Source organism: Trachypithecus francoisi, unplaced genomic scaffold (assembly GCF_009764315.1).
Source record: "Trachypithecus francoisi isolate TF-2019V2 unplaced genomic scaffold, Tfra_2.0 Lachesis_group21, whole genome shotgun sequence".
Taxonomy (NCBI): domain Eukaryota; kingdom Metazoa; phylum Chordata; class Mammalia; order Primates; family Cercopithecidae; genus Trachypithecus; species Trachypithecus francoisi.
This window is the reverse complement of record NW_022681467.1, coordinates 3,480,526-3,552,614: the sequence shown is the minus strand read 5'-3', so window position 1 is coordinate 3,552,614 and position 72,089 is coordinate 3,480,526. Positions and strand designations below refer to the sequence as shown.

The following is a 72,089-nucleotide window of genomic DNA, read 5'->3' as shown; positions in this document are numbered from 1 at the left end:
TAAAAACTTCTATTTCTTGGGGAACTCAAAGCATTCCTTGGGCCGAAGTCTGCTCCTCAGAGGTCATATTTGGAGGTGGTCCATAGAACCCGAGGGAAGGATGCTAGGGGAGTCCTAAGTAGGAGGCTGGGGGTTCTGGTCCTTCCGCTCTGCCAGTCTCAGCTCCAATGAGTGACACTCCATGCTGGATGCCTCTCTCTGGCAGCAACCATGGCCTGTCTTTTCTTTGCAAAATAATTCCAAATTTATCTCTAAGCCATCCTCTCTTCCTTCATTTAAGAAAATTGACTCCTGAGTTAAATTGTTCAATCTAATTTCAATTGTTCGAATTGCTTAATCTTTGGTTCCCTCCTAGCACCATCATTTCACAAGGATCTTGAATGGCAGCCACCCTGGGTTTTAACTTCATAGTCTTTATGTCATCATAATGCCCACGGTGCAGAGTGAAGATTGCCTTAGTCCCTCCAATAAAGCCGGGACTGTTTAACACTCACTCCTTCCTAAACTGGGAGAGAGCAAAGCTGCTTCAAAAGTGCACCAGAAATATAGAGCAATTGAGTTGCTTAAAGATTTGAAGCCCAAGAAATATTCCATTAAAAATGGCACAGTCTAAGGCAGCTCAAGCTCAAAATAAATGAAAGGTTCAGGCTGGGATAATCCCATCAACATATTCAAGAAGGGAGCTATTTCTAGATTGATCACATCTGACCTCCAGCTTCATTTCTTGCTGCTGTGGGGACTAGATAGGCAACAGGAGGAGAAAAGGAGAGGATTTGTTGTTTTAGGCCCAAGCCTGTGGCCTACACTGATCCCAAAGAGGGTCTCCTCAATTGTTGCTGCCCGGCTGTCCTCTTCCAACTTACTTCCCCAGACATTGGCTAGTGCTATTCAACAGAACTTCCTGCTATGATAGAAATATTCCATAACTGCTTGTGCAAAATGATAGCCATCTGCCTCATGTGGCTACTGAGCACTTGAAATCTAGCTGCTGCAACTAAGGAAGCATTTTTTTAAACTTTATGTAACAGCAGTTAAAGTTTGAAACGTAAAATGGAAATAGCCATGCACAACTAATGACTGTCGTAATGGATGATGCTGTTCTAGATGATTAAAGATCCTGGCTTGCTGTCATTCTCTCCAGTATTGCATCTATCTTAATTCTTCAGTTTCAGTGTGTGCACACATGATTATTTGTACAACCTGGCCTCTCAGTTCTTGAACCCTGATCCTTCACCCATTCTGTCCTCCACTCACTTTTATCATTTATTTGGGATGTCATTAGCAATAACTACAGCTCTGCTACTATCTTACTTTTAAGGACTTCCCTTTCTGACCATATTTCTAGCTTACTTTCTCTAGAATTCTAAGGCCAGCAATCCTGCAAGCCTACTAGGATATTCATCCGATTGGTCCTACCACATTTCACCTTGATGGTCCTGAATATTTTTGTATTTTTTTTTTGAGACGGAATCTCGCTCTGTCGCCCAGGCTGGAGTGCAGTGGCTGGATCTCAGCTCACTGCAAGCTCCGCCTCCCGGGTTTACGCCATTCTTCTGCCTCAGCATCCCAAGTAGCTGGGACTACAGGCACCCGCCACCTCGCCCGGGTAGTTTTTTGTATGTTTTTAGTAGAGACGGGGTTTCACCATGTTAGCCAGATGGTCTCCATCTCCTGACCTTATGATCCACCCGTCTCGGCCTCCCAGAGTGCTGGGATTACAGCTTGAGCCACCGCACCTGGCCTATTTTTGTATTATTTTAATACAAAAAATATTAAAGCTTTGTTCTGGGATGTAGGTAAGGGAACAGAGGCTGGGTGCTGTGATGGGAGCCTGTAAGGCTGAGACAGGTGGATCACTTAGGCCCACGAGTTCAAATCCAGCCTAAGCAACAAAGTGAGATCCTTTGTTTAAAACAATAAGAAAACAAATTTTCTTTAAAACAAATAAGAAAACAATTTTTGATCTTTTAGGATCTTCCTTTTAAGTTTTGCTCAATAAGGCCAGAGTAGCCCGATTTTGCCCCCATGTTGAGATAATAACCTTCTGAGTACTCTATCGATGCCTGTGTGTTAGGAGGCTTTGCAGTGTGGCTGGTAAAACACTTACTCTTCTGACCTGCATGAATGCTGCAGGCTGTCCCCTCCTCTCCTTTCTGATGGTTCATCTTCAGCCTTGCCCACTCGCCTCACACTCAAGTACACTCTGCTGAAGACCTATAGAGGACTCTGGGCCCTCTGTGGCCGTCTGTGGATCTCTGCAGTCCTCTCCGGCCCTCTGCAGTTCCTTGAGGCCCTCTGTGGCCCTCTGCAGACCTCTGCAGCTCCCCTGAGGCCCTCTGTGGCCTTCTGCAGCCCTCTGTAACCCTCTGTTACTCTCTGCAGCCCTCTGTGTCCCTCTGTAGCCCTCTGCGGCCCTCTGAGGCCCTCTGTGCCCCTCTGTGGATCTGTGTGGCTCTCTGCGCCCCTCTGTGGATCTCTGGCTCTCTGTGGCCCTCTAGCTCTCTGTGCCTCTCTGCAGTCTTCTAGAGTTTTCTATCTGTGCAGTGGACCTCTCCGGGATTCTACCACTGTAGCCTCCCCACATTTCCAGCTCCATCTTCTAAACTCAGCTACTCCGGAGGCTGAGGCAGGAGAGTGGCCTAAACCCGGGAGGCAGAGCTTGCCGTGATCTGAGATCCCACCACTGCACTCCAGCCGGGGCGACAGAGTGAGACTCTGTCCTGAAAAAAAAAAAGAAAGAAAATATCACACCTGTTATAAAACCCATTGGCTCTGTCTTCAGAATACTCTGAGAACCTGACCAATTCTCACTCTCTTTTCTGCTACTACCTTGGTCTAAACACCATCATCTAATTTGTTTTCTTGTCTCTGTTCCTGTTTCCTTGTAATCTAGTCCCAGCATGGCAGCCAGGTTTAAGTAATCCTTAGAAAACTTGAGTAACCTGATATGAATCCTGTGCTAATAACCTTCAGGGCCTCCTGATTGTTCACCTGCTCTCTTCCCTTCAGGCCATGGAGTGAGAGCGGGCAGCCTCATCCCCAGTTAGGGCTCTGAGACAGAGTCGTGCCAATTGAGCACACAATCTGATGACCTCTATGCTTCCAATTAAGCTCAGTCTCCCAACTCTCTGCTCAGCTTCACTTGATGGTTAATGGAAATAAGTTGTGTTTCTAGATCGGAGCCACACACTTGATGTTTCCACTGTCATTTGCTGAGTGCAAGTGCAGTATCAAATGTCTCCCCTCTGTGCCTCACGGGTAAGACCTAGGAATCCAAAGCTTTCACTTCCTCTGCTCCACCCCATTATCCATGGATGCAACTATTGCACGTGGACCTGCCCTGTGAGGCTGTGGGCAACATTGCAACAAGATTCTCTAATGCAAGTTTGTAGCCCCTAGACCCAGTGCATCTCTGACATCCAGCACCAGTGAGGAACATTGCAGAATGAACTGGTGGTAGCCAATTCAGCAGCCACAGTATCTTCAGTGGTTTAATGTAAATATAAACAATTATGAAAACAATGCCCTACAAGTGTGCTCAAAGTCTTTGCCACAACAACCCCTCTCCTCTTCTCCTTGCCGTAATTCTCTTTTCCTATCTTATGACTTAGGAGGTTCAATCTATTCTCTCCTTGCCAGAGGAATTCAGAATGCTGTCAAATTTAAATAGCTGTGTAATTTATCCATGGGCAGGTTGGCTGTGGGAGGCTTGGGAATCAATGGTATTTTAAATATTCTCTCTCTGTGTTGAAGACTGGACCCCAATGTGTCTGGACAAGTACAGAGAACGAAATGGCAGTAAGACCTGCTCTCTGTTCAGTGTGCAGTGGGCAAGTCCAGCTCCTCACTCATGCAGGCATCCTCTGATAGGCACAGTAGTGTTAGATTCATGCGTGTGACGCATGTGCATGTACATGCATGTATGTGTGCATGTGTGCGCATGTGTGTGCTGAGCTACCTGTGAAGAGTAAAGCAGTAATTACTCCCGATGAACTGGGCAGAAGCCTCCTGCTTTACTGGAGAGAACCACTTGAAACTGAGCGTGGCAGGGTTGGGGGAGAGAGTGCTGGCACCAGCAGCTGCTTTAATAATGCTGCTCACCTTTGCTGATTAATATGCTTGTCAAAATAAAAGGGAAATGGAAATGACCCCACAGCACAGAGAGTGGGATAGGATTGGCCAAGCCATCCAGCCCCAGATTAATTGCTAGCACTTTCATCTCCTCTCCTGGGCTCCAGATACAATAGGATGATAATGGAAAAGAAATGCACACAGATCTGTCTATCTTGCTCCTTATATTCCTAGCTGGGCCCAGAGCCTGTCATGCTTTACTGGCATTAAGTTCCCCAGGGGGTTGGAGGAGTTCAGGCATCTTTCCCAGAGAAATACTCTCCAAAGGCCTCAACAGTTTGCAGCAGAGCTCTACGGTAGCTCTACTCAGCTTCATCAATAAGGGCACCATAGGGCAAAGCAAACAGCTTCCCACCTGAAAATAAGAGCACCCTGTCGGAGGAACTCGAAGAGGTCTGTTTGCTTTACCCAGAAACGAATGCAGCTGAGTTAGGAGGCCCAGGAAGGGAAGAGCTTGTCCACAGCCGGGATAATGGAGAGGCACTCCCTACAGCAGACTGGAAAGATTTGGACACCTTGGTCTGCACAAACGGATCTTGAATTACACTGGAATTGTAGATGGTATAGATAATGAAAATGGTTATTCCCACAGCCCAGAATGATGGCACTAGGGATCATCCCAGGAAGCTTCAAAGGAGCTCTGTACTTATAGTTCAAAAAACAGCTTGCGTTTTGGGGCAGAAACAGTGAAATGCTATGTTTTCACCAAAAAATACTTTATTTTCCCCCTAGATACACAGAAAGAGGATATTTCCATCTCCCTTGTGGTTGAGGGTAGGGAATCTGACTCTGTTCTGGTCAATAAATATGGGTGCAGTGAAGTAGCTCGATCCTAAAGCCTCCCATGGGGTCTCTGTGTTCTCTCTACTCCATCATTGCTTCTCTTGCGGAGGTCCTAAAGGAGGGTGGAGGAACAAGAGAGAAGGACGCTAGGTCCCTTAGTGACTCTGTAGAGCAGAGCCACTCCCACCTCTACCCCAGCTACTCCTCTGAGCCAAAATCAGGGCAAACAAAGAGTAACCTCCCTAGTGTGCTAAGCCTCCATAACAAAGGACCGCAGGCTGGGTGCCTTAAGACAAGAGAAAGGTATTTTCTCACATTCCCTGAGCCTGCCCTGGGCCATGTTCTCTGTCAAGGCTCCAGGGAAGGATCTTTCCTTCCTCCTCCCTGCCTTTGTGGTTGCTGGGAATCCTTGGCACTCCTTGGCCCATAGAGGCTCCACCTCAGTCACTGACTGTGTCCACACGTGGTGCTGTCCTTCTGTGTTTGCACGTGTCCACATTTTCCTTTCTTATAAGGACACCAGACATGGCTCAGGGCCCAGCTTAAGCCAGCATGACTCCCTCCTCAGTTGATTATATTTTCAAGGATCCTGTTTCCAAATAAAGTCACATTCACAGGTACCAGGAATTAGGAGTATATCTTTACTCTTCAGGAACGCAGTTCCACCTGTAACAGTGTTTATAATTTGGAGCTCATTTGTTAGAGCAGCTGGTGTTAGTTGCTCTGACTAATGTATGTCCAGCATTGGTCCCAACTTGGGCATAACTTTCTCCAGGAAGCCCTTCCTACCTTCCTGACTTCAAACCTAGATGGGATGCTGCTTCACAGTGGGTTCTCCACATTGCCCTAAACTTCCCATATCACAGCATTCACTATGCTGTGCCATCATGTCCTGCTCACATGGTCAAGTGGAGTCTTGTCTCCTCTCTGCTATGCTGTTCATGCCAAAGGTAAGAACCTGCCTTTCCTGCACCTTGTTGAATATCCTGGGCCTGGCATGCAGTACGTTTCTTAATCAACAGCTCTCACATGAATCATTGGATGCTGTGAGAAAGACTGCATGCTCTGGCATGAGCAGCATCAGGTCGACCTTCTGCCTTCAAGAATCTTGCAGTCATTGATGGCCTCCTTGTTGCCAACTCCCCTGGCTTATTCTCCTCCTCATGCCCCTTGTCTTCCCTGTATCTTTCATAACTGTGGACACTCTGGAACGTGTACACATATTAATGCCATTTAAGAGTCTGGCTCCTCGAGGTGGTTATCTCAGCTCCCTGCCTCTCACCCCAGCATCAATCCCACCTTGAAACCTGCTTGTTCTCATTACACTGGGACTCCTTGATTCTCCCCTCAAACACTACACCTCTAACAGAAGGGTTTTCACTGACTCTATGCATAGAAGGGGTTGGTCACATTGAGTTCAATTCCTTCTAAATCCAGCTCCCAGTCCATGACATGCATGGCAGTGGCCACTCATACTAACTGAGTGAGTCTCCCCGGCAAGCTTGACATTTACTTGCTTCTTTCCTCTATTTCTCAGAAGTATCACATCTCAGACTATTACAAGATGTTCTTGTGGAACCATTTTAGCCCTCAGGGATGGCTGGGTCCTGATGATCACTTTGACCACAAGCACTGACATTTTTTAACTTAAAAAAAATTGACTTTGTTTTTGTGTATTAATTTACATTTTTTAGAGACAGGGTCTCACCCTATCACCCATGTTGGAGTGCCGTGGTGGGATCATAGTTCACTGCAGTCTCGAACTCCTAGGCTCAATTGGTCCTCAGCCTCCCAAGCAGCTGAGACTACAGGTATACACCAAGATTTCTGGCTAATTAAAAAAAAATTTTTTTTTTGTAGTGATAGAGTCTCACTATGTTGTTTAAGCTGCTCTCAGACTTCTGGCCTAAAGTGATTCCCCTGCCTCGGCATCTCGAAGTCCTGGGATTACAGGTGTGGGCCACTGTGCCGGGCCAGGCTTTATTTTCTGAGCAGCTTCAGGCTCACAGAAAAATTTAGCTAAAAATACAGTTTCCATATATCCCTTGGCCTCACACACGCAAGCCTCCCCCACTGTCAACATTGCCACAACTGAGTGGTTCATTGTCACAATCAATGAATCTACACTGACACGTCATTATCACTCAAAGTCCATAATTTACATTAGGGCTCATTCTTGGGGCTGTACATTCTGTGGGTTTTAACAAACATATAATGGTATCTATCCACTATTGTAGTATCTTACAAAATAGTCTTACTGCCCTGAAAATTCTCCATACTCCACCATTCATCCCTCCTCCCCCGACCCACAGGAAAGCACTTTTTACTTTTTTTACTGACTCCATAGTCTTGTCTTTTCCAAAATGTCAAATAGTGGGACTCATACAATGTGTAGCCTTTTTAGATTGGATTTTTAAAATTCGGTAGTATGTATTTAAGGTTCCTCCAAGTCTTGTCATGGTTGAATAACTCATCTTCAGCACTGAAGAATATTCCATTTTCTAGCTATATCACAGTTATTCACCCATTCATCTACTAAAGGACATCTTGGTTGCTTCCAAGTTTTGACAATTATAAAGGAACCTGCTATAAACATTTATGTGCAGGTTTCAGTGTCGACGAAAGTTTTCAACTCACTTGGGTAAATATCAAAGAACACATTTGTTAAATTGTATGGTAAGAGTATGTTTAGTTTGGTAAGAAACAGTGAAACTCTCTTCCAAGATAGCTTTACCAGCTTGCATTCCTACCAGCAATGAATGAGCTCCTGTTGCTCCACATCCTTGTAAGCATTTGGTGTTGTCAGTGTTTTGGATTTTGGATATTTTAATAGGTGTGTGGTGGTATCTTATTTTAATTTGCATTTATTTTAAGGCATATGATGTCACACATATTTTCATATGCTTTACTTGTCATCCATATATCTTTTTTTGTCAGTGTTTGTTTTTTATTATTTATTGTTATCTTATTGATAATAGCCATCCCAACGGGGGTCAGGGTGAGATGGTACTCCTTGTGGTTTGAATTGCATTTCCCTGTTGATTAGTGATATTCAGCATTTTTTTCATATATTTGCTGGCTATTTGTATGTCTTCTTTCGAGAATGTCTGTTTTTAGATTATTTGCCCATTTTTCAATTGGAATGTATATACATATTTTTGCTGTTGAGATGTTTGAGTTTCTTGCGTATTCTCAGTATTAATCCCCTTTGAGATGAATGGTTTGCAAATACGTTTTCCCGTTCTGCAGGCTGTTGTTTTACTCAGTTAATGGTTTCCTTTGCTGTGCAGAAGCTCTGTAGTTTGATGTAATCCCATTTGTTTATTTTTGCTTGTGTTACCTGTGCTTTTGAGATCTTATTCATAAAATATTTTCCAGACCAAAGTAATGAAGCATTTTCCCTGTTTTCTTCTAGTAATTTTATAGTTTCAGGTCTTACAATTAGGTCTGAGATCCATTTTAAGTTTATTTTTGTAGAGTGAGAGTCTAGTTTTATTCATCTGCATATGAATATTCAGTTTTCTAAAGACCACTTATTAAAGAGACAGTCTTCTCCCTCAGTGAGCATCCTAGGCAACTCTGTTGAAAATCCATTGGCTGTAGATATGTGGATTAACTTCTGGGTCCACTGTACTGTACAGTTGGTATTTGTGTCTGTTTTTATGCCAGTACCACGCTGTTTTGGTTACTATAGCTTTGTGGTATATTTTGTAGTCTGGTAATGTTATGCCTCCAGTTTTGTTCTTTCTGCTCAAGATTGCTTTGAGTATTTATGGTCTTTTATGTAGTTTAGACTTTTTTTCTACTTTGTCAAAAATATCATAACTATTTTGATATTTTATTTTCTTTTTTTGTTGTGTCATTTTCTGGTTTTGGTATCAGTGTTATGCTGGCTTTGTAAAATGAGTTAGAAGAACTCACTCCTCTTCAGTTTTTTGGAATAGTTTGAGAAGAATTGGCATATATTTTTCTTTAAAGATTTGATGGAATTCAGTAGTGAAGTCATCTGGTCTTAGACTTATCTTTACTGGGAGACTTTTTATTACTTAGTCAATATTTTTGCTCAATATTGGTCTATTCAGGTTTTCTATTTCTTCTTGGTTCAATTTTGATAGGATGTATGTGTCCAGAAACTTATCCACTTCCTCTAAGTGTTTGAATGTATTGGCATGTAGCTGTTTATAGTAGTTTTTAAGGCTCCTTTTTATTTCTGTGGTATCCATTATGATGTATCCTTTTCCATTTTTGATTTCATGTATTTGAGTCTGTTCCCTTTTCTTTCTTAGTCTAGCTAATGATTTGCCAATTTTTTCATTTCAGAAAAATCAATTTTTTTGTTTCATTTATCTTTTGCTTTTTTTTAAGTTTATTTTTGCTTTTTTTTTGGGACAGAGCTTCACTCTGTCACAGGCTGGAGTGCAGTTGTACTATTAAAGTTCACTGCAGTCTTGAACTTAGGCTCAAAAAATCCTCCCACCTCAGCCACCTAAGTAGCTAAGACTAGACGCACGAATCACCACTCCTGGCTAATTTTATTTTAAATTTTTTGTAGAGACAGAGTCTCACTATGTTGCCAAGGCTGATATTGAACTCCTAACCCCAAAAGATCCTCCCTTCTTGGCCTCCCCAAATGCTGGGATTACTAGCATGAGCCACCACGCCTGGCCTTGATCTTTATTACTTCTCTTCTACTAATTTGGTGTTTGGTTTGTTTTTGCTTTTCCGATTTCATGAGGTGCATCATGAGGCTATTTATTTGAAATCTTTCTAATTTTTTGATGTAGGCATTTATTGCTATAAACTTGCCTCTTAATACGACTTTTGCCATGACCTATAGGTTTTGCTATGTTGTGTTTCTATTTTTATTTGTTTCAAGGAATTTTAAACTATCATTATTGATTTATTCCTTCACCCATTGGTCTTTCAGGAGCATGCTGTTTAATTTCCATATATTTACATTATGTTGAATATTCTTGCTATTGATGTCTAGTTTTATTTCATTGTAGTCAGTAAGGTACTTGATATAATTTTATTTATAAAAATTATTTTTAAACTTGTTTTGTATTTTAACATATGGTCAATCCTAGAGAATTTTCCATGTGCTGATGAAAAGAATGTGTATTCTCCAGCTATTGGGTGAAATGTGCTACAAATATCTGTTAGGTCCACTTGGTCTATAGTACAGTTTAAATCCAATGTTGTTGTTGTTGTTTTAGTTGTCATTGTTAGTTTACTGTCTAGATGGTCTGTACAATGCTGAGAGTGGGGTGTTCAAGTCCCTAACTATTATGATAGCTTCTCCTTTAGATCTAATAATATTTGCTTTATATATCTGGGTACTCCAGTATTAGGTGCATATATATTTATAATTGTTATAGTCTCTAGCTGAATTGATTCCTTTGTTACTATATAATGTCCTTCTTTGTCTTTTTTGACAGCTTGTGACTTTGAAGCCTGTTTTATCTGATATAAGTATAGCTACTCCTTGCTTTTGGTTTTATCTAAAAAACCAAAAGGGATATATTTTTGGGATACATTTTTATCCCTTTACTTTCAGGCTAAATGTATCTTTACAGAAAAGATGAGTTTCTTGTAGGTAGCATATAGATGGGTCTTGGTTTTTTAATCATTCAGTTTGTCTACCTCTTTTATATGGGGGAATTTATCCTGTTCACATTCAAGGTTATTATTGATAAGTAAGGACTTACTCCTGTCATTTTATTGATTGTTTTCTGGTTGTTTTATGTATCCTTTATTCCTTACTTTCACTCTTAGTGTTTATTTTTGCAATTTGGGTGGTTCTCCGTAGTGATTTGGTTTGATTTCCTTCTCTTCCTCCTTTGTGTATCAGCTCTACCAGTGAGTTTCATAGTTTTCCATGTTTTCTGATGATGGTTATTGTCTCTTTACTTCCACATGTAAGACTCTCTTGAGCATTTCTTGTAAGTCTAGTGGTATTGAATTCCCTTTGTTTTTGTTTGTCTGTGAGATATTTAATTTCTCCATTTCTGAAGGGTAGGTTTGTTTAGTATAATTTTTTTTTTTTTACCGTCAGCTTTTTTTTTTTCAGTACTTGGAACATATTATCCCACTCTTCCTTGTTTGTATGATTTCTGTCAATACATTTGCTGTTAGTTGACTGTGAAATTTCTTTATATGGGACCTTATGCTTTTCTCTATTTCTAGAATTCTTTCTTTGTCTTTGAATCTTGATAATTTGATTATACTATGCCTCAGAGAGGGCCTGTGTAAGTTGAATCTATTTGAGGTTCTTTGAGCTTCCTGAACCTGTATGTCTATCTCTATTCCATGACTTGGGATGTTTTCAGCTATTATTTTATTAAATATGTTTTCTACCCCTTTTCCCTTCTCTTCTGCTTCTGGAATATCCATAATACAAATACTTGTTTACTTAATGGGTCCTAGAAATCTTGTAGGCTTTCTTCATATTTTTAATCTTTTATTTTTCTCTGCCTGTGTTATTTCAAAAGATCTGTCTTCAAGTCCAGAAATTATTTCTTCCGCTTAGTTCAGTTTGTTGTTGAACCTCTCAACTGTATCTCCATTTCGTTCATTGAACTCTTTAGTTATAGGATTTCTGTTTGGTTCTTTTTTAAAAAATAATACATATCTTTTTGTTGAAATTCTCATTCAAATCATGAATTGTTATCCTGATATAGTTAAATTGTCTGTCTGTATTCTCTTGTACCTCACTGAGTTTTAAAAACATTATTATTTTGAATTCCGTTTCTTTATGATTTGGGTCTGTTACTTGAGAATTATTATTTTCCTTTGGAAATGTTATGTTTCCTTGCTTTTTCATGGTTGATGTGTTCCTACATTGATTTATATGTAACTGATGGAAAAGTTGCTTCTTCCAATTTTATGAAGTAGATTTCTTAGGGAAAAATTATTCATATGAATGGGTCTTGGATTGTCAGTTTGATGGGTGTGTTGGCCTTGGCTCTAGGTGGATGCAGTGGTGTAGTCTTCAGGTAGTTTCTTTAACTGTAATCCACACCAGTGATGTTTGAAGTGTCTTAGTGGCCCAGGCTGAGACAGACAGCTTTGCGAGGAGTAGACTTGCAGGGCTATTTCTCAGAGGAAGCATGTGTGTGTACACACTGGGTCAGCCAACTTGGGGTCTGGCTCACTAGGGTTGGGGACATGGAGCTGTTACTCTGGCTGGGACCATGGCCATGTGGTTACTCATCTAACCTGGGGTCTGTTTTCCAGAGGCAGCCCACAGGGATGTTTCTCAGGCCCAGGACACAATCTCATGGCTTCTTGGCTGACCTGAGTATGTTTCTGCTAGTGGTGGCCTGTGGGGCTTTTTCTCAGCTCTAGTATATGGGTGCACAGCTGCTTGTCTGGCCTGGGGTTCCACAGGGCTGTTTTTCAGGCCTGAAACATGACTGCACAATGGCACAGTTAGCCTGGGGACATGTCTGCAGAGAGTGGCCTATATGGCTGTTTGTCAGGCCCAGGATACAATCTCACGACATCTTGGCTTGTCTGGGTGCATGACTGCTAGGAGTGGCCCCCATGGAACTTTCTCAGGCCCAGGATGTGGGTGCGAGGCAGAAGTTTACTGATAAAAATATATTGGGGCCCAGGCTGAAGCTATGATACACTTCGCATTTTTAAAACCCAGACGGAAGAGTATATATTTGCAAAAGTCAGAATGAAATAATACCGATAAAAGAATAAAAGGGTTCACTCAGCCAGAGTGGAGTTTTCCGGGCTATGGAGGGGGAGGGCAAAGGAGGGAAGAGGAAGACTGCAGTCTGGCCCATTTGCCATAAGGTGAATGGACATAGATGGCTGGAGCTGCCTCAGGCCAAGGCTGCCACTGTAGAAGAGTGTTGGACTGTGCTCCAGAATCTGTTCCCCTTATCCTCCCAACATCATCTCACCTTAACCATCCCAATGTCCAATAAAAATGGCCACTAGCTGATGTCAGCAGTGGATTACTGGCCTCCTCCTCATTCTCCCTGGACCATGTTTCTGGACCCAGGACATCTTCTCAGGTGGTCCCCACAAGGGTTGATCAGAATCCCTGGGGACACAGGTGGAATTTGAATAGTTCGAATCATCTAGAACCTCATCAAGAGCTAGATTCTGGTTTCTGGCCAGTATCATTTTCCTTCTCTGAAACATTTTTTGCAAAGCAATTCTACTGGCAACAAATTATCTCATGTTTTGTTTGTCCAAGAAAACCTTTATTTCACCTTAACTAATGGATAATAGTTTCACAGACTACAGGAAATTTCGATGGGCGGGGGTTATTGTTTCTCAATATTTTAAATATTTCATTCTATCTTCTTCTTGCTTGCATGGTTTGAGAAGTCAGATGTGATTCTTATTTTTGCTCCTCTATAGATCAGGTGTTTTTTTCCTCTGACTTCTTTTGAGATGTTTTTCTTTATTTTTTATTTTCTGCAGTTTGAATTGGTATGCCTAGGAGTCATTTTTCTGGCATTTATGCTGGTTGGTATTCTTTGAGCTTTGTGGATCTGTGGTTTGGTGTCTCACAAAAAAAATTGATGTAATTCTGTTATTTTTGCTACAAGTGTATCTTCTGTTTCTGTCTTAATTTTTTTTTTTTTTTTTTTTTTTTTTGAGACAGAGTCGCTCTGTCGCCCAAGCTGGACTGCAGTGGCACAATCTTGGCTTGCTGCAAGCTCCGCCTCCTGGGTTCACGCCATTCTCCTGCCTCAGCCTCCCAAGTAGCTGGGACTACAGGTGCCCGCCACCAGGCCCAGCTAATTTTTTTTGTATTTTTAGTAGAGACGGGGTTTCACTGTGTTAGCCAGGATGGTCTCGATCTCCTGACCTTGTGATCTGCCCACCTCTGCCTCCCAAAGTGCTGGGATTACAGGCGTTAGCTACTGCGTCCAGCCTTAATTTTTTTTTGTTGTTGTTGCTATAACAAAACATCACAGATTGTGCAATTTATAAAGAAAAAAATGTATTTCTTACAGTTCTGGAGCCTGGGAAGTCCGATATGAAGGTGTCAGCATCTGATGAGGGCCTACTTGCTGAGACACAACAAGGTGAAGATCATTTTATTGTGAGAGGGCAAAAGCATGTGTGTAAGCCTAGGTCTTTCTTCTCTTCCTGTAAAACCACCAGTCCCATCATGGGGACCTGATGACCTTATCTAATCCTCCCAAAGGTTCCACCTCTAATCAACATGTGAATTTCGTGATTGAATTTCTAACATCTGAAATTAGGGAAACACACTCAAACCACAGCTACTCCTTTTTCTTCTCCTCCTTCTGGTATTCCCATTACCCATATATAACCTCTTTTGTAGCTGTTCCATCGTTCTTGGCTATTCCGTTTTATTTTTTCAGTCTTTTTCTCTTTGCTTTTCAGTTTTGGAAGTTTTTATAGACATATTCTCAAGCTTAGAGATTCGTTCCTCAGCCATGCCCAGTCTACTAATGAGCTTATCAAAGGCATTTATTATTTCTGTTACAATGTTTTTAATATTTATAGTTTCTTCTTGTTTCTTTCCAGAATTTCCATTTCTACTCACATTACCCTATGTTCTTGTGTATCGCTTATTTTGTCATTTAGGGCCCTTAGCATACTAATCATAGTTTTAGGAAAATCCCTGGTCTTATGATTTCAACATTTCTGCAATATCTGACTCTGGTTTTGATGTTTACTCAGTGCCTTCAAACTCTGTTTGTTTTTTGCCTTTTAATATTCCTTGTATTTTCTTCTAGATATTTGAATATGATATACTGTGTTAAAGGAATGCCTTTAAACAGGCCTTTAATGATGTGGTGGTAAGGTATGGGGGAAGAGGAAATGTTCCATAGTCCTATGATTAGTTTTCAGTCTTTCAGAGAGTCTGTGACTCTGGGCTGTAAACTTTGTAAGTGCTTTTCCGTCTCCCCGCTTCTTAGGTGGGACAGGATGGATAGAGAAGTCAGGAATTGTGTATTTCTCTTCTATGTGGAAGGGTAGAGCTGCTGGAGTTGGGAATTTTGCTTCTCCCAGGTAGGGTAGAATCTGATAAAACTTAACCTTAGTTTAGATTCTGGCTAAATAGTTTCTCCTGAGGGCAAATCATGTTAAAAAGAATGGAGTGCTCTGGCATATTTCTTAATGGTTTCTATTTCCCTCCTCCTGCCAGAAGCATGAAGAAATTTTTCTCCCATCTTTGTTGTGAAGCAGGTTGGGCTCCCGGAGGTAAAACTCACCCAAGTGTTAAGGTTTCCCTGTAACTGTACTCTCCCACCCTGTTTTCATCTTGCTGGCTTGTCCACGCTGAACCTCCAGCAATTTGTCAGTTATGGGTCAGGTCTTCCTACCACAGCACATGTTCCTACAGAGGTGTCTGTTTTGGATTTCTTCCATGCTAAGTTGTGATTCGCTGTATCACCATCTTTACACTTTTAAAGGCAGCAGTTTTCCTTGTGATCTTACTTCTCTGAAGAGTCTATAAAAAGTTATTGATTTTGTAGTTTGTTCAGCTTCTTGCTTGTTGTGAGGACAGAGTGACAGCTTCCAAGCTCCTTACATGCTGGACTGGGAAGTTGGAGTCAGCACTGTTGTAAGTGGAGAAAGTCACAGCGCAGAGAGGCTGGCTTGCCTATGGCCACCTGATTAGTAACAGAGATACCTCTGTGAAGCAGGTCTTTAGACATTAAGGTATGAGTAGACTCCATGCCTTCTCTCTAGTTGTTCCTCAGAGATGCCACAAAATGGTTGCAATCCACTTTGAACTGTGATCAGCCATTTGTTGGAAGCTAATTTGCTCTGTGAGTGGCTGTTATTGTGCTTGATATGGGGATGAGAGGGAATGTTTACTGAATGTCCACCATGTGCCAGAGACTGTTAGGACTTTCATGCACTCTATCTCCTTTCATCATCCTCAGGGATTAATGGGCTAGATCCCATTTCAAAGATGAGGAAAAAGGTTTAGATCAATGGACCAGATACCACTTTAAAGATGAAAAACAGGTTTAAAGGTTAAACAAGGTTAAATGTGGTAACACAGCTTGTAGGAGGTGTTCTTTAGATCTCTGACCCCCAAGGCCCATTCATGGTGTTTGGGGCAGGGTCTGGTGGAAATGCTGTAGGCAAGAAATGAAGCCCACTAACCCTGACCCTAGCTTCTTTGAATAATAATGAGAAGTGACTTCTAGATAGGATGCCTATATTTGCTATCTATGTTGTATAACAAATTACTCCAAAATTTAGGTGATTAATACAACAAATATTTATTATCTTTGTGGGCCAGGAGTCCATTTGTGGCTTATCTGGGTGCATCTGATTCAAGGGCTCTCATGAAGCTTCAAATTGTGGGCCAGGGTTGCAATGTCATTTGAAGATCTGATGAGCTGGGAGTGGGTGAAGCTCACTCATGTGGCTGTTGGCAGGCTCAGCTCCTTGCTATATAGGCTGGCTGTACAGGACTGACTTACTACCTGCTGCCCTGGGGTGAGCAATCCAAGAGAGAGAAGAGAGAGATGGCGGTGGGGGCGTTGGGGTGGGGGGGTGGGGAGAGAGAGAGAGAGAGTTCAAGACAGAAGCCACAGTCCTTTTTTTTAAAAAAAATTCTTTTTAAGTTCCCAGGTACATGTGGAGAATGTGCAGGTTTGTTACAGGTAAATGTGTGTCAGGGTGGTTTGCTGCACCTATCAACCCATCACCTAGGTATTAAGCCCAGTATTCATTAGCCACTTTTCCTAATGCTCTCTCTCCCACCTCCCCACCCCCCCACAGGCTCCAGTGTGTGTTGTTCCCCTCCCTGTGTCCATGGGTTCTCGTTGTTCAGCTCCCACTTATAAGTGAGAACATGTGGTGTTTTGTTTACTGTTCCTGTATTAGCTTGCTGAGGATAATGGCTTCCAGCTCCATTCATGTCTCAGCAAAGGGCATGAGCTTGTTCCTTTTTATGGCTGCATAGTATTCCATGGTGTATATGTATTACATTTTCTATATCCAGTCTATCATTGACTGAGCATTTGGGTTAATTCCAGTCTATCATTGACTTCATCCAGTCTATAATTGACTGGGCATTTGATTGATTCCATGTCTTTGCTATTGTGAATAGTGCTGCAATGAACATACATGTGCATGTATCTTTGTAACAGAAGGATTGATATTCCTTTGGGTATATATTTGGTAATGGGATTATTGGGGCAATTGGTGTTTCTGATTCTAGATCTTTGAGGAATCACCACACCGTCTTTCACAATTGTTGAACTAATTTACACGCCCACAAACAGTGTAAAAGTGTTCCTATTTCTACGCAATTTTGCTGGCATCTGTTGTTTCTTGACTTTTTAATAATTATCATTCTGACTGGCATGAGATGGTATCTTATTGCAGTTTTGATTTGCATTTCTCTAATGATCAGTGATACTGAGTTTTTAAAATATGTTTGTTGGCTGCATGAATGTCTCCTTTTGAGAAGTGTCTGTTCATATCCTTTGCCAATTTTTGATGGACTGGTCTTTTTTTTCTTGTAAACTTGTTTAAGTTCCTTGTAGATTCTGAATATTAGACCTTTGTCAGATGGATAGATTGCAAAACTTTCTCCCACTCTGTAGGTTGCCTGTTCACTCTGATGATAGTTTCTTTTGCTGTGCAGAGGCTCTTTAGTTTGATTAGTTCCCATTTGTCAATTTTTGCTTTTGTTGCAATTGCGTTTTGCAATTTTGTCATTAAATCTTTGCCCATGCCTGTGTTCTGAATGGTATTGCCTAAGTTCTCTTCTAGGGTTTTTGTAGTTTTGGGTTTTACATTTAAGTCTTTAATTCATCTTGAGTTAATTTTTGTGTAAGGCATAATGAAAAGGTCCAGGTTCAATTTTCTACATATGGCTAGCCAGTTTTCCCAGCACCATTTATTAAATAGGGAATTCTTTCTCCATTGCTTATTTTTGTCAGGTCTGTCAAAGATCAGATGGTTGTATATGTGTGGTTTTATTTATGAGTTTTCTATTCTGCTCCATTGGTCTATGTGTTGGTTTTTGTACCAGTGCAATGCTGTTTTGGTTACTGTAACTTTGTAGTATAGTTTGAAATCTGGTAGTGTGATGCCTCCAACTTTGTTCTTTTTGCTTAGGATTGTCTTGCCTACACAAGCTCTTCTTTGATTCCAAATGAATTTTAAAATAGTTTCTTCTAATTCTGTGAAGAATGTTAATGGTAGTTTAATGGGAATAGCATTGAATTTATAAATTTCCTTGGGCAGTATGGCCATTTTTATGATATCGATTCTTCCTATCCATGAGCATGGAAAGTTTTTCTATTTGTTTGTATTTTCTCTGATTTCCGTGAGCAATGGTTTGTAGTTCTCCTTGAGGAAGTCCTTCACATCCCTTGTTAGGTGTATTCCTAGGCATTTTATTCTCTTTTTAGCAATTGTGAATGGGAGTTCATTCATGATTTGGCTCTCGGCTTGTGTGTTGTTGGTGTACAGGCATGCTTGTGACTTTTGCATATTGATTTTGTATCCTTAGACTTTGATGACTTTGCTTATCAACTTAAGAAGCTTTTGGGCTGAGACAATGCGGTTTTCTAGATGTAGGATCACGTCATTTGCAAACAAACACAATTTGGCTTCATCTCTTCCTATTTGAATACCCTTTCTTTCTTTCTCTTGCTTGATTGCCCTGGCCACAATTTCCAATACTATGTTGAATAGGAGTGTTGAGAGAGGGCATCCTTGTCTTGTGCCAGTTTTCAAGGGGAATGAAAGGCACAGCCTTTTTACAACATACACTAGAAAGTAATGCCCTACCACTTCTTCCATATTCTATTCATTAGAAGGAAGTGACTAGATCCAACACCCACTCATGGGAAGGAAATTACCCAGGGATGAGAAAATCATGAGGCAGGCATCAGCAAGTGCCATTTTAGAGGCTACCTGCCACAATGACCACTTGTTTATTTTCCCAACACAGTCTCAATGTATGCCTTTAAATATTTGTTCTGGTTAGGTTTCTTCTTTCTCTGTTTCTCTTTTCTTCCTTTCCCTCTAATATCTATACAATTAACACTGTAAGCCATAAGGTAGGGCCAAGCACGCTTGAAAAAATAAAGAATATTTACATAGTCAAAAAATACTCCCCTTAGTATACATATTTATTACAAAGAGGAAAAAGGTAGCTTTACAGTGGAGAAGTATGGCAGACATCACCTGAATTTGATGATCAAAACTAATATCACCAGCCATACGACAAGTCAAAAGCATGTGCAACTTGACAGGATGCAATGAGAAGAACACAGCATTGTGTATGTGATATTCCTGCTGGAGATGCATATCCTGCATTTAATCATGAAAGAACATTAGACTAATAAAATTTAGGGACATGCTATAGACTGTACTCTTCAAAATGTTGGAGTCACGAAAGTCGAGGGGAGACCAAGGGACTCTTCCAGATTGTAGGCAATTAAAAACGCATGATGAATAAATGTAACCTGTGATTCTGAGCTGTACCTTTTTTTTTTTTGAGACAGAGTCTCGCTCTGTCACCCAGGCTGGAGTACTACAGTGGGGTGATCTCTGCTTACTGCAAGCTCCGCCTCCCGGGTTCACGTCATTCTCCTGCCTCAGCCTCCTGAGTAGCTGGGACTACAGGCGCCCGCCACCACGCCCGGCTAATTTTTTGTATTTTTAGTAGAGATGGGGTTTCACCGTGTTAGCCGGGATAGTCTCGATCTCCTGACCTCGTGATCCACTCACCTCGGCCTCCCAAAGTTCTGGGATCATGGCTGTGAGCCACCGCACCTGGCTGCTGTATCCTTTTTCTACAAAAAAATTACTGAAGTAATTGATAAAACTCGAATGAAATCTCAGGACTAGATGGGGTAATGCATCAGTGTTAATTTCCTGATATGACGGTTCTATTTTGGTTATGTAGGGGAAGGACCTTGTTTGTAGGAAATATATGTTATCACATTCAGAAGTGATGGGACATTGCCTTAGCAACTTACTCTTAAATGGTTTCAAGGAAAATAAAAGTTCTGTACTTGTAAGCTTTTGTAACTTGTAGAAGTACTTATAGCTTTTCTGTAAGTTTAAAGTTGCTCCAAAATATAATTTTTAAATACCACAATTAGAGTAATAAGGTATATGATTACCTCACTTGTGAATATAGAGGCTCCTCTAAAAATTCTCTGTCCATACTTATTCCTGCCCAAAATACTAATTCATTCTCATAGTTATATCCTTTTTTCTAGAGAAAAGTCATGTACAAAGCAATGTGAAGGACAAAGCAAAGTTCTGTGCCAGAACTTTGGAATGTCAAATCTCATTAAACTCTCCTATGCAAAGGAATTGGAGGAAAGAAAATAAATTCCAGGTTTGGAAACTGAATGTATATGAAGGAGAAGTTGAAAGATGTTTCATTGCCCAGCAAATTCTTAAAATGTCATTTCAGTCCAAAAGTGAAACTCCTGATCCACTATGAGGCCTTTACAAATTAAATGAGCCTCACTTATTTTCATATTTAGTCTATAAAATAGAAACAAAAAGGCATTTGTACATTCTATCAAACTATATGCCAATGATCGTAGCCCACACTCTTTCTTTACATAGGTTGTCAAGGTTATTACCACAAAAGCAGGTATCATACACTCCCCAAGATTCACAGGGCCTGGGTAAGAGAAGATGGAAGACAATGAAAGTGTGAAGATCCTTGAAATAAAGATGATCTCCAGTGGCGGTAACACCAGAATCCAGATACACAGAAACAGACTGAAGAAATGGGAGGAATAAAAGGGAATAAGTAGAAGTTGGAGTTTCTAAGAAACTCCTGTAGAAACTATTCAATGCCTGAATAACTGCAAATACTTTAGGCAAATAATTATGCAGAACTTAGAAGATATAAGTAGCTTTTGTAGTTTTTGCTTTGCAGAAGGAAGGAAAGCTGTGACTACTCCGCCTGCCTTGGCTGGAGACCATGGGCAGGTGGGTCCTTCAGCGGGCACTGTGTGGTGCCTGGCTTCCACTCCACGCCATCTTCACCGTGGTCTCCGGCTGCTTGCTTGTCTTCCTCATTCTGCACTCTCCTCCAGCTGAGTTTCACTTACCAAGACAGATGATGTTCAGCCTTCACAGGTGAGAGTCACGAAGGTCAGACATTACATTCCCCAAATCTAAAATATGTAACACACTCAACTGCCTCTGCTTTGTTGATTCTGGAAACTACACCAAACACAATTTTGAGACACTTGCAATTTCCTTTCCATCTAGAGCCACTCTTCACTCTCCTCATATTTTCCCCTGAAGCTGTTGGACTTATTTCTAAGCTCTGGAACCTTGACTGGGATGATTCATATTCCAAGTATTTTTCCTTTTTAATACATTTCTTAAGTTATATTTTTCAAGGAATTTGTCCATATCAACTAAGTTGTGCAATTTACTGGCATCAAGCTGACCATAATGTACTCTGACCATTCTTTTGATGTCTCCAAAATCTACACTGTTGCTTCCTCTTCCATTCCTGATATTAGAAATTAGAGTTGTCTCCTTTTTCCTTGATCAGTTCAGCTAAAGTTTCATTATCTACATTTGAAATCCAGACTCTGTTTGTCCCTTTTCCTTGTCCTCAAATGCAATTCGGTCAGAAGCTGGAGGATTTACAGGACTGGGTGAGGAGGGGAGGGTGCAGATGGGGTCAGGAGCAGAACTCTGAAGGTCAGGAGGCTGATAAGGAGGGAATTCAGTGACTCAGAACTGGGTGGACGCAGCACTGAAGTGTAGAATAGCCATGGTTACACGCCCTTCCGCAGTTGTTAGAGGGATATTTCCTGGTAATGTATTGTAAAAGGACAATTTCCCAGTATATTTTGCTCAAGTCTGGAGAACTGAACATTTATGCTCTACGGCTATGTATTAAACTCACAGGCACTTCAGGCAAGTTGAGATGTATAGTGTAGATCTCCCTCTCTAATATAGGGAAGAAAGGACACAGTAGTTAAGACTCCAGAAGGGGCAGAAGAGCTGCCTCTTCAAAGCTCTGTCTGTGTAAACCATAGTTATCTCTGAGATGTTTGAATGATGGTGATTCTTAGTTTCCAATTTTCACCATGGCATGTATTATTAATTATTTAATAAGAAAACCAAATATTTTATTATTACGCATGCTACAATTTTGTGTACTAGAAAGTGTGCTAAACAGCAAAGAAAATACCAATGAGTTGTAAATGAGGTGTAAATAATATAAATGAATAAAATAAAATATATTAAATAAATAATACAAATGCAAGGCCAAGCTGAAAAACAAACAATGTACGTATGTAAAGTCTAAGCTTCTTTTTATAGGACACCAAGCCCTTCCCTTTGGCCTCAGATCAGACCAGAATAGAGCCCTCAGTCTGAACTGCAGGGCAGTAATTTTTAAGACTTGGTTCTTCTTTTCAGTGATGACATGCTTGCTTGGGTTATACAGCAGGCACTGCACCCATGTGATCTGGAGTTGCTAGCTGACCTTCCTCTGAGATGCACAGTGGAACAAGGACAGTTTGTTCAACCTTCTGCAGCATCCTGAGTAGATGAGAGAGCCAAGTGGAAAGACATGCTGAATGTGAATCTTTAAAATTACAAGCTCCTCCAGGTTGGCAACATGTGCGTGAAGGGTAGACCACTCTGTCTCTCTCTATGTGTTCTCGATTTAGCCACTTGCTTTTCAAGATTCCTTTGTGCCTGGATTTAAAATGGGAATTTAGTCTGTCTTATAATTTGTGAGGTAAGATCTTTAAAGTGAGAGACAACACTGAAAGATAAATGTATGAAGAGATGATATTATGCATTCAAATTTAACACTCATCAAGAATACATTAGACTGTCCCTTAGAAAAACCCACCAAGTGCGGTTGTTCTGTCTTCTTTTAGGGTCCAGGATCCCTTTGTGAGCCTCATGATGCATGGACATAAAGATATTTTGTTTCGTGCCTTCTTGTTTCATAAAGAAGGCACGAAATGTGACTTAGGAAGTTCATGATTTCCAGAACCCAGAGTGGATCCTGGTTCAGAACAACTGCTCTAAGGGCCACGCTTCTGGGCAGTGTTCCCCAAGAGGTCATTCGGAGGAGGACTTGAGGGATGCTCCCTGGTGCTCCTCCGTCAATGCTTTCTTTGTTTTATTCTGCTTTATTCTAGGTCTTCTCAGAGCTCTCAATATGGTTACATGCATGGGAAATCTTGTTTCTCAAACTTGCTCTTGGAGCAGAGCTGCAGTGGGGGAAGTGTGGTCTATGGGCAGAGCTCCCATGAGGGCCTGCAGCTTCCTGGTTCAAGCAGAAGCCTTGCAAACATACTCATCTGGAAAAAGCATAGCACAGAGGCCCCAGTTGCAGAGATACTCCGGAAGCCTGGGGTACACACAGGGCTAATGAGCTAAGAATATTCCTCTGTCTCCTTTTCAAGGACAGGGGAAGCCAGGGTGGAGACTGTGCTGAGCTAAGGTAAATATAAAACAATCCCAGGGCGGTCCCTCAGAGGAAGGCTTAGCTCCCCGGAGCCTTGGAGAGAGACGCTTCCTGCCTGCCTTGGGGAGTCCTCCTGCCAGGAAGAGGTCTGAGACTCTGCTTTCTCCTGGCCCTGTGGGGTGATCCCACGTGCTGCGAAGGAGGGAAAAGCGGGCTGGGACAGGGCACCCTGACATTGTTTCAGATCTCCTGCAGTATGCCTCACAACATGATAAAGCAAAACTAGACTTTGTTTTAAAATAAAATTTTTATTTTATATATTTTTTTCTCTTATGGCCTTCCCCAAAGACAGATTCAAAAGAAATTATTTTATTATGGAAAATTTCCTGCAAATGCATGCATCAACGCCCATGTACTCGTCGCTAAGGTACTCCTGACCTGTGTCCTCTGTAACATCCAGCCTTCCTGCAAGGCCCCGCTGGACTATTTTGAGGCAAATCAAAATATCATATAATTGCATCCTTCAGCATGTATTCTAACAGATCACGGAATATAAATGCATACTGTGATACCATGAGCATACAAAAATATCATCACTTAACCTTATATAGTAAGTTTCAAGTGGGATTGCCATTTCCTCATTGTTTCATAAATGCTTTTTAACGGGATTTTGTTCAAACAGGATCCAAACAAGTTCTACATGTTATATTTAACTGATATGCCCTAAGTCTCTCTCCCTCTCTCTCTCTTTTTTTTTTTTTTTTTTTTTAAAAAAAAACCACAACTGAGGCTTAAAATGCCTGGCATACTGTCCAGTGATTTAATTGCGTAGCTTCATGAATGTTTAATATGCCTATCTAGAGTCACGTCGCACTGCTCAGATCAAGATGTGGACATTCCTAACTCCCCACTCCTCTGGCTCCTTCCAGTCAGCACCCACCCCCCAGAGGGAATCTGTGTTCTGGCTTCTCTCAACACAAACCCTTTAGCCTATTCTTTTTTTTTTAAAACAAAACAAAACAAAACCTTTAATGTTAGTTTCAAGGGTACCTGTGCGGGTTTGTTGTACAGGTAAACTATGTGTCTTGGGGTTTTGGTGTACAGCTTATGCTGTCACCGGCGGATAAGCATGATACTCAGCAGGTAGTTTTTCAGTCCTCAGTCTCCTCCCACCCCCCACCCTCGAGGGGTGCCAGGTGTCTATTGTTTCCTTCTTCGTGTCCATGTGTACTCAATGTTTAGCTCCCACTTCTAAGTGAGAACATGTGGTATTCGGTTTTCTCTTCCTGTGTTAGTTCACTTAGGATAATGACCTCCAGCTCCATTCTTGTTGCTGCAAAGATCATGATCTTGTTCTTTTTTTCTGGCTGTGTAGCAGTCCACCTTTAGCCTGTTCTTAAACTTCATAGAATCTTCCACACACTGTGTGCTCTTTCCTGTCTGATTTCTTTTGCTCAGGTTCTTGCCTGTAGACTCTGCCATGATTTTGCAAATGTTGCAGTTGTCATTTTTTTTGGTAGTATTTCATTGGCGAATGTGGATTTATTTTGCTGTTTGTATTGATGTGGGTTGTTTCTATGCTTTGGCTAGTACTAATAATGCTGTTATGAACATTTTTGGCCGTGTTTTCTGGTAACGTGGCACTCCCCGATGAAATATTTGGACCTCAGGGTAGGTACAGTTCAGCTTTTGGAAATGTCTGCAAGTAATTTTCCTAAGTGTATGAATTCCACTCATCGCACATCCTTCTGAATGCTGTGTTATCTTTTTTTAAAGCCCATTTTGATATACAGTAAAAAGATTATTTCCTTGATTAAATTTAAGGCAGACCCCCTGAGTTCTCCTTTTAATAGACCTCAACTTTGGCCACTAAATCCTTGAACAAGCACAAACAGAGTTTCTAACAGCATAAGGCCACATGGGGATGCTAGCCCTCATTTAAACTGCCTGCTTGGGAAAACTGAAAGCTGTTAAAAGAATGTACTGTTTGTTCTAGCCAATACCTGAGGATAGGACTTCTGTCTCCTAGCTCCAGTCTCAGGAGGATGGGACCCTAACACTGAGGATCGTCATCCTGGGCTCCTTTACACTGGCTGACGTTTTGTGAATGTTAGCTTTTCTGCCCCACCTGCCCCGTTCCTACTTCTTCATTCTCCCTTTAAAATGCCAGTTTTCCTGTGTACAAATGGGAGCTGAGTTCATTTCATGCAGGGCTCTTTTCCCTATTTCACCAGTTATTTCTAAAATCGGTCCTTACCCCTTCACCTAGTGTCAGGCTGTTTATCTTTGACGGTAACAATAGCTCATTAAGGCTTTACTTTCCATTTTCCTGATAGCTGAAGAGGTTGAACATCTTTTCACATGTATTTGGATATCTTCTTTCATGGAGTATCTATTAAGGTTCCTCTTTCATTTTCTTTGAAGTTGAGATGTCTGTTTCTTAAGTGTTTTTATATAACAGTTTTTTTCCCTCCTAGAACAGTATGTGAAGAACAAATTATCCACAGAGGATTAGAATAGAACAGATTAGGCATGGACAGTTTAAGAGTGAAAGAATAGAGCCTAAGCATAATGAAAATGATAAAAATGTTGGTCTCTTTCGAGGATTTAGAAAGGATGGGATTATGCAATGGGTCTTTTGTTGTCTTCTAAAAGAAATCCGTTTCTTGGGAGCAAGATAAGCATAAGAGTAATGAAACAAAAATGACTTTGTGACTTATATGAATGATGGAAAATGATGATTATTGGAAAAACATTATACTAAAGTATAATAATAGAAAGCAAATAAAAAGAGTAAAAGTTTGGAGAAGGAAGATTATGATTTCTATGTAAAACTCTTCCTAGAATATTCCACTCTTTCTACACCATGCTAAGGTTCACAAAAATACATGACATAAAATAGTCATATTTTATCCAGTGGGTTTTAAATATTTATGGAAGTCCTCATGATTCTCTTTAATAATGACCTTTTTGTACATAAAATGTCAAGTGATCACTTCCTTAAGCTTGTGTCTTCTTCGGCTGACATGGCCCATTCCCACATGTTGCTGCTGCAATCCATCTCTGTCTCCTTTTGAGGCTGACAGCCCGGACAAGGGCCCCCTCAAGGGCTTGTTCCATTGGGTGTGGGACTTCCTGCCCAAGGGCCTTGCCTTTCCTGAAGGAAAAGTGAGGCTGTCCCAAGGGGAAGGAAGAGGAACTCAGAGCTAGTGGAGAGGCCCACTCCCAGGGACATCTATGATGGGGGTGAGGCACTGCTGAGAAGCTTCTGATGGGGATAGTCCAGCCACCGTGCCATTGCAGCCACAGTCCTCCCAGGGCAGTTGCAACTCAGTCCCCCCAGCAGCTGAGTACTGACCTCACCAAGTGATGGCCCACCAGCAGAGCAGGGCTGCCAGGGGTTTGGCCATGGAGTCTACAGGGCACCTGCTCAGCCATCCTATTCCAGTCCCCCATACTGGGGTGGGTGCTTCAGAGCGGTTTGAAGGGCATGGAAAGAAGAGAAATGGGATAAGAAAGGAGAAAGTGTTCAGGACATGAAAGAAAAGTCATGTGAACACAAAGACAGTCCACAATGATGTGTCTCATCCACCAATCCTTGGACCATGGGGAAGCAGCCTTTCCTTTCGGGTCAGAACTGGTATGCTGGGTCCAGGGCTGCCTTGCTGAGATCTGCTGAAACAGAACACAGGTGCCAGCAGAGCACGGGCTTTGGGATCAGATAGACTCTTTACTGGGCCATGTGACCCTAAGCAAAATTTTTTGTTTGATTGTTTAAATCTTTCTTTATTTCAATAACTTTGGGGGTACAAGTGGTTTTTGCTTACATGGATGAATTGTAGAGTGAGGAAGTCTGAGGTTTTTGTGCACCCATCACCCAAATAGTGTACATTGTACCCAATATATAGTTTTCTTATCCCTCACCCCCTCCCACTGGTTCTCTTCTGAGTATTCAAAGTCCGTTACACCACTCTGTATGCTTCTGTGTACTCAAAGCTTGGCTCCCGCTTGTGGTGAGAACATGCTGTATTTGGTTTTCCATTCCAGAGTTACTTCACTTAGAGTAGTGAAGGCAAGATGTTTAACGTCTGCAGATCAGCTTCCATTTGTGCTGTACTCATGAGCTGAATCATTGCAGGCTGAATCCCAGCTGCCCAGCTATAATGGGCATAATGCATTAGAAGGTGCTTAGGTGGGGGGCAGTGGCTTAAGCCTGTAATCCCAGCACTTTGGGAGGCTGAGGTGGGTGGATCATGAGGTCAGGAGATTGAGACCATACTGGCCAACATAGTGAAACCCCGTCTCTACTAAAAATACAAAAATTAGCTGGGCGTGGTGGTGCATGCCTATAATCCCAGCTACTTGGGAGGCTAAGGCAGGAGAATCACTAGAACCTGGGAGGCAGAGGTTGTAGTAAGCCAAGGTAATGCCACTGCACTCTAGCCTGGACAACAGAGAGAAACTCTGTCTGAGAAAAAAATGGTGCTCAATGAATAGGAGACTCCATTGAGTGCTCAGTATGTAGGTTGGGCAGCAGCTAAAGAATGATGCTGATGCCTTCTTTATGGAGGATTTTGTTTTGGAGAAGCCCCTCTCACCTGCCTGGCTTCCCTATGGCAGAGGTCAAGTCCAGTTCTCAGAGCTCACACCTCTGTCCAGTCAGCCTGGCGACCTCTCCCAGAGACATCAGGAGGTGAGGGTCAGTCCCGGTAGATCTGGAGCCAGTACTGGCCTGTTGAAAACACCAGGAGGCAGTGTTACCTGCCTGGGGCTTCATGTCAACAAAGGTAAGTGGGTAAACAATACTGGATAAAATAGATGAGCCACTGTCTTTTTCACAATTTGATTTTTTTTTTTTTGAGACGGAGTTTCACTCTTTGTTGCCCAGGCTGCAGTGCAATGGTGCAATCTCTGCTCACTGCAACCTCCTCTTCGGTTCAAGCGATTCTCCTGTCTCAGCCTCCCGAGTAGCTGGGATTACAGGTGCCCACCACCATCCCCAGCTAATGTTTGTATTTTTAGGAGAGATGGGTTTCACCATGTTGGTCAGGCTGGTCTTGAATTCCTGATCTCAGGTGGTCTGCCCGCATCAGCCTCCCAAAGTGCTGGGATTACAGGCATGAGTCATTGCACTGGGCCATTTTAAATCTGATTTTTAAAACATCTGTGACATCACTTAATTCATTTGGCAATCCAGCTGGCAGGGCTATTTGGTAATTTTTCCTCTATGATGTTTTGTTAGAACTATACTCATAAGTTTACTATCCTTTCTTGTTTCTTTTATCTTACTCCTTTTCCTTTTCCACGGACTATGTAAATAAGAAAATAGCATTCAAACCTTTTTATTGCTTGCCTGAATTAGTTTAATGACCATTCCTTTATTTCATTGCTCATAGTTGTTTTATCCCACAATCCTTATTGAATACTACCATAGCCCAGGTGCTGGGCTTAGAACCATGGACTCACAACATGCAGGTCCCCAAAATCAAGGAGCCTGTGTTCATGTGAGGGAGATCATCAAACCAAGCATCATATTAGGATTGGAGTGTGCTCTCGGGTGTTCCCTGCAGCAGCTACAGTGAAGCTAGGAACACTCAATGCTCAGCAATGGAAGAGCTGAATCAGTTGTGGGCTAGTTATACTCTACCCTACTAAGAAGCAGTTAAAATGAGTGGAGAGGATTTAGATATAGTGACAGAGGCTGGGCGCGGTGGCTCACCCTGTAATCCCAGCACTTTGGGAGGCAGAGGCGGGCGGATCAAGAGGTCAGGAGACCGAGACCATCCCGGCTAACGTGATGAAACCTCGTCTCTACTAAAAATACAAACAATTAGCCGGGTGTGTAGCGGGCGCCTGTAGTCCCAGCTACTCGGGAGGCTGAGGCAGGAGAATGGCGTGAACCCGGGAGGCGGAGCTTGTGGTGAGCAGAGATGGCGCCACTGCACTCCAGCCTGGGCGACAGAGAGAGACTCCGTCTCAAAAAAAAAAAAGATATAGTGACAGAGGAAGACTGAGACAGACAGCACAATATACTCTTCAGTAAGAATATATTCTGTGCATGTGTGTGTTTGTGCATTCCACATGTATGTCTCAGTCTGTTTGTGCTGCTATAGCAGAATACCACCGACTAGGTAACTTATATCCAGAAATTTATTGGCTCACAGTTCTAGAGGCTGGGCAGCCCGAGATAAAGGTCCTGGTTGGTTTGGCCATTTGGATTCCAAGATGGCACCTTGAACGCTGAGTTCTGTGGTGGGGAGGAAGTCGTTGTCTTCACTTGGCAAATGGCAAAAGGTGGCCTAATCATCTCTTAAAGGTCACGTCTCTAATACTATGACAACAGCAATTTAATTTCAATGTGAGTTTTGGAGAAGGCAAACATTCCAACATAGCAATGTATATAAGCATCTTGCAAAAATATTTATTTTTAATGCTTTATATGTTGTTTGGAAACAATTTTTATGTAGAAATAGATGCAGGTACAGGTATAGGTGTAGGTAAGCGCGTAGAAAAGGTCTGGAAGGGAAGGCTTGCTTGGGTTAGAGGAGGAGGGTTGGGATTAGGTTTGTTTTCAGTGGCGAATTTAGCTGTGGCAAATGTTTAAATATTTACAAGGAGAATGCATGCTTGTAATATTATTATGATTATGATCATTATTTTGAGATGGAATTTCGCTTTTATCCCCCAGACTGGAGTGCATTGGCACAATCTCGGCTCACTGCAACCTCCATCTCTTGGGTTCAAGCAACTCTCCTGCCTCAGACCTCTGAGTAGCTGGGATTACAGGCGTGTGCCACCACGCCCGACTAATTTTTGTATTTTTGGTAGTGACGGGGTTTCACCATATTGGCCAGGCTGGTCACAAACTCTTGACCTCAGGTAATCCACCTGCCTCAGCCTCCCAAAGTGCTGGGATTATAGGCATGAGCCACTGTGCCTGGCCTCATGCTTGTTGTATTATTTGTGTAACTAAAAATAAATTTTAATTAAATATTTCCATTTTGGGAAAACAAAAAAGAATTAAAGGGACAGATTATTTTAAGAAAGCCAATGTCACTAACTGAATAAGAAAATTGTACAGATTTTGAAGATTTTGTGTGATTTCTTGGTTGTTGTGTAACTTCTCATTCATTCATTCATTCATTTGGTTTTATCAACCTCCCTTCTGCAAAAATATTTGAAGTTGCTTACAAAACCATATACATATAGAACCTGATAATGCAACATCAAAATAAAACTATATTAAAATTTTATCTATGTTATACCTGTATATGTGTGTGTGTGTGTGTGTGTGCGCGTGTTTATATTTTATACACAAACACAGAAGGCAGATGTCATTGGGCGCTGACTGAATCCTGAGTCTGGGTTTCCTGATAGTTATTAGACAACCTTCTATACTGATACTACCACAATGAACACATGCACAATATGGTGTGTGCTTTTTCCAAAACACTGAAAACCTGTTGTTCTTTCTCTGAAAGGAAACAATGCCTTCTTCTCTCACCACACAAAACTGGATATCCTAGAAAATTCAACGCCAATCAAAACCATGACAAACACTTTGTTTTTCTTAGGGAGTCAGATTTAGATTCTTAGGTGAAATAATTACGAATTAATTTTTTACCTACAGAAACATGCAGTGGGGCACCTCAAAAGTGTGTGGAGCAGGCGGGCATGTTTGTTGACATGGGAGCACCTTGTTCATTGAAGTGCATGTGACATTCCATGTGATGCGCTCACTGAGGCCAGTGTTACAACCAAAAACACATCTCAAAATTTCTAAAACACCCGCTGGAGAGGAGTCTTCACTAAGAACCACTGATAAGGTCATGCAGTAGCATTAACTCAGTGCCTTAGATTGAAGCTCTCCCGAAGCTGATGGGAGCATGGAGCTGTGTGCAGGGGTTTATATAGAGCGTGATTCCAGGAAGTAGGGGTGGAGGGGGAATGTCTTTTCAAGGTCACCCCTGTGAGCCACTGAGGCTTGATTTCTCTGGGATATCCCAAGAGGAATGCAGAAAGTCGCCAGAATCTGATGGGAGGCAGGAGCATTTACCTACTCACTTCTGGTCCCAAGCAATTGAGAGTTACCTTAGGATAAGTCTGTCACAATTTTGAGCTCACCTGTACACAGAGCCTGGCGCATTGAGACACTGTCAGCATGAAGTGAGTCCAAGCCCAAACATAATTGTGCACTCTGGCAGCAGGGGCCTGAGAGTATGTGGCTCCAGGAACAAGGCTTCTAATAGGCTCAGTGGCACCACTTCTAGGGAGAGGCATGCTGATTATCTAAGAAGGCCTCAGGTGTACTGGGCAACCAGCTTAAAACCAGCTCAGGGAGTCTTTGGAGAGGCCATCTAGTTGGACAAATGTGAAAACCCAGAACATTTTAGATCTGAATCAATACAAGGCCAAGACTGTAGCCACTGGAGTAAATCCTAGCCATGTCAGTCCATTTAGTGAATCACCTTCACGGTAAGCAGGCCCTTGTTTCCTGTCCCCTTGTCCATCTTTTGTTCCTGGAGAGAAATTCATTCCCAGGGCAGCATCAGCACTTGTACCGGAATACTGCTTCTAACCTCCCGGTTCTGCGAGGAGTCAGCTGGTCTGTGGTTGGAAAGGTCAAGGCGTGGCTTGATCTTTTCTCTCGACTCCATTGAAGTCTGAGATGCAGAAGCCAGGTTGTTCACATTTACGGTAGAAACTGCTCCTGTACCCACAGCACAGCCTCAAGCCCTGGCTGTCACAGCAAGTTCCTGATTCTCCTGCCATGAAGTTGCTGTGAGAGTGAACAAGGCCGTGGGGCATCTCCAGGCTGAGTGTGAGACGATGCTCCCACAGACTTACTCCCTGCAAGCCACACCCTGGGGAGAAACAAAAGAATGCAACGCCAAGGTGAGGGAGGCCTCGTGGGTGGTGATCTCTTAGTTTGCTCTGGGTTTGTGCTCAGTGCTCAGCAGATGAGGAAGTTGATGGCTGTCTCCAGGCCCCATCTGTCCACATTGTGCACATCCTCAGAGCAGGGAGCTGGCACTCACTTACCTCCAGACTCCCAAATCTCCCAGTTAAATGCTACACTTCTAATGGGTACCATCTTAGCTCCAGTCCCCTTGAAGCAGACCCTGGGACTGCTCTGGAAAGTGATACTAGGGCTTGGGAGAGACGGAGGACTGGAAAGAGGAGGGGAAGAGGCCAGGAGCCCATGTAAAGAAGCCTTACGATTTTACGCACTGTGGTGAGCTGGGCTCAGATCCCCAGGAACCCATTAAAAACCGGAGAGAACTTCCCACTGGAGACGTGCAGGAGACTATTCATCCACTGGCCCCTTGGCCATGGGCCAAGGGTTGCCCTGTGGTGGTGAGGTGGGTATTAGTTCCCTCACAGGGCAGCCACCGGGATGGCAGGTGGCCCCACAGTCATGCCGTTGATTCTTAGCAGAGCTGATGTGCACCAGAATTATCCTGCACAGCCACATAGTTGTAGCTGTGCATTTGCTCTTTAATGAGTGCATGGCTCGTGCTAGATTTATAGGACATGTGATTCTCATCACATCAATTTTTACAGAAAAGAAGATGCAAGTGGCCTGCCTTTTCAGCTGTATCCTCTGTAATGCAACAAGCAGGGTGACAGGGAGGTGCTGGAGGCACTCTGAAGTTCTCTATAGTCTCTTGCTGCCAGGAACCACAGAAACCTTAGTCACAGGAAGAGTCAAAGGTCAGGGTGTGTGGTCCATGGGCACTTCCTGCTGCACTTCCTCCACTCCTCTCAGGGCTGTCCCATGCCTGAGAAGGCCCCTCACATTAACCCTGAAGCAAGCAGGAACTTCCTTGGTTCTCAGCATCCTTCCAACCAGAAAACGGGCTCAAGTTCTTCTCCCACCCCCATCTCTCATATGCCAAAATTTAACTTGTCCTGAGACGCATTTCACCTTTTCTTTGTGAGAAACACAGCCAGAGTAGATCAGAATTAAAGAGTATGGCCTGGCGTGACAGTATTAGCCATAATTTCTGGCCTGGAAACGGACACCGCAGGGAAGCAAGTCATGGAGGAGGGTTTAATGAAGGAGTATGGAGAGCTGTGGGTGGGGTGTGGGCAGTCATGGAGAAGAGTGTAATGAAGAAGTATGGAGAGCTGTGGGCGGGGTGTAGGAAGTCAAGGAAGGGAGTGTAATGAGGAGGTATAGAGAGCTGTGGGCAGGATGCAGGAAGTCATGGAGAAGAGTGTAATGAGGAGGTGTAGACAGCTGTGGGCAGCATGTGGGAAGTCATGGAGGAGGGTCTAATGAAGAGATACAGAGAGCTGTGGGCAGAGTGTGGGGAGTCATGGAGGAGACTCTAATGAAGAGGTATTGAGATGGGCGGAGTGTGGGGAAGTCACTGAGGTGCAGTACCCCAGTGGCCAGCAGGAGTGGGGAGCTGCTACTGTGCCCAGAAGAACAGGGGGACTCCCAGTCTCTGAGAGAGAAACCACTATTAGGAAGAGGGACTTTCTGATGGGAGTTGCAGCCTTCAGTGGAGGAACAGGTACGTGGGCAAAGGGAGGGAGCCTGGGGAGTCCCTCCAGTTGCATAACATTTATTTCTGTTTCTCCGCCCCTTCCTGGGCTTTTTTAAGATCTGCCTTACCCTTTACCGAACCCCCATCTGTTTACATTAGCTAGAGTGGATTTTTGTTGTCTGCTTCTGGGAATTCTGACGGAGATACTGTGTTTACATGTTTACATACATTATTCAATTTAATTCATGCAACAAACCCAGTGAAGTGAAAACCCCCTAAACACTCACATGCACTCTGCAATGAAGATGTGGGAGCTCTGAAAGCGTAAGTGCAGCAGACACTGTCAGTGGCCGGGCTAAACCCCCTCCATTCTCAGTTCCACAGCCTAATCAATAGCTGCCTAGGGAGAACGCCTCTGCCTGGGGGCATTACTGTTCTGGCTGCAGGATGACGGTAGATCTGAGTTCAGGGCAGGCCAGAGGTGCTGGAAACGCAGTGTCCAGGAAGCAGCCCTCAACCAATGGCAGCTGGGAGCTGGTAGATAAATGTCCTAGTGTCCTAGCTGCTGTGAAGAGAATCTCTCTGGGGTGTAGTCTGCACCTGTTTCCAGAATTTCCCTGTAAGTTGAGTCCGGATTGCTCCCAGTGGTAACCAGTTCAATGATACATCCCATCTTAACTTTCTACCATTTCCTGTCTCTCCCCTACTCCCCACTCCACTGAGTTTTCTTAGGATCACTTCTCAAAGAAACGACTTGTACTTAATCCTTACCTAGGGGAGCTGGGAAACCAAATCTGAGACATCAAGTTGCTTATCCAAATTGCCTATCAAGCGTTGGGGAGTTTCAAGCTCTCCGACACTTGATAGAATGCAACTAATGATACTGAGTACATGTGTGTAATGCATGGCACCAGGGCAGAAATTCACAGTTCTAGAGTGTTGGATTTCACATGGAAATATGGTTTGTCAAATGTTGTACCTCAGAGTGACAGTGGGAGACTTTTGCTTGTGGATTCCCTAAGCAGGCAAAGGCAGAGAGGAATTAATGAGAGAGATGATGGATGAGAGGGGAGTGATGATGAGGTCAAGCCTCACCGTGGAGGAGGAAGACGGCATCACACTGGGAAAACTATGATAGAGTAGGGTATCTAGACAACAAATGGCCAGTCCTCTGGGAACTGGGTTAAGGGTCTGAAAATAGGAAAAGAAACAGAGAAAAAGGGAAACACACAAAAAAGCCTATACACTTTCTGTTAATACTATGCATGACTATTTATACACACATTATGGGTTCCTCTGAAAGTATGAAAACATCACACATGGGCGGCAACTTCACAACAGCAGCTACTCAACAGGAAGAAAGAAAGGAAAAGAGAACAGATGGTTTGGAGTGACTCTGCATGGATGGGATCTGGGTTAACCATCAGTTTGTGTTGCTGCTGTTTTGTATCGTTAAACTTTGTATCTTTTAGTAGCTGAATCTTTATTAGAAACCATTGAGATTTTTGAGTGAATGCTGAACATGTTGAGAAGAGGTGAATTCTATGGGAACAAACAAACAAACACAAAATAGCAGCAACACAATCCTGCAATCTTGTTTCATCTGTAGGGTGAAGCAAGGGCTTTAAATCCTGCCAGCAACAAAATGAATTGCCAATCATTTTTTTTTAATTATTGCAAAATAGAAATAATATAAAATTTGTCATTTAACTATTTTTAAGTATATAGTTCAGTGACATTAGATACATTCACAATGTTGTGTAACCATTACCACGATCCATGTCTGGAACTTTTTCATCTTCCAAGACAGAGTACAGAGTACTCTGTGCCCATTAAACAACTCCCCATTCTCCCTTCCTCCAGTTCCTGGAATCCACCGTTCTACTTTCTGTCTCTATGAAGTTGACTACCTCAGTATCTCATATATATGGAATCATACAATATTTGTCCTCACCTATTATTTTTGACTTATGTAAAATTTCAATATTTTACACACTTTTTTAGTTTTATTTGTAAATAACAAGTAATCCTTTATTAGGATATATTTATAACATGTTGGTGGTGTAATAAACCTTAAAAAATGGCAGTTTGGAAATAAAAGGTATATAGATTAGGATGGAGGAAATAAACCTGTCTTTGATTGCAGATGATGTGATTGCCTGTATAGAAAATCTGAAAGAATCAACAGAATAACTGAAACTTCATAATAATTTTATAGCAAGCATGCAGGATACAAGGTTAGTATACACAAGTCAATCACTTTCCTATATGCCAGCAACCAATGAATAAGTGGAATTAAAAATGAAAACACATTACCGTTTATATTGGCAGCCCAAATTTGAAATATTTAGATACAGATCTAACAAAATATGTAGAAGGTTTATATGAGGAAAATGACAAAACTTTGATTAAAAGGAAACAAAAGACTAGATAAATAAAAAGGCATTCAATGTTTATAGACAGGACAACTCAATATTGTCAAAATGTCCGTTCTTTACCACTTGACTGGTAGATTCAATGCAATCCCAATACAAATCCCAACAAGTTATTCTTGTTACATAAACTAATTGATTCTAAGTTAGTTTTTTTTTGGCCTCTGAACTTTTTATTGGCCTCCTGCTCCCCAAAGGGTCTCCTGCTTCTGCTGGCTTAATGTCTCAGAACTTTGCTGTCGTTGGTCTCAGGCACCACTTTGCCATCCAGTCTGGTGAGTAGTGTTCTTTTTTTTTTTTTTTATTTTTTTTTTATTTTTTTATTTTTTATTATACTTTAAGTTCTAGGGTACATGTGCATAACGTTTATATCATGTATAACTCCCCAATGCAATCCCTCCCTCCTCCCCCCTCCCCATGATAGGCCCCAGTGTGTGATGTTCCCCTTCCCGAGTCCAAGTGATCTCATTGTTCAGTTCCCACCTATGAGTGAGAACATGCGGGGTTTGGTTTTCTCTTCTTGTGATAGTTTGCTAAGAATGATGGTTTCCAGCTGCATCCATGTCCCTACAAAGGATGCAAACTCATCCTTTTTGATGGCTGCATAGTATTCCATGGTGTATATGTGCCACATTTTCTTAATCCAGTCTGTCACAGATGGACATTTGGGTTGATTCCAAGTCTTTGCTATTGTGAATAGTGCCGCAATAAACATACGTGTGCATGTGTCTTTGTAGTAGAGTAATTTATAATCCTTTGGGTATATACCCAGTAGTGGGATGGCTGGGTCATATGGTACATCTAGTTCTAGATCCTTGAGGAATCGCCATACTGTTTTCCATAATGGTTGAACTAGTTTACAATCCCACCAACAGTGTAAAAGTGTTCCTATTTCTCCACATCCTCTCCAACATCTATTGTTTCCTGACTTCTTAATGATTGCCATTCTAACTGGTGTGAGATGGTATCTCATTGTGGTTTTGATTTGCATTTCTCTGATGGCGAGTGATGACGAGCATTTTTTCCTGTGTCTGTTGGCTGTATGGATGTCTTCTTTTGAGAAATGTCTGTTCATATCCTTTGCCCACTTTTTGATGGGGTTGTTTGTTTTTTTCTTGTATATTTGTTTGAGTTCTTTGTAGATTCTGGATATTAGCCCTTTGTCAGATGAGTAGGTTGCAAAAATTTTCTCCCATTCTGTAGGTTGCCTGTTCACTCTGATGGTAGTTTCTTTAGCGGTGCAAAAGCTCTTTAGTTTAATGAGATCCCATTTGTCAATTTTGGCTTTTGCTGCCGTTGCTTTTGGTGTTTTAGACATGAAGTCCTTGCCCATGCCTATGTCCTGAATGGTACTACCTAGATTTTCTTCTAGGGTTTTTATGGTATTAGGTCTAACATTTAAGTCTCTAATCCATCTTGAATTAATTTTCGTATAAGGGGTAAGGAAAGGATCCAGTTTCAGCTTTCTACTTGTGGCTAGCCAATTTTCCCAGCACCATTTATTAAATAGGGAATCCTTTCCCCATTTCTTGTTTTTGTCAGGTTTGTCAAAGATCAGATGGCTGTAGCTGTGTGGTATTATTTCTGAGGACTCTGTTCTGTTCCACTGGTCTATTTCTCTGTTGTGGTACCAGTACCATGCTGTTTTGGTTACTGTAGCCTTGTAGTATAGTTTGAAGTCAGGTAGCGTGACGCCTCCAGCTTTGTCCTTTTGACCTAGGATTGTCTTGGCAATGCGGGCTCTTTTTTGGTTCCATATGAACTTTAAAGCAGTTTTTTCCAATTCTGTGAAGAAACTCATTGGTAGCTTGATGGGGATGGCATTGAATCTATAAATAACCTTGGGCAGTATGGCCATTTTCACGATATTGATTCTTCCTATCCATGAGCATGGTATGTTCTTCCATTTGTTTGTGTCCTCTTTGATTTCACTGAGCAGTGGTTTGTAGTTCTCCTTGAAGAGGTCCTTTACATCCCTTGTAAGCTGGATTCCTAGGTATTTGATTCTCTTTGAAGCAATTGTGAATGGAAGTTCATTCCTGACTTGGCTCTCTGCTTGTCTGTTACTGGTGTATAAGAATGCTTGTGATTTTTGCACATTAATTTTGTATCCTGAGACTTTGCTGAAGTTGCTTATCAGCTTAAGGAGATTTTGGGCTGAGACGATGGGTTTTTCTAAATATACAATCATGTCATCTGCAAACAGGGACAATTTGACTTCTTTTCCTAACTGGATACCCTTGATTTCTTTCTCTTGCCTGATTGCCCTAGCCAGAACTTCCAACACTATGTTGAATAGGAGTGGTGAGAGAGGGCATCCCTGTCTTGTGCCAGTTTTCAAAGAGAATTTTTCCAGTTTTTGCCCATTCAGTATGATATTAGCTGTGGGTTTGTCGTAAATAGCTCTTATTATTTTGAGGTACGTTCCATCAATACCGAATTTATTGAGCGTTTTTAGCATAAAGGGCTGTTGAATTTTGTCAAAAGCCTTTTCTGCATCTATTGAGATAATCATGTGGTTCTTGTCTTTGGTTCTGTTTATATGCTGGATTACGTTTATTGATTTGCGAATGTTGAACCAGCCTTGCATCCCAGGGATGAAGCCCACTTGATCATGGTGGATAAGCTTTTTGATGTGCTGCTGAATCCGGTTTGCCAGTATTTTATTGAGAATTTTTGCATCGATGTTCATCAGGGATATTGGTCTAAAATTCTCTTTTTTTGTTGTGTCTCTGCCAGGCTTTGGTATCAGGATGATGTTGGCCTCATAAAATGAGTTAGGGAGGATTCCCTCTTTTTCTATTGATTGGAATAGTTTCAGAAGGAATGGTACACTCTCCACCCCAAATCAACAGAATATACATTCTTCTCAGCACCACATCGCACTTATTCCAAAATTGACCACATAATTGGAAGTAAAGCACTCCTCAGCAAATGTACAAGAACAGAAATTATAACAAACTGTCTCTCAGACCACAGTGCAATCAAACTAGAACTCAGGACTAAGAAACTCAATCAAAACCGCTCAACTACATGGAAACTGAATAACCTGCTCCTGAATGACTACTGGGTACATAACGAAATGAAAGCAGAAATAAAGATGTTCTTTGAAACCAATGAGAACAAAGATACAACATACCAGAATCTCTGGGACACATTTAAAGCAGTGTGTAGAGGGAAATTTATAGCACTAAATGCCCACAAGAGAAAGCAGGAAAGATCTAAAATTGACACTTTAACATCACAATTAAAAGAACTAGAGAGGCAAGAGCAAACACATTCAAAAGCTAGCAGAAGGCAAGAAATAACTAAGATCAGAGCAGAACTGAAGGAGATAGAGTCACAAAAAACCCTCCAAAAAATCAATGAATCCAGGAGTTGGTTTTTTGAAAAGATCAACAAAATTGACAGACCGCTAGCAAGACTAATAAAGAAGAAAAGAGAGAGGAATCAAATAGACGCAATAAAAAATGATAAAGGGGATATCACCACCGACCCCACAGAAATACAAACAACCATCAGAGAATACTATAAATGCCTCTACGCAAATCGACTAGAAAATCTAGAAGCAATGGATAATTTCCTGGACACTTACACTCTCCCAAGACTGAACCAGGAAGAAGTTGAATCCCTGAATAGACCAATAACAGGCTCTGAAATTGAGGCAACAATTAATAGCCTACCCACGAAAAAAAGTCCAGGACCAGATGGATTCACAGCTGAATTCTACCAGAGGTACAAGGAGTAGTGTTCTTTTGGATGGTTTACATGGAATTGCTGCTGTCCAGGGCATCACCAGTATTGAAGTCATTGCCGTCTTCCAGCAGGCGGCAGTAGGTGGATATCTCAGCCTCCAGCTTGACCTTCATGTTCAGCAGGGCCTTGTACTCCTGGGCCTGGTGTTGTCCCTCTGCCCGGGTCTGTGCCAGCTCTGACTTCAGATGCAGCAGGATCCCGTTGAGCTGCTCCATCTGCAGGGTGTAGCAGGCCTCCACCTCCCTCAGGCTGTTCTACAAGCTGGTCTTCAGATTTCTCATGGAATAAGGGTCGATCTCCAAGGACTGGTCTATATGTCTCAGCTCTGTGAGCATCATCTCAGGAGCTCCAACCTCTGCAGACTGTGTGGTGACCACTGTGGTGCTCTCCTTAATCTGCTGAGACCAGTACTTGTCCAGTTCCTCTTGGTTCTTCTGAGCCAGCTCGTTATATTAGGTCTGGATGTCTGCCATGATCTCGGCGAGGTCCTGAGATTTGGGGGAATCTACCTCCATGGTCAACCCAGAGCTTGTAATCTGGGCTTGTAGGCCTTTTATTTCCTCTTTGTGGTTCTTCTTCATGAAGAGCAGATCCTCCTTGAGAGCCTTGATGTATGTCTCCAGCTGCAGCCAAGTCACATTGGTGTCATCAGTGACCTTGCAGAGCCCATGGAGGTCACTCTCTACAGGTTGGAGCATGGTCAGCTCTGTCTCATACTTGACTCTAAAGTCATCAGCAGCAAGATGGGCATTGTCGATCTGCAGAATGATGCGGGCATTGTCCACAGCATTTGCGAAGATCTGAGCCCTCAGGTCCTTGATGGTCTTGAAGTAATGCCCCCAGTCTCTGACCTGGGGTCCCTTCTTCTCCGATTGCTCATGGATTTTGCTCTCCAGCCTTTGGTTCTTTGTCTCCAGGCTCCTCACTCTGTCCAGGTAGAACATCAGGTGGTCATTCAGACTTTGCCTGGTCTCCTTCTCGTTCTGGATGCCTTTCTTCCTGCCAGACTCCCGGCCATCCCTGCAGCCAGGGCTCTGGACACCATGCCGCCCCAGAAGCTGATGGAGCGGGACATGGAGATCAGGGAACCAGAGCTCCCAGTACCTGCATAGATGCTGGCCTTGCTGCTGACCAGCAGGGCACTGTAGCTTGGTGCCTGGACATAGCCCAGGGACTAGTAGTTGGTGGAGAATGTGGAGCGAGTGGTGAAGCTCATGCTGTCCGAGGAGGAGAGTGAGAGGACAGTACTCAGGCTTTGCCAATGGTCTTGATTCTATGTTTGCATGGAGAGACAAAAGACCCAGAATAGCCAACTCAATATTGGAAGAGAAGAAAGTCAGAATACTTACACTAACCAACTACAAGGCTTACTGAAAGCTACAGTAATCAAGATGGTGAGGTATTGATGAAAGAATAAACAAATAGTTCAAAGGAATAGAACAGAGAGCTAAGGTATAGACCCACATTAATATAGTCAATTACTCTTTGATACAGGAGCAAAGGTGATGCAATGGAGAAATGTTGTCTTTTCAATAAGTGGTACTGGAACAACTGGACATTTCTGTGTAAAAAAAAAAGAATCTAGATCAAACCTTACATCCTACACAAAAATTAACCCAATACAGCATAGACCTAAATATAAAATGCAGAACTATAAACCTCCAGGAAATAACAGAAGAAAATCAATGACTTGGGTATGGCAATATAACACCAGAGGCAAAATCCGTAAAAATAATAAGCTGGATTATATTAAAATTAAAAATTTCTGCTTGGTAAAAGACACAGTCAAGAAAACGAAGACAAGCTGCAGATTGAGAGAGAATATGTGCAAAGGACACATGTGGGAAAGGATTGTTATCCAAAATATGCAAAGAACCCTTAAACTCAACAGTAGGGAAACAAACAACTCATTTTAAAAATAAGCCAAAGACTGAAACAGACAATTTGCCAAAGATATACAGATGACAAACAAGGATATGAAAATATACTGCACATCATATGTTATTATGGTATTATAAAAAAATAATGAGACATCACCATTCATGAGAATAAAAATCCAGAACACTGACACCGCCAAATATGGCGAGGATGTTGAGCAACAGAAACCCTCATTCACTGCTGCTGAGAATGCAGAATGGTACAACTACTTTGGAAGATGGTTTGGTGATTACTCACAAAATTAAATATACTCTTAACATAGGATTCAGCAATTGTGATCCTAGGTATTTGCCCAAATGAGTTGAAAACTTATGTCCACACTAAAACCTTCACACAGATGTTTATGGCAGCCTTATTCATAATGGCCAAAACTTTGAAGGAACCAAGATGTCCTTCAGCAAGTGAATGGATAAATAAATTGTGAAACATTCAGACAATGGAATAATATTTGGCACTTAAAAAATGAGCTATTGAGCTGTGAAAAGACATGAAGGAATCTTAAATGTATATAACTAAGTGAAAGAAGCCAATCTGAAAGGGTTACATACTAGATGATTCCAGCTACATGATGTTCTGAAAAAGGTAAAACTATGTGGATAATGAAAAGATCAGTGGTTGCCAGGGGTTGGGAGGAGGGAGGGATGAATAGATGAACCACAGATAATTTTTAGGGCAGTGAAAACTAATCTGTAGAATACTACAGTGTTGGATACATGTCTATTGAATACAAATCTATTGAATGTACAGCACCAAGAGTGAACCCTAATGTAAACTATGGACTTTGGGTGATAATGGTGTATCAGTGTAAGTTTCCGGATTATAACAAATGTACTGCTCTGGTGGGGGATGTTGATAGTGGAAGAAGCTGCACAGATGTGGGGGTGAGGGGTGTATAGGAACTCTGTGCTTGTCTATTAATTTTTCAGTGTACCTTAAACTTCTCTAAAAAGTAAATTTTGTTAAAAAATAATGTCTCAGCCCTCTCATTTTAAGTATAGGGCAACTGCTGGCTAATAACAGCCTCATAGTGTGCTGAGAAACTGGAAGCAACTCCTCAGTTGATAATAGCCTCAAGGTACCACCCATATGTCTGCTGGCATCTGGGCCAGGACTTTTTTTCTTCTTCTGTTCTTGGGATAGTCTCCTGGAAGCCAGCCCCTTCTGAAATGGCCTGAATCACATCTATTCTCATAGCCTTAGGACCTCCTTCCTGTAGTTGTTCCCTTTCTCCTGAAACAATGCCCTCTTTTCTTTACTAGACCATCCCCATCAGCAGGTAAACATGTTCTAGTATCTTCCATGCAGAGAAGCTTTTTTCCTGGTCTCATATTGCTCCTGTGCCAGCGTTGGTTCTTCACTCTCTTATGTTATAGCTTCTCAAGGGTTCCATCTGTTCATACTCACCTCTCATTCTCTTGTCAGCTCACTCCATCACTCTATTGAGACTCTCTACATGGAGGCCGGGTGCAGTGGCTCACACCTGTAATCCCAGCACTTTGGGAGACCAAGACAGAAGGACCACCTGAGGCCAGGAGTTCCAGATTAGCCTGGCCAACATGGTGAAACCCTGTCTCTACTAAAAAAATACAAAAAAAAAAAAAAAAAAGTAGATAACGCAGTGGCATGCGCCTGTAATCCCAGCTACTCGGGAGGCTGAGACAGGAGAATTGCTTGAACCCGGGAGGCAGAAGTTGTGGTGAGCCAAGATCGCACCACTGCACTACAGCCTGGGTGACAGAGCGAGATTCCATCTCCAAAAAAAGAAAAAAAAAAAAAAAGAAAGAAAGAAAAGATTCTTCATGGACACCAAGATCTTTGTGTTTCTAAATTCAACAGCCACTTTCTATTGTTCCACATAATCTTAGCAACAATTGAGCAACCACTCAGCAACCACTGCCCTCTTCATGTAATACTTTCTTCCCTTGGTAGATCCTCTACCTCCTTGAGTACTTTTTCCTTATACTCTCCTCTGCTCCTCCTTCAAGTGCTGAAGTGCTCTTTCCTGGGCACCCTTTCCTTCTCTATCTGCAAACTCTCTCTGAGTGACAACATTTAGGCCTGAGACTTCAAATCCTCTACATGAAAAGCCTCCAAAATTTCCACCTGCTCCTCTCACCTAAACCCATAAACCCAAATTTTCATGGGTGTCTATAGGGAACATGTCTGTAATGGCCCAAACAGAACTCCAGGTGTATTCCCCCAATCTACCTAGAATATTTATCATTTCATTTCTGCAAACAATATTCAAAATTGTTTCATTTTTTGCTAAAGCCGAAAGTCTATGCAACCTCTCTCAATTCTCTTCTTCACTCACACTAGCAAGTCTTTGTGTCCTTACATAAATAAATATCCTGAATCCTTCACTTCTGTGAATTCTCACTACCTTAGTCCAAGCTTCTAGAACACTGGAAGAGTCTGTAGTCTCCTAAGGCATATCCTGATTCAGTCATTGTTCTGTTGTGTCCACAGAGACACAAGGAGATTTTTTAAAAGGATGGATCACATTACTTTCCTATTTCAGACTTTCTAACGACCATGTCTCATTGCTTACAATACAGTCCAAGCACTTATCCGGGTTCACTTACCCTACTTGGTCTCGCCCTTGTCCTTGCTTCTGATCTTGTCTCCAAGATGCAGCTTCAGTTGCCTACACCACCACAAGCCCATGCTTGTTTCCAGGCTTAGCACTAGTTATTTCCTCATCAAGGAATGCCATTGACCTTGATCTTTGCAGAGTAGGCTTCTTCTTGTTGCTCAGATCTTAGATTAAATGTAAAGTCACCCAAGATGTAATCTGTTCAGAGTTGCTCACCAAACATGGCCATTTGCTCCATCTAAAGTTTCTGGATAGTCTTTTTCATCCCCTCATTCTCTCTCTCTCTCTCTCTCTTTCTCTCTCTCTCTCTCTCTCTCACACACACTTTTTCCATTACCGTTGGCCTTCTTCACTGCTGTATTTCTGATGCTGAGAAATCTGTCCTGCACACAGTGTGTGCTCAATAAATGGTTCTGACTGAATAGATGGATGACACAGTGGAATGACTTGCCCCAAATTGCTCAGAGAGTGGCAGGAACAATGAGAGAGTCTACAACCCTTGACTCTTTGCACATTACACCATCCCCAAAATAGGAAGATTGTAGTACCATCACTTTTTTTGAAATATTATTTGGCCTTTAAAAAGAGGGAAATTCAGTCATTTGTGACAATGTAGATGAACCTGGAGGACATTGTGCTAAGTGAAATAAGCCAGGCACAGAAAGACAAATTCTACATGATCCCACTTACATGCAGAATCTAAAAATGTCAAACTCAAAGCAACAGAGAATAGAACGGTAGCTACCAGAGGTCGGGGGCTGGGAGGAGGAATGAGGAGATATTGATCAAAGGGTGTAAACTTTCTGTTAGAAGGAAAAATATGATTCTGGAGTCTATTGCACAGCATGGTGACAATAGTTAATAAGAAAGTATATTTTAAAGTAGCGAAAATAATAAATTTCCAGTACCATAACTCATAAAACACACTGACAAATTCAATTTCAAGTGGTAACTTAGATTTTGGTGTTAAAAGAGGTGCAAGACCATATCACAAACAGCAAGTCTAGACTAGCATTTGCAAGTGACTAAGAGTTAAGATGATTCCTCCACGTTAAAGATCAAATAAATCTTGATAATATGCCTGTTTGTCCATAAAAAGTTAGTTTTACGTATTAACAGTGACTTTTGTGCATATTTAAACAGAACAAAAGGTAATTTATTACATTCTCCAGAAACTGATTTTGCAACATTGCTAAACTAGCAGATTGGAGAGATGCTCACAATTCTCAGATGGCATGAGTGTTTCTCAGCGTGGGCATCAGAGCTGCCACTGGTTGGCATTCCAAGGACTTCCCAGCTGTAGGTTCATCACCTTCTCCTCCCTGGAAAGGCATGTGAGATTCTGCACAGAGACAGGAATGTCGTAAGCAAAACTTGCTCTGTGCTTTTCCGTTATTTGAGGCAGGAATTCATTCCCTGGCTGAATGCCACGGGTTACTTATTCTGGGTATTACATTGCACTTTATTAGATGCAAATAAAACTTTTATGAAAGTGTTTATAGGAGTGAATGCTGAAAGATCCACTTATATCTCATAGGTGCCAAAGAGCCTGAAGTCATGCCAGTGGTGGAGTGCTGGTTGTAACGGACTGGGTTTGGATGACATCCCCACTCATCTGTAATGGAAGCTGCATCAAAGGAAATCTTCCACAGGTACCTGTAATCTGCCTTGGCTCCTTAGACTTGTTTGTAATTGTTTTTATCCTTTCACAAATTGTGCAATACTGCTTATCAAGCAATGATTAGTAAATGAACTTGTCATTATTTTATCTTACTGAGTAATATCGGGAGTTATAAAAAGAAAATGTTTCCCAAGCCTTCCCCCAACAACTCTAGTATCTACAATGCATTGGCCTTAACACTAGCCTACAGCCCTAAAATGGTATCTGATACTTGTTCATTAGCTTCTTTTTTTATTCAGATAGAATAAATTTTGGAAAACTCTGGTGGCTTTTGGGTGATGAAGTTAATGATAATTGCCACTTTTTTTCATGAAGTTTCTTGAACTTTGAAGACTTAGGAACAATAATAGTGATACTGGTAATATGTCACCTTGTTCTCATGTTCTGTGATTCTGAAGGTGAATCTATATATTATTTTCATTTGACCAGTGAGGAAAATAAGGATGAGAACATAATTTAAACCTGGTCAATTCACAGGCAGGGATGAGGTGGGACTCACAGTCAATTCTCTGACTTCCAGAAACCTTGACCCTGAGCGGTTTTCCTACATGAATAGGTTAGATCTATTAATGAGTAGGTAAGGTGAGATGTGGGCCCTTTAGGTCCAGGTTGAGTTATCAAATCTATGAGGAAAAACCACATCCACTAGAAGTCAGAGAATCTGAATGTGAGTTCCACCCCTGTCCATTCTTATTTACCAGGTATAAATGTGTTCTCAATCTTATTTTCATTCAGAAGCAAGAACTGACCACCATCTACATCAACTGGAACCTTTCTGGAATCCACACAGTGCAATGACCCTTAGAAAAAGCTAACTGGGATTAAGTTGTTACAATAAGAAGGCCACCAGCACTCAACTGGAACCCTTCATAATCCCAATACAAGGAAAGATTCGGGTCTCGTCCTGATTGCAGACTTTGTCTTGGTATTTTAAAATCTGTATTAGTGAATAATTTCAAATTTTAAATCTACCTACATAGTTGACAAAGACTTTGGAGTGCGATGATTTTAATGTGTATCTTTGAATTCTTTAATACTCTTTCCTTCAAAGGGTAGAATACATTTTCACTTTCCTTAAGTGTGGGGTAAACTTAATGACTCATTTTTAACAAATAAATTAAGGCATGCATAGAGGTGTCACTTCTAATGCTAGGTCATAAAAGACATTGTGTTTCCTGAGCTGTACTTTCTCTTGGATCTTTCATGCTGGAGGATGCCAGCTGCCATATTGTGAAGACACTCAAGCATCCCTGTGGAGAGGTCCCCATGGCACAGAAATGAATTCTCAGTCCAAAAGACAACAAAGAACTAAGGCCTCCAGCCAGCAGCCATGGGAATGTGTCATCTTGGAAGCTGATCCTTCAGCCCCAGTCAAGCCTTCAGATGACAGTAGCCCCAACCGATATCTTCACTGAATCTTCTTGAGAGATCATGTGCCAGCATGACCCTACTAAACAACTCTCAAATTTTGGACCCTCAGAAATTGTGTGAGATAATAAATGTCTTTGTTTTAATATGCTAAGCTTTAGAGTTGTTTGTTACTCCAAATTAGACAACTAATTCTGAATGCAATATATACACTCAGCCAGGTCTACGCCTCTGCTTCTTGAGGCCTGGGGAGAGTGGAGAGAGTGATGGATCCCCACTATTATTGCACCCAGGGTACACTGGTCTGGGTTTAGAATGTCTTGTGCTTTTTCAACCTTCTGTTCTCACATTTCTCAGTAGTATGTATATTAAACTCTCTTCAGTAACCCACTTTTAGTCTGCCATTTTTCCCTGTTATGTCCCCACCTGAAGTGGCTGCCATGTAACATCTACTCAAACTCCAGCAAAGGGTGGTGGTGTCACCTGTGCTGTGAATACCTCCCAGTGCAACCATGCCTATCACATTGGATGATGCCATTCAGAGCTGCTGGTGCTAGCAAGGCCAGGCCCCAGTGTCACCAGGGTGGTTTGCTGAATCACAGGTTCTTTGCCAACATCACCAATGACTGTGCTGCCCAGGCTTTGCTCTCTCCAGTACTCTCTTGATATTTGTGCATCCCCTACCTCCTCCTAGGACTCAGAAGTAAGTCATGTGAGATGGACTGGAAAGGAGCCAAGAGAAGGGCAATTAGAATCACCCTGAAGCAAATTTGTCTTTCCAGGATGTCCTGCCCAGGGCTTTACTAGGGTCTCACATGAATAGCTCTTGGCAGTGTCCCAGTGCACTAGAGATGCTTATAAATCCCTGAATCCCAGTGTGAACAGAGTTTGGGTCATTCTGGACCCTTGCTCCATACACATAGAAATCAGCTGAAGTGAAAGATTTAATTTGACTATATTTTGTAATTCATAAGTCATTGCTTCTATAAAGATTTTGAATATGATACTCAGAGGTTAAAATATAAAGAACTGGACACCATCCTGGGATCTTGAGTAGGATGTACATAGAAGACGTGATACCAGGTGGGGCGCAGTGGCTCACCCCTGTAATCCCAGCACTTTGGAGGGCCGAGGCAGGTGGATCACGAGGTCAGGAGATCAAGACCATCCTGGCTAACATGGTGAAACCCTGTCCTTACTAAAAATACAAAAAGTTAGCCAGGTGTGGTGGTGGGCACCTGTAGTCCCAGCTACTCGGGAGGCTGAGGCAGGAGAATGGTGTGAACCTGGGAAGTGGAGCTTGCAGTGAGCTGAGATCGTGCCACTGCACTCCAGCCCGGGAGAGAGAGCAAGACTCCATCTCAAAAAAAAAGATGTGATACAAAGAAATGTCATTTGATTCTGGAATACAAGACTGCACCAGGAGCTGTGATGCAGCCCGGAGGCTGCTGAGAGTGCCCCTTCTGAGGTCAGGTGCATCATAGCCTGTCTCTCCCTGAGCATCCCTCAGCTCCACTTGTCTCCTCCAGCCCTCCACCTCTTGAAGCAAGGGGAAAACCCTTTTCTATTTTTGGAAATGCTCGCACAAATGTGTGAAAGAATAAAGACTTTTGTCTCAATCCTGGCAAGTCTTCATCTTTCTGATGCCTATGAGGATGATAAAAAGTTTCAGAAACAGACGAACTTGTTTACAGAGAAAGCCTTAAAGACCGGAGTGGTTTCAGATAACATTTCCTAGGGCTATTCCAAGACCCCAGGAACTTCTCTCCCTTTATTTTTCTTGGTTTCATTTCTGAAAAATGAACGCTGTCTTTAAATCCCCCAACACTGTCAGAGACACTAACTCCAAAGAACATTGCTGCATTCTTTGCTTTGCTGTAAGACTGAGACATTTTTCTGTCTCAAGGTCTTTTGTTGCTTAACTAGCAAAAAGTATAAAACAAAAGAGAGGGAAGAGATTCTTTGAACTTCAGTAGCTGTGGCTTCAGTTGTAGCTCATTTTGCTTGTTTTCAATTATTGACGGAAAGTCTTAGATAGAATATACTAAATCTATTATTTGAATGTATTATGTTGATGTAGGTCACTGACTATCTCCATGCCAAACCTCATGAGAATTTCTCCTTCTCATCTGGCCCCTCGACCTTCCTGAGCCTTCACCTGGTTGCCCGTCTGCCCCTCCAGACCTGAGCTTCACCACCTTGTGCCATCTCCTTTTTTGGGGGTTGAGATGTCTGCTGAACATTCCTTCTTGGTTCTATTGACTGAATCTCATGCATCTTGCAGTCAGTGCCTTCCAAGCTCTATGGATGGTATACTTCTTATTGCATTGCTTTTCTCTTCTTGACCATAGCCCGGATCATCACTGCTACACCTGCATTCCTAATGGATAACCCACAAAACAGCTTCCCCATGCAGTATGGGATATTCTAGGCCTATGGGATAGCTCCTAGAGCCCTCTGGTTGGTCAGAGCAGACCTCATTATCCTGCTCAACAAACTGACTGTGTAGAGGTGAGTTTTAGGACTCAAGAGCCTTAGCTACTCCTTTCATCCTAGTCCTTGACCACTTGCTCAGTGGAGATCACTCATTTACCCTAGCCAACTACGTCTGCTGCTGTCTCATCTCCTAAAGCTGACAGCTGTCTTGGGCTCCCCTGGATTGGGCTTTTGTATAGACTCTGTTGCATGCACCATGAAGAATTACAGTTCCCCTGTCACTCAAACTCAATCCACTCAGTTACCCTGCAGTTCTACTCCAACCACTGGACTCAGATGGAGCTCAGGGATTCAGACTGTACTACGTGATAGAGGGTTTGACTTCCCAGTGGCTTCCTGAAGGAACCAGGTAACATAACTTAGAGGAGTGAGACAGTTAATGCCCATGGAAAGGAACTTGAAGAGTGAGAGAAAGGAGGTAGGAAGGAGTCACAAAATGAACTTCTCCCACTTCCTGCCCTCAAAGTCCATCTTGAGACAAGGTGCTTCCACCTAGCTTGTCCAGAATTTGCTCTTTGTGATGAGCAATGAGGTGTTATTTTTATTTTTATTTTAACTTTTGAGGTGAGTCTCACTCTGTCACCAAGGTTGGAGTGCAGTGGCTGAATCTCGGCTCACTGCAACCTCCACCTCCCAGGTTCAAGCGATTCTCCTGTCTCAGCCTCCTGAGTAGCTGGTACTACAGGGATGCACTACCACACTTGGCTAATTTTTTTGTATTTTTAGTAGAGACGGGGTTTCACCATACTGGCCAGGCTGGTCTTGAACTCCTGGCCTCGTGATCTACCCGCCTCAGCCTCCCAAAGTGCTGGGATTACAGGGGTGAGCCACCGTGCCTGACTAATGAGGTGTTCTTGATCCACCCAGCAATTCACTACTTTTCTCATGTTTCTCTCCCTGGCCTCGCTGTGCTTTGTCTTCTCGCTCTGGCTATACTGGAGCTGCACCACCCATTAAGCCTGGTTTGTAAGCTGAGCCTACACTCCTGAACAAGCAGACACTGATTACTTCACTAAACCAAATGCACCCCAATTACAAAGCGGTCTCAGCCAGAAACCTGGGGAACACCCTAGGCTTCTCTTTTCTTATGCTCCTCTCATCCTGTCAGCTATCAAATGGCTTCTTGCCCAATTCCTAAACAACTCGCACGTCCCTTATCACCTTTTCATTATCACGCCCCTCCCTTAGCTCATCCACTCGGCATTATTAACTTAGGCCATTGCAGACCCAGAAAATAAAGCAGAGCTCCTCGGTCTGCCTTCTCTGCCTCCAGGCCCTCCCACACACATTCACAACAGGGGTCTTTCTGAAATGCAAACCCAGCCATTTGCTTAGAGCCTTCCCTACTTTCCCTACTTAGGGCCTCCCACTGGTTCCCATCGCCATCCTGGAGGATAAGATTCATATTTGTTAGGATGAAAGGCTTTAAGACCCGTCCTCTTCAGGGCTACCTTCTGTCACTCTCTCCCTCACCTCTCCACTTCACCTCAGCCACGGGAACCGCTACAGGACCCGGGCTACTCCCAGTTTCTTCTGCCCTATGGTTGCATCCAGGGCTCTCCAGAAGCAGATACTGATATGGAGTTTGGGGTGAAAGCTATTAGGGATAGCATGTTCAGAGAAAATATAGCATACCTAGTTATATTGAATTTCATATCAACAAAGAATAACTCTTTAAAATATAAGTATGTCCCATACAATAGTTGGAATATAATTAATGCCAAAAATGATGTATTGTGTATCTGAAATTTAAATTTAACTGGGCACTCTCTATTTTTATTTGCTAAATTTGGCAGCTCTGACTAGGGATCAATATATGTGAAGGGTAGAGGGAGGAAGTAGAATTCGGCCAGGGAAGAACTTGGTTGTAATGTAGGGCTGGTAAAGTCCTGGCCACCCCGTAGGGAGCTCTGGAGCCACTGTCCCCCATCAGGGTGGCCAGAATTAGGTCAAAAAAGTCTGCCCTTATGCCCCTGCCTAGCTCAATCACCCTGGGAATGGTGTGCAAAGCACACCAGGGATGATGTACAAACCACATCAGGAAAGGCCTGACTGTGCCAGGCAGCTCTCAGCAGCTCATGCCAGTCTAGAGGAGCCAGCGGCATCTGACGGCCACACTCTGCAGCTGGAAGTGAGTCTTAACTTGAAGGTGGGTCTGGGCAGCAGATCTGTGCACCCACCATGCCTAGTCTCTACCTTGTTTTCTCCTCAAATTTCTTTCCTATTTAGTCATTTAAATAAAGGAGAACCCTTGCTCTGACTCTGCCTTGCACACCATGAGTCACCCCCCTTCTGTGTTCCCTCTGGACATGCTTCGAGTGCTCCCCTTGTTTCTCCAAGTTATTCATTTGCCTGTGACGTCTTCCCTGCCAGAGGCTTAAGCTCTTCCACAGGCTGTACTGCATCTTTTTCATTTAGAAAAAAATATATATTGAACACTAATCATAAATCAGGCACTGGGGCTCTACTGTGAATAAGAGCAACTCATTCAGGCCCACCTTGAGCTTAGAATTAGCGGCAAGGTGCACTCAGTTTAGACAGGTAGCTGTGCTGTTATGATGGGTGTCTTAGCCTGATTTCCCCCAGAAGCAGACCCTGAAACAAGAATTTGTTGCGTCAAGTTTGTTTAGAAGATGATTAAGGAAACCCTGGTAAGTGAATGAGGAAGTGAAAGGAAAGGGAAGGCAGCTGGCACAGGTGTGCTATCCAGCAGTGACCACTGAGGGAGGCCACCTGGAGCCCCGGATACCATGAGTCATGAGAGTGATCCCACCAAGCAGCAATGGAGCTGGGAAACTTGTCCACCATGCCTGCCAGCTATTGAGGAGATCTGCTGTGTGCGTGTTTGGGGGCAGTTACTACTTTTCTAGCACTTTCAGTTTGGAGTACATGGGCTCTGGCCGCCAGATAGTCTTCAGATTTGTTAGCCATCAGGCTGCTGTGAAGGGCACTCAGAAGGCCCGGGGAACTGAGTGGACCACTAACCATTAATGCTACAACTGAGAAGACCAGAACAGGGTGGATAAGTCCGCAGGCATAACCCGACCTAACGCAGATTAACAGGAGAAGTAGAAGGAACGGGACTAGGTTCCAAGAGAAGATGCAACATGTGAGAAGGCTCAGAGGCAAGACATAGCTGGCCTGTCTAAGGGAAGGGAAGGAGTTCAAGCAACTGCAATGCTGATTGCTGGGAAGCACTGTGGGTGGGGCCAGGGAGTTGAGGGAAACAGATCCTGGGAGGCTTTGAGAGCCACCTCATGTGTCTCCGAGGCCAGGCTCTCCCGGCCATCTGGAGTCCTTGACTGACTTAGCTTAAGAGAGGTCTGTTTGCTAAAAGGCCTCAGACAACATTGTTATGTTATAGGATCTATAGTACCACTACCTTCAAATGGAACTTTCTGAATAGGGCTTACAAAAAACAAAACAAAACAAAACATTTCTTCCTTAATATGAGCAACACCACTGTCATTATCACAGAGAAGCCCACTCTCCCCCAAACCCTTGCACTTAATTCAAAGGTAAAATTCAGGCCCAGGAGCACCCCTCCAAACACCTCCGGGCATGTTGAAATGTGCCCTGTAGCATGCAGCTTCTCCCCCACATCCAGACTCATGAGGTCAAATGAGTATCAGCACTGCATTGATCCTACATACCAAAGGCAAACATTTTAACATAAAGAAAAAGACATATGGAGTGAGCAAAACAGTCTGCAACAGTGCTGGGTTCTGCAGGGCAATGGGAACTGGACCAGCTCTGACCCCAAAATCCTTATTACCCTAACTAGAATTCTGAAATCATTCCCAAGTAGCAATCGACCTCATCGTCAACCTTAAAGAATTTAGACTGTAGCTCGGGGTCAATGGTAAAGAATCTACAGTGCTGAGAAAAATGTTCTGCTTGTTTACACTCAAGAAATTTATTGAAGTCATTGGGCATGGTGATGATGATTTTTTAACGAAAACTACAGAAATTTCTCTCTGTCATATGCACCCATGTAAGGAGGGACTTGGATTCTTTTTATGCTCAAGGTCCCATCTTGAAGTCCATGGACTGTCACGCCTCTGCATTGTGTAGGTTTGTCTCAGCTCCCTGGTTTGTAAACTTGCAAGATCTCTCCACCAAGGGAGCCTCTGTCCGGGCAGTGTGGTGTAGGTAGAAATACCTGCCCTGGAGCGAAAGTCAAAGGACCTGGGTTCAGAGTCTCACTTGGTTTCTTAGGCCTCAGACATTTATTGAGCCCTGGGAAAGTCACTTGGCCTTTCTAAGGCCAAGTTTTCACATCTTTAAAAGAGGGTATTAAATAAGCCTTATTTTGCTTTGCTGTTATATATTTGCTCTTGTATAGGTATGTATCTGGTATAGTGCTTGTAACAAAGCAGTGTGGGATGGGAAAGACCATGGACTTTGAGAGACTTCCTTCAAATCCCACTGCAGTATTTCACATCTGCTGAGCTGGGGGTAAGTCACTGAGACTCTTTCAGGTTCAGTTTGTCTGCCTATCATGGAGAACTGTTGTGAAGATCAAATAAGATAATGGATGGGAAGTGCTAAGCACAGGTCAAGCGCTCATAAACAGTCACATGAATCTATTTTGGGGTAATGTTGATGCAGGCTGCAGTTGCTTAGCAAGTGTGCCTGCATTTATTTGCCTAGACTCTCATGGATGAACGCCAGACACCTTTTCAGTCAGATTCTTAGTTGCAGACAGCAGTGTACCCTCTAGTAAATCTGAGTGGAAAAGGATTCAGTAAAAGGTATTGGGATGCTCACAGACCTCTGGGAAGTCATGTAATTAGGTGTGGATGCAACTCAGCCATGAACAGAGCAGCCAGAGATGCAAGGAAACCTCCGAACAACCTCAGCGAAATGCCATCCCCTGCCACTCAGCACCTATGACGTTAGGGCCTGGACAGCTGAAGCTCCAGCACAGCTACTCCATCCCAGTGTATAGGGCCTCCACCTCCTGTTGCTGTAGGCTGTAGCAGGTTACACAGGGAGCCTTAGTGTCAAGGAATGCTGAGAAGTGAGGTGTTCATCTTTCGAGCCTCCATGGCACTGGAAGGTGCTAGAAAGGGGTTAGAATGGGAGTCGCATGAGCTCATCTGCAATGTAAGCCACCAGTTCTGCCATCCTTCCACCCTGAATGAGTCCTGGAGATGGGCAAACATCTAGGTTCACACACTTATGCTAGAATGTTCTACTCAGAATTGCCTGCAACATGGATCTTTATTAGTTTTTTAAAATAATGATGCTCATGCCTATAATCCCAGCACTTCAGGAGGCTAAGGCAGGCAGATCACTTGAGGTCAGGAGTTCAAAACCAGCCTGGCCAACATGATGAAAACCCCTCTTTCCTAAAAATACAAAAATTAACCAGGCATGGTGGTGTACACATGTAGTCCCAGCTACTCAGAAGGCTGAGGCAGAGGAATCACTTGAACCAGGGAAGCGGAGGTTGCAGTGACTACTTCAGCTTGGGCAACAGAGCAAGATTCCATCCCAAGAACAACAATAACAAAAAAATAAAATAAAATAAATAGTGATAATGATTTCAGGTCTGAATATGGACATAGAATAATTTTGCTTGAAGTTACGTTTCCTCCTAGATACCACTTATTTTCAAAATAGTAGGGAATTTTGTTTTGAGTATTAATCTAATTCTCTTGGGGGAAAGTTGTGCATCTAGAGAAAGGAAAGGATTTCCAAATCACTGCCATTTTGGGGAAATCACTAAAAATGACAAGTGCCTTTGGTTCAGGCCAGTAATTTGGCCACAGAGCCAACGGTCATTTTGAGAAAGATATTCTGCCCTTTCTGCCCTAGAAGATCCCTTAGAAGCAGAGCTTGAGGAGGATTTGTGGAAATGTGTTCGGCTAGATGGCGTTGCCAGGAAAAGTCAGCAGGACAACAGCGAGTGGGACTGCAGAGGGAAGGAGGATAAGCAGGGACAAGTCCCCTCAGGGAAGCAGCAGCTCCACCAGCAGGGAGCTCGCAAGTCGCACCCCAGAGCTGCTCTCCAGCAGCCTGAGGATGGCCTCTGACCGGGATGCACAAGTGCTGGCCACTAGGAGTGCGAACACCCGAGAGCCGATGTGTAGGAAGGTGACTAGGCATCCATGGGCATCTGACAGCATCAAAATAACCTGCATTCACACGTAACAGGTGTGTCTGTGTGCATGGAAGAAAGGAGTAACCTTGGGAATAACTTCCACTCTAAAGGACACACCATGCGCCAGGCACCATGGAAAGAAGACAAATACACATGCTTCCTCTAATGGTTTCAATAGCCCCATGAACCAAGGGCCAGTTTTACATATGGGGAAACTGAGGATGGGGAGGCCAAACAATTTGTCCACCACCATCAGGAAACACTCCAACACTAGTAAGTGCTGGAGTTTGGATTTAAACAGGAGTCTATCTGAACACATATGTTCTCTCTTAACTATTAAAATCCCCTAATAGGTGATAGACAGGTAGACAGACAGACAGATACATATAATACTTCCTTTGTATATGTGTTGATATCTATATCCACATTTGTATAAACAGATGAACATTGATTTTGAGCCCGAGCACCTGAACATCTGTGGCTAAGTACATGTTGATCCACCACACACATACGCACACAGACACACACAGACACCCTCATATACAGGTACATGCACATGCATGCACACAAGCACACCCCTGAAGCCAGGGAAAGGGGCATTACCCAACTTTTCCGCTTGTCGAGAGGCATTGATTATGTAAAAACCATAGGTAAACACACCATCCCTTCTTGCTTCCATGTTTGTTGAGATCCTTTTCTCCTCTGTTCCACACTAGCAAGCATTGCAAAGGCTTTTAGTCACACAGAGGCAAATAGAACAAGCACCAGAATCCTGCTCCACACTCTGAACCCCACAGAGGTGGGAAATCCTGTGGGCTCCTGAAATGTACCTGGAGGAGTGGGCTGAGGTCCGATCAGGCAGCGCTCAGCCTCCACACCCATGATGGAGTAGAGGTCCTGCGGTCACGGGCCAAGGCCATCACGGTGCTGGGGTGGTGGTCCACTTTGACTGCCCATCTGAGCACCTCAGCTTTCATGGTGCCACGTAGGGGAGCCACAGCAAGGCTCAGAGCACAGTGAAAGCTTTCCCCAGAGCTTTGTTCCTGTGGGCCCCTTGGGAAGACCATATCAAAAGTCAGTGGCGGATTCCCTCTGCAGCCCCTTGCTCAGCCACAGAACAGAAGCAAGGTGGCTCTCGACAAGCGGGAAAGTTGGGTAATGCCCCTTTCCCTGGCTTCAGGGGTGTGCTTGTGTGCATGCATGTGCATGTACCTGTATATGAGGGTGTCTGTGTTTGTCTGTGTGCATATGTGTGTGGTGGATTGACATGTACTTAGCCACAGATATTCAGGCATGCCCTCACATGTAAATAGGATGCCTAATCAAGTGCCACAACCCAGCCTGGTATTTCCCTGTACCTGGTGCACTGGCACTTAGAATATTTATTGACTGATAGATTGAGCTTGCCAATAACCCACTTTGGGTGATTTATGCCAGCATTTCCCTGTGATCTCAAGGTAAGTAGAAATAAAATCTGAGTGGCTTATATGAGTAAACATGGCCTCCAGAGGAGATGGGCTGACAGTTAGCTGGAGGGCCTGGAAAATCACACCAGCTCAGGCCAGATGAAGGAGAGGTCCAATTTCCCCAGGTCCTTTATGCTTTCGTCAAATGGGGATCCATCTTCAAGTGATGTTGGGGCAGGGATCTCCAAAGAAGGGCAACGAGGGAAGGAAGAGGGACAGGAAGGAGCTGAGCAGGAGCAGGTCTGAGCTGCAGTCTGGCTTTACCCTGATCCCTGGGGGAGCTTCGGAACAAACTGCACCGCAGTCTCACCTTGCGAGGGGCTGGGTTTGTACCCTGAGCCAGTCACTGGTTATTGGAGATGGGTGGATGGGCTGTAATCTTCTGGGAAAGATGCTTCCATGATCCAATGACAATTTTCCAAAATGGGGGTAGCTAGAAACTGAGACAGCTGATTTCCTTGGCAGCTGAGGGCTGTGCACACTGGCCAGTAAGGGATTTGAGTGGGGTCTGACCAGCATTAGAGTGATTTGCAAGTAAGGATTAAGCCAAGAGTAGTCATTAAAACTGATGACAATTGTTTTGGTATAACTTTATGTCATCTCCAAGTAACCTAGTAATTTTTATTAATTGCAAAAGCTAAGAACTTCCTGAGTGAATTACCTCCTGCTCCATCTTCTGCCACCAACAATATAGAAGCAGTTTTGACAGTATTTGTCTATCAACTTCCAGTTTATTGACAGGAGAAGCACGATTAATTAAGACATCCAAATTCCCTCATTCTTATTTTAAGAATTCTTATTTTAAGAAGGCATTCAGGGGCAAGAGGTGAGTTAAGACCATGTGTAGCATTAGCATTTAGAATGCATTAGCATTCAAATTCTCCTTTTACTTTATAAGTTTTGCACTTCTTTTGTGAAATTTATTACAAAATATTTTATTCATTTTGATAGTAGTATAAATGCAATTATTTTTTAAATTTGATTTTTGGATTGTCCACTGTAAGTTTCTAGAAATACAACTGAGCTTTATGTATTGATGGTGAAGACTGTGCCCTTGCTGAATAGAATTAAATCTTGAAGCTAGTCATCTGAGTTCTTCTAGGCCTCTCTATGTGATGCCACAGTGAGAGGCACAGGGAAAAGGTGTTGGAAGGCAGGCCAGTGGAATGGCCATGGGCTGCCTAATGACAATGTCCAAATGCTGAAAGAAAGTACACACACTTTTCAGCTAGACATCACACTGGAGGTTACCTTTCTCATTGAAAGACCATCAGCATTAACTATGCTGCAAGGCATGCAAACAATGAGAAAAAACTCAGAGGCTGCTGGCCAGGGAAAGCAATGCTTTCAGAAAACAGAGAGCCAGATGATGGATATCAAAGTGCCCTGGAAGTGGAGACACCAGTATCAGGGATGGAGGTGGTGGATAAATCCTTTCTAAGCTTATGGGAGGAAAGGAAAATCTCCCCAGAAATCTCTAGTTGAGGACTGTCATTCGAGTAACTAACAGACAGAAAACTCACAGAGAGTAACAAAAAGTGTTCAGAACTGGGGAAGTTAGTATTCAATTCACATCATTCTGGGCCACAAACGTTTATACCTATAGCGTAGAATAATACTGGGTTTGAACGGAGGCAGGTCCACGGCTGCACTCGGATGGTGTTGGTTCCTCACACTTCCCCCAGGAGGTAAGACATGATGAGAAGATCCCACAGTATTGTACTTCGTATTTTGTTATTTCAGGGAAGACAAGTGAGGCCATGCTGTGAAGACCACCTCAAGATTTCAGGGCTTCAAATAACAAAGGCTGTTTCTTGCTCACAATGTATATCCAACACAAGTCAGCATGACGTGGGGGGTTTCTGCCCATCGGAGGTATGTAAAGACCTAAGCGGACAGCGGTTTCATCTCCTAGAAGGACAGAGGCTTCATCTCAACAGATGTTTCTGCAGAGATAGGGAAGAGGCACAGTTAGTCATGTGTTAATCCTTAAATCTGCCAACCAGGAGTGACGTGTGATATTCTGTTCACATTTTAATCAGTAAAGCAAACCACGTGGTCTTCTCTAATGCAAAAAGGGCACTCAGGTCTTACCTCCCTATGTGCCCAGAAGGAAATCCAGAGTGTTTGTGACTGGCTCTAACGACTATCAGTATCCACTCTCCTGCCCCCTAAATATTTGATTCCGTTTCTTTCTACATTTGTTTTCCAAAGGAAACAACTTAGACATTCCATGGATATATTGAAGGTGACACAAGAGAACTGAGAATTCCGAAGGGGAGCAGTGGCCAGGGCAGACCTATTTGTTCTATGCCCTGGTTTTCACTTTGCTGCCATTCACAGGGACAATCAGGCACTCGGGTACCATTCGCAGCCAGAGGAGCCAGAGCCCACAGCTGTCAATCACTTATGGTTAAGGCCCTGCAGGGGTTTGGTTTCTAGAAATTCCTTGTAGTTGAATTTTCAGTTTGAAAAATGGTGTAGAACATCTTTCCAACTCTTCTTAAAGCCGCTAAACAAAATTAGCCCAGTCTTGCGGTGCAAAGAGAGACGGGAAGGCCTGGAAGAAGAGCGATCCCGCCCATCTCTAAAACTCCGGAGCTCATGGGTTTAAAGGGCTGAGCCCAGGGATTTGGGACCCACCCAGGCAACAGAGCCAGGTTGGCTCTGGCTGTGAACTGAGCTCCGCGGAGCTGGCTGGCTGCTCCTGCTTCTCAGTTCCCTCCACCACTCTCTCTGCCCCTTGGGGGTCAGGACGGGTGGAGAAGGCCATGCCAAGGATTGAGAGCTCTGCCTTTCTCCTCTCAAGTGGTCCTGGGCTCACTGCTCACATGCCAACGGACACCCGCCTCAAGGGAGCTGCTCTGATGACTCTGATATTGTTTTCCAGCTTTTCCAACTCACCTTTCTGCTGAAGGACACAAGGCTGCTTCTCCAAAGCCCTCTGGCAGAACAGTCTTCTCAGTTACGTTTCAGGTTTGCTGGATGGCTTTGGTTGGTATTACCAGAATCATGAATGGACAGGCCCAGATGCCTGCCCTACGTGACCAAGTTATGATCCACAAGCAGGAAAAGCAAAGATCCTTTTAACCTCCTGAAATCCCTTGAATGTGAAAACCCAGTCATCACTCTGGGCAATTGGAGAGGTCAGAGCCCTGTTTTTTGTGTGGTTGCAACACGTGATTTCAAAGGGGTGCGAGGGCTTTACTTCCAGGCTCAATTTGATCTGCTGCTTGAAGATCTCAACAAAATGACTCCAAGTGTTAGAAAAATTCAAACCCAGTTGAAGGATGAGGGTGGTTTCTCATAAAGCAGTGAGTTGTCCTGGCTCCTTAAATTGGCTGAGAACAAGGAAGGGCTGTTCAGCCAAATTTTTCTTTCGCAGTTCATAAAAACTTGACCATGCATAATAAAAGCTTACATTTACATTAGCATGCTTGAGTTTCCACAGTGCTCATGGGTTTATTATTTCAATGTTGTGGTTCCTAAAGACAGTTTTACAAATGAGGAAACTCAAGGTTAGGAAGGGTAAGTGATTTTCCCAAAGTTACAAAGCCAGTGAGGGTCAGGCTGGGGTCCAGAGCCTCTGAGAATCTGCTCATCACACCATGGGGCTGGGTCCTTTCCCTGGGGAAGGATTTTTTAAAAAATATTTTTTTAAAACTTTAAGTTCTGAGATACATGTGCAGAATGTGTAGGCTTGTCACATAGGTATACATGTGCCATGGTGGTTTGCTGAACCTATCAACCTGTCTTCTAAGCTTTAAGCCCCGCATGCATTAGGTATTTGTCCTAATGCTCTCCCTCCCCTTGCCCTCCACCCCCCGACAGGCCCCGGTGTATGATGTTCCCCTCCCTGTGTCCATGTGTTCTCATTGTTCAACTCTCACTTATGAGTAAGAATATGTTGTGTGTGGTTTTCTGTTCCCGTGTTAATTTGATGAGAATGATGGCTTCCAGCTTCATCCATGTCCCTGCAAAGGACATTAACTCATTCTTTTTTTTAATTCGAAGATGCTTGAAGCTTGTTTTCATCCATACCTGCCTGGCATTTTGAGTTTGCAGAGCTTTTCTGCAGACACTTGAGGGTTTCTGTTTTTGTTTTTTGATTCAGGGGTGCACGTGCAGGTGTGTTACATGGGTGTAATGTATAATGCTGGAGTTTGGGCTTCCATTGAACCCATCACCCAAATAGTGAACATGGTGCCCAATAGGCAGTTGTGGTAGGATATTAGGTGGAGACCCATGAGAGTCCAAACATGGGAAGAGCTGACCCCCATCCTCCATGCTATAAGGAAAGTGGCAAACTTTCCATGCAGGACAAGTTACGAGGGCCCCAAACTGTCTCTGCAACTGACAGCTACCTTCAACCTTTACATACAGGAAACAGAGTGAGAGGGAATAGGGCAAGGGGATTCAGTACATCAGTGTCAGCTCCACCACATAGTTCCATTGTAAGGATTAAATGAGATGATGCTATGTAAAAGCTGAAGAAACACTGGTGTCTTCCACATACCTCTTGGGGTCAAAGAGGAGAGATGGACACCAAGCGACCATCAGGGCTGTTGGTTCCATTCATAGGACTGATTTTGCTTTAGCCTCTCCTCATAAATCCCTACCAATGACTTTCCTATATACCCCTGTCACTGCTAGGTCTGCAGCTCTGCAGTGAACTTCTGCTGCAAGAATGAGGTCTCAAATGGGTCTTTCCTGAGAAACCCTTTCCTGAGAAATCTTTTCTCTGGAAGTAGGACTCCCAGAGGGACTGGGCTGGCTGGAATCAAAGCAACAAAAGCAGCTCATTCTCCCGCTTGGTGCCACACGACACTCTCCTCCTTCTGCCCTGGCAAGCCATTCTTTCCCATCTGGGAAGCCCTGGCTGGGTGGGAAGCAGGAGCGTTAATAAGCCTCAGTCAATAACCGGCCCCTTGGTTTCAGCTGGTTGTGCAGAGCTTCCAGGCCTGTCAGTGACCGAGTAGCTGAAAGAGAGGCCCACACAGGCCAGAGTCAGCAGTGGGGATCTGAGGCCAGCCCACTGCCAAAGGCTGGTGGCCTCCTTCATGGTTTCCACCCATAGGGGTGAGCTGACGGAAGGGAGGCTGTACTCAAGAACCTTCTAGAAAGCCAAGGTCACATTGGCCCTGGCCAGCCAGCCTCAACTTGTAAGAATTCACGAGCAGGGGACATTCGCTCTGGGACTCAGCATCCTCCAGAGAAAATGCAGCTTTCCTCTCACTCAGCATCTGTGAAGATGTCCTGCTGTCAGAGCACTGTCCTCCGGGTCCTCTGCCCCTAACACGCGCTGGAATGCCAACCTCTCTCCCCTCCCCAGATGCTGAGCCAAAGAAGCCACTTTGCATGGAGGCAGGAAAGAAAGAAGTCAAAGGACAGAGCTGGTTTCACTCTGTGGTCTCAAGTTCAAAATAGTTACCCTAGTGCAGGGGCACCTGGCAAAAATATGACCCCAGCCACATGTACCATTTAAAATATCTAACAGTCACATTTAGCAAAAGGAAAATGGTAAAATTTACTTCACTGATAGATGATTTACCCACTATATCAAAAGTATTACCATTTCAGCTCTTAATTATAAAGCAAGTGTTAGTGAGATTTTTCCATTCTTTTTTCATACTGTGTCTCGAAGTTGCCTTGAAGCACAGTTTCCTTCAACCTCAAAGGTGGTCGCCATTCCCTTGTAATAATCAGGACTGATTAGTATACAGGAAAATATATGTTATGTTTGTATAAGTTTTACTATGCCTCAAAGAACCTTCACATTCGTGTGTGTGTGTGTGTGTGTGTGTGTGTGTGTGATGGAGTTTCGGTCTTGTTGCCCAGGCTGGAGTGCAATGGTGCAATCTCGGCTCACTGCAACCTCCACCTCCCGGGTTGGTTCAAATGGTTCTCCTGCCTCAGCCTCCCAAGTAGCTGGGATTACAGGCATGCATCACCATGCATGTATTTTTAGTAGAGACGAGGTTTCTCCATGTTGGCTAGGCTGGTCTCAAACTCTTGACCTCAGGTGATCCGCCTGCCTCTGCTTCCCAAAGTGCTAGGATTACAGGCTTGAGCCACCGTGCCAGGCCAGAACCTTCACATTCTTTAACCCATTTGATCTCATTTGAGCTCGTTTAACTCCTTTACTCATTTGACAGTACAAACTGAAGCACAAGAGAACTCAAGTGTCACCGAGGCAGTTGGTAGCAGAGTTTGGTCTCCTGATTCCTGGTGTAGCAGATTTCCCACCGGAACCACAAGACAAGACACAGTGCCAGGCCCCAGGTTCACCTGGATGGGGAAAGGGAAGGTGAGAAGTCAGGGTGGTCAGGAAAGCTGTAAGAGATGGGGCAGATCTATCTGCAAACATAAGCAACCACAGGACTGCACACGGTGAGAGGGTGAATGGTATCTCAATAAAGTGGTTAAAGAGAGAGAGACAGAGATAAAGAAACAGAGAGTCTGAGAGACATAGAGACAGAGAGAGACAGAGAGACATAGAGAGAGAGACAGAGAGAGAGGGGGAGACATAGAGACAGAGAGAGAGACACAGAAACAAAGAGACACAGAGACAGAGAGAGGCAGAGAGACAGAGAGAGGGAGACATAGAGACAGAGAGAGACAGAGAGAGACAGAGACAAAGAGAGACACAGAGAGAGAGAGCCACAGAGACAGAGAGAGACAGAGCACTGGGGCAAGATGAGCTCCCACCGCCACCCCAGGAAGGGGCAGTCTGTGTCAGTTTCATTTCCTGGGAAGTGCCTGGAGTGAGCTCTGTCCCTTTATTCCAGTGCCAGACAGCAATGTCTCTCTGTGTCTGTGTCTCCATCCCTCCTTCTCTCTATATGAGGTATACTGCTGGCTTTTCAGGAACCCAAGAGTGAGCACTGTGGAAGGATGTCTTTTATCTATTATCAAATCATAAGATAATGGAACACTCTTTGTATTATCAAACTGTGTTAACCAAGGGCAATGAATGTTTTTTGCAAGCTAAGGGAAGATCCCAAAATCCTCAAATTAATCATGCCCAAAGTTTGCATTATATAAAAGCAACACCTAACAAGTCAGTGGATGTACAAAGGCACCTGGAAGGCAAAGACAGGACCAGGTCTGCAGAACGTGCCCCACAGGCTGAGACAGGCCACCTGGCCAGGGAAGGATGGGGCAAGACATGGCCTCCTGAGGGCCTGGGCAGGTGTGCCTAGCTCACAGCTGTGTCCTGGGGTTACCCCTGGCTGAGCACTTATGACACACTCAGAATGTGGAGTGTGTATCAAGAAGACAGGGTTCCGTGTGGAAAGGGTTTGATCCCACAGGGGCAGGGAGCAGGAACATCTTCATGTTGAACCATCTTACTTTAATGTTAACAGACATCAGTGTCAGAGAGTCCTGTTCTCTGACTTTCCCTGTCCTGCCTAATGGGGGGAAGTGGAGAGTGGCAGACACCAGATCCCCAGAGCCCTGCATTCCTCTGTGTTCAGGACCCAGCACTCACGCTGGCACCACTGTCTATTTGTGTCTGTCTCTCTGTCTGTCTGACTGACTTTTGTCGTAGTGGTTCTTTTGTTTTAGGTGAACTGGTTTCCCCAACATGAACAAGAAGAAATCCTTCATGAAAAACATAAACTCCTTAGTGTGGCAAGATGAGACTCCCCACACATCCCAAGGAGAGGCCAGCTGTGTCAGCTCTACTCACTGGGAAGTGCCTGGAGTGATCTCCATGCCTTTATTCAAATGTCAGTGAGTTCACTGGCAAAGCATAACTTTGAGAGAATTTCTGAATCATTTCCAAAAAGTGAGAAAGCGTAATTTAATAGAAAAAAATTCACATATGGAGAGAATGCTGCTGAGCCTGTGACCTCAGACAATATCATGCCCAGGCCCCCCTCTCTGGCCCCGTGCCTGTGTGCCCACAGCCTGCCTGCCATGGAAACCCCCAAAATACCTTTTTATCCCGTTACACCCTGGGTTGGGAAAGGGAGTGGTGGTGGACTCTCCTGGATAGATTCAGCACCAAATCCTCTTGACCAATTCAAAGGGTGGGACGGCATCAGAAGCAGGAAAAGAGCCATGGGTCAGGCAGCCCCTGGATAGATAGGTGGGGAGGGCCTGAGTGCCTACTGCCCCATGCTGGGCGGTTCCAGGAAATTCCAGGCTGGCCAACCTAACTGGCTGCTATTTTAAGAGCTGTGCTGAGGCAAACCTAGAGAGCAACTCAGCTCCGCAAAAGCAAGACAATTGTATCAGAGAAGGCAAATCAGGACCACTCGAACTGCCCCACACCTTCTGGGATGAAGCCAGGGGCACAGGACTAGACTGTGACTGTGATGCCCCTTTGACAACTGCCCAGCAGTTCATGGTACCCCTAGAGCCTGGGTCAAGCCCTCAGCTCCCTGAAGTACCCACTTAACAGAAGGAGGAGGCTCTATGTCTCTTGGGAGATACTGGTGCCCCCTTTAGATGGTCAGCAGTGCCTCCCAACACAACCCATCTCATATATATACTCTCATATATATATGTATTCTCATATATATATGTATTGTCATATATATATGCATTCTCATATATATATATGTGTATATATATAGATATTTTTAGATGGAATCTCACTCTGTCATCCAGGCTGGAGTGCAATGATGCCATCTCGGCTCACTGCAACCTCTGCCTCCCAAGTTCAAGTGATTCTCCTGCCTCACCATCCCAAGTACCTGGGACTACAGGCACACGCTACCACTCCCAGCTAATTTTTGTATTTTTAGTGGAGACAGGGTTTCACCATGTTGGCCAGGATGGTCTCGATCTCCTGACCTCATGATCTGCCGGCCTCAGCCTCTCAAAGTGTTGGGATTACAGGTGTGAGCCACAGTGCCCAGTCCCAACCCATCATCTTAATACCGTGACACTGTAGAGCAGAAGTTCCCAAATGAGGTGGCCTCACTGGGATTCATTTTCCTGACAAGTCCAGGATGATTGCTCTGATCTCAGGGCCATGGTCACCGGCTGTCCACTTGCAGACCTGGATGATGTGAGGCCTGGGTCTTTATCTGGTGATTTAGTGTCACTCAGCATCACTCATGCCTCCTGGTGGCACCTCCTTCAACCATCAGATGAGGTGTGGGGGTGAGCAATGTCCTGTGACCTTGCAGTCCCTGGGTGCCCAGCTTGCCTGTGTGCCTGTGAAAGGCTGCAGGAAGCAGGGGCTGGGGGCTCACAGGTACACATTCTGGGCTCAGTTCCCCTTTGATTCACAGAGGTTTCAGGCCTCCTGCAGGATCAGGGACACCCAGATCCCTTTAGTACATGAGAGCTCGGTGTATTGTGGAAGCTGAAGGAAGCTGCTCTGGGCTCTATTTAGGGGCTGGATCAAGTACCGTGTATGTTAGACCAAGAGAGCAACTTAACATGTGACTCAGGAAGCACAGCCGCTCCCGTCCACCCCGGCCACCATGGGGCTGGTTAGAAGGAGATGCAGAGATGGTGTCTTGGAGTTGGTATAGGACATGGGTGAAGACCTGGCTACGGCCACTTCCAGCCATTGTCCCTGGTGAAACCATGAAGCCTCCCTGGGCTTTGGGGTCAGCATCTTTGAAATGGATGTGACTATATCAGGTGGGCATAAGCAGGCTCCCTCCTGTTTCACGGGTGCTCTCCTCGCACACAAGAGGGAAGCTCTCAATGGGGCTGCCAGTCATTGGCGCTCCATGGGGTGGGCTTCGCCAGAGCGTGAGAGGAAGACACTGCTGTTCAAAGTGGATTCTCGGTTCCAGGCTCTCACGATGTGGTCAGAGATAGGGATGAGGTCAGCAGAGAGGTCAGGATTTTCAGAGTTGGTGAGGACAGCACTGAGAAACTCAGTTCAATGAGAACAGTGATAGATTTTAAAAATCAAAGGAAAAAAAAAAAAAAAGAAAGGACAGCAAAAGAAAGGCTGGCTAATATCCTGAGAAGATTTACCATGGTTAAGGAAAGGATTTAGACTGTGAAAAAGTTGTTGATAGATGTTCTGCCCTCAGGACTATATTTGGAAAAAGACACAAGTGAAACAAAAGAACTGTTGGGTTCGATAATGTTGTAAGTTACAGATCATTTTTAAAAAGGAAAATGGATCTCGCATGTGCCTGGGGTGGGAAGGGGAGGCAGAAATGCAAGTAGTTGTTGTGTTTCAGTAATGGTCATGTAGTTTTCCTCTGACTTTCTTGGGGCACGGGCTGTCCTGGGCTTCTGCCTTAATGGTGGACTTGATGATGTCCCAAAAAGGAGGCCTGGCCCCAGGCTGCCTAAACATGACATGTTTGTTTGGTCTCAGACAACTCACTGTTCTCAAACTTCAGTTACACTGAACATAAGACCCTTTAAGACGCATGGATGTGGCATGATGTGCTGGGAACAAGACTGATTGGAAAAGCCGGGGAGAGTTTGTTGCAAGTCCTGGTGAGGTGGGATAAATGAAGCCCCCTGTCTTCAATCTGGGAGAGAGCTGGGAAAAGATAGTATTTCCCTGGAACTGGGACACCCATGTTGGGTGGTTAAGGACTATGTCTAGGTAATCTGGGGACTAATTTTCTAAGACAATAATGTCACAGTTCCTCTTCAAAAGAAGCAGAAAGAGCTGTTGCACCCAAAGAAAAAAATACTAGCATTGGAGGGGTGGCTTTCATCTTGGGAAGTAATAGAAAATAGGCTGTGGCTCCAAATGGCAGGAACTAAGTGAAGATTAGAGCACCCAGCCTCTTCTCCTTCCAAGGCCAGACACCACCCGAAACCCATGTGGACGGCAAAGCCCCAGCCAGGCATGTGTTATTGACCAGATGCCACCTGAAATCCAAGTAGATGGCAACACCCAAGAGAGGCGTGTGCTATTGACCAGACACCACCCAAAACCCATGTGAATGGCAACACCCAAGTGAGGTGTGTGCTATTGATCAGATACTACCTGAAACCGATGTAGATGGCAAAGCCCCAGAGAGGGTGTGCTATTGACCAGACACCAACTGAAATCCAGGTGGACAGCAAAACCCCAGAGAGGGTGTGCTAACCAGATACCAGCTGAAACCCAGGTGGATGGCAAAGCCCTAGCTAGGCATGTGCTACTGGCCTTGGCCAAATTTGGGGAGCCTGCTTTGGAAGCCACAGGAAAAGACTGAGGAAGGAGTGACCTGGAGCTTCCCAAGGGAAGTGGGTGGAATCCCAAATGATCCAGCTTGAAACGGAAGAAGTGGGCACATTCAGGACAGGGAAAGAATGAAAGAGAATGAGAGAAAGTGAGGGGGAATGGGGCAGGCAAAGAGGAAGAGAGCTCTGTCTCATCCTGCCTCCTCTGCCTGTGGCTTGGACAAGGCAGAGCTCTTTTCAGCGGGTTGCATTGCTCCTCCCCAGGTCCTACTCGATGATGGCTCCTAACTTGTCAGGATGATGTGACTGACCTAGGGCTATGTGCCAGGTACTGGTCTGCAGGAAGCTTTATTTTATACATCTTCTTATTTAACCCCATTTAATTTTCACAGCAGACTACAAGAATGGCATTATCCCTATTTTTACAGATGAGGAGACTGGGGGTCAGAGAAGCTAAAGCACTCGTCTGAGGCCACACAGAGAGTTAGTGGAAGAACTGCATCTTGAACTTTCATCTTTGTAATCCAAACCTCCTCATTCCACCACGCCAAGCCCTTTCCTCCAGGAGGATAGATTGACTTCCACACTGCAAACACTTTGGAGTAAGGCACTGGTCATGCCGTGGATGAGAGATGCATATCTATGACATTCCTCCATGGAGAGGGGGAATCCGTGTCCCCTCCCCTCAAATCTGGTGGGCCTCATTGAGTCATTTGTGGTGTAAATGATGCTTAGCAGCTTGCGAGGCCAGGGGATACACTCTGCAGCTTCAGCCTTGATTTCTGGGACCACTGGCTATTTGGACATGCCTCTGGGACACTTCCATGAGGAAGCTGCCATCCACGCTGTGAGAAGCCCAGCCCTGTGGAGAGGCACCTGTGGATGTGCAGGGCTCTGGTCAGCAGCCACAGCTGAGCTCCAGGCAACAGCCAGCATCACCTGCCAGCCAGGTGAACCACCTCGGACATCCAGCCTGAAGGAGCCTCCAGGGGACTGCAGCCCGAGTACTTGAGAGATTCCAAGCGAGAACTTTCCAGTCAAGTCCTTCCCAAATCCCTGACCCGCAAATTACAAGCAAAAGAAAAAGGCTGTTTTAACTTGCTAAGTCTGAGGATATTCGTTGCATAACAAGAAGTAACCATAATGGTGCTTCTATGAACATGGGAAGCTTCACTAGGGTCCCGATGAGCTACGTGTCGGTCGCTGGGGGGTGATGTGGTGAAGGAACAGCAGAGGTATCCAGACTTGCCTGCTCTAGATAGACGGACGAATCTATGACAGACTAGCAATCTCAGCTAGACTAAGGAATTTATGACACTGGGACCCTGTGTGCAGTCTCCAACTATAATAACCAGTAAACTTCAAATAGGAGAATCTGGGAGCAAACTTTTAATTCGTAAGTGGCAAAGCTGTTTCAGACAGAACAAAAAATGGCGGTGGGAGCATGAGCAGAGATGAGCTCTGAAGCTGTCCAGATGGATTTCCAAAGCACTGGAAGACCCTGGACGGCAGGGGGAATGGAAGACAGAAAAGCAAATAACGTTCGCACCGGCCTGAATGGCACTGTGACATTTTGCTGCTGTTGTCGACTCTGATTCTCATTTTTTTGGACATCTTGCTTCAGGATTTGAGCTCTCCTGGGGCACGGTTCATGTTAGTCATTGTCCCTGAGTTGGACAGACGAGTCTCTACCTTCTGAAAATAAGCTTACAATTTATGGAGCTGCCTCGAAGCTGGAGTTCCTGCTTCCAGCCACTGTAAGTATGCAGAGATGGGGTTTGCAAATCAATATACCAGGTCTGGTACCCAAACATGGCTTAGCATAAATCTCATTTAAAACTCAACATGAGCTGTGTTTTGAAGATCACATTCCTAAAATCTTGTAATTCAGATCAGGCCTTCAGATTAAAGGCCTAAAATACAACTTGCCTGTCCTCCAGCTGCTGGGAAAAAAAAAAGTGATGTCCTTCTGTGCAGGTACAACTTCAGTAGAATTTTGTTTTTTGGCTCGAAGTTGTATAAGACTCCAAATTGTGAAAACAAACTCAGGCCCCAGGCCTCAACTAGAGAAGAGAGGAATCCCGGGTATGCAAAAGTCTGCATGGGATGCCCCTCTTAGTAGGTCAGGGAAAACTGTTCTTTCCCAGGAGGAAGCTTGGGGAAGGAAGATAAGAGACAAGGGGAAGAGGGGAAGAGGTTTTTGCATTTCAGCTTGTAGATTGTATCAGGCCTCCATCCAGTTTGGGACAGAGCCTAGTAATGCTGGGTAAACAGCCTGACTCAGGGCCCACTTTTTAGCCAGTTCCATGTTTGTTTGCTTGTTTTTATTTGTACAAAGAAGAGAATGGTTTGGTAAAAGGGAGGAGAGTGAAGATAAAGACTTGTGACATTTGTAGATAAACAACCAGTAAAGGAAAGGTGAAAAATGATGCTTCCATAGGTTAAGGGGAAGAGACAAATTAATTATATTTGAAATAATATTTGAAGATAAAGTCCATCTGTGTGTGAAGAGCCATGGGAAATATAAATATGAACTTGCATTTTGCCAGATGATGCTATTTTAGGATACTAGTGGGACCTGAATGGCACTTTATTTTCAAGAATTAGAGTTTAGGTGTTCAGGTGGCTTCTTTTAGGGGAAAACTTTGATGGAGAAGGGCTGGGTTGGGGAGGTAATTAAGAACAGACTGCATGCATAGATTGTACTCTAGACCATGGTCAGCAAATCCATGAGCAGCCACAAGCAACGTACAAACCCACGGGCTGCTTTCTCACCACAACAGCAGAGGGGAGAGGTTACCGCAAATACTACATGGCCTGTAAAACCTAAAATATTTACTATCTGACCTTTTAGAGGAAAATTTTGACAACTCTTGGTCTAGAAAGTCATAAACACACTCATCTGGGTGCCACTTACCTTGTGATTATCCAATAATTTTGCTTGGTTGGGTTTTACATGATTACTACAATATTAGTCCATTTTGCGTTGCTATAAAGGAATACCTAAGTCTGGGTAATTTATAAAGAAAAGAGGTTTATTTGGCTCACAGTTCTGCCTGCTGTATATAAAACATGGGACCTGCATCTGCCTCTGGTCAGGACTTCAAGAATTCTTTACTCATGATGGGAGGTGAATGAGGAGTAGGCATGTCCCATGGCAATAGAGGGAGAAAGGGAGAGAGGAGGAAGGAACCGGGCTCTTTAAACAACCAACTCTCACATGAACTAATAGAGAACTCGCTCATTGCTGCAGGGAGGGCACCAAGCCATTCATGAGGGATCCACCCCATGACCTAAACACCTCCCACCAGGCCCCACCTCCAAC

General features: G+C 43.6%; 1 long non-coding RNA gene and 1 pseudogene across 1 annotated transcript; one reads left to right on the top strand and one right to left on the bottom strand.

The window, feature by feature from the left end:
- The first annotated feature begins 32,025 nt into the window (after positions 1-32,025).
- Positions 32,026-47,384, top strand: LOC117068233. Its single transcript, XR_004431035.1, has 3 exons — positions 32,026-32,212; positions 46,073-46,187; positions 46,952-47,384. It is a non-coding gene; the product is annotated as an uncharacterized LOC117068233 (long non-coding RNA).
- LOC117068231 lies at positions 36,463-41,217 on the bottom strand (annotated as a pseudogene).
- Positions 47,385-72,089: the final 24,705 nt, after the last annotated feature.